Genomic DNA, 72,089 nt, shown 5'->3' on the forward strand with positions numbered 1-72,089 from the left:
TGCCCTGACTGGGAATCAAACCAGTGACACTTTAGTTCACAGGCCGGTGCTCAGTCCACTAAGCCACACCAGCCAGGGCTCATTTTTAATAGTTTTAACGTTTATTCTTTTCTACAGTTTTTGTTCCTTTACTTTAAAAATAGATTTGCAATCTCCATGCACAAACTAAGTTCCAGAATCAAATACAATGATTCCCCTTTCTCTTCACTTTCCAGCAGCACGTGACCATGCCCCTCTGGCAGAGCCTTTTCACACCCTACTGGAGAGAGGCCCAAGGACGTGTAGCACCTAGGCTTCCAGTACAGAAATAGTATGGAAAGATGGGAATGGGTTTGAGTATCAACGGATAATATCTGGCACAATCCTCGTTTTGTAGGTGAGGAAATAGAACACGGAGTTTGAATAACCTCTGTACAGTCATACAATTAGTAAGTGGCAGACCTGGGATTCTAACCCTGGCCTTCTACTTACCTTTCATTACTCCTTAGTGTGTCCCATTTACTCCAACCGAACTACTTTACTGTGTCATTCACTCATGTTGGTCTCACTTCCACCCTAACGTGTGCTCATGTTTTCCCCTTGCTTGAAATGCCGTTTCAGCTTCTCTCCCCCTGATCAAATGGGAGAATTATAGACTGAAAAAGAAACCTTAAAGTAGTTACTCCCAGGCAATAGAATTGAAAATAAAATCTCTCATGCTTTTACCTTTTATATTTCTGTATTATTTAAATGAATTCATCTTTTTTATAAATATGTGTTACTCTGACAATTAAATAACAATGAAATAAATAAATAAATTACACAATAAAAATCAACTCTTGGCATTTTTCTTGGGTCTTTTCCTCAAAAAATTATTTTAGTGATTTGACTGCAAACAAACGGAAGAAGAGGTAGTATTGTCTGGAGGATAAGTTGACCAATATGGATTGAAGCCCTTACCACAGGCAAGAGTGTTCACAAACTTTGACCCAAATAAACTTTAGTTCCTATGCATATGTGTAAAAGAATAATGTGGGCGAGAAATCTTTATGATATATAGTTTAAGCAGGAATCATTACTCAATGTCCCACTTCAATCTTATGCACTCTTTCATTATGAAACACATTCTAATTCTCCAGACTCCTGCTCTTACCCCAACGCCTAAATTACTCTCCCACCCACCTGCCTCTGGCTATGCTTCACTTAAACACGCTAAACAGCTTATCTCTTTCTGCTTATGGAATTCCTGTAGCTCTTTGAGGGCCTGCCCAGATCTTATTTCTACCGTAAGATGGCCCCAGGCAAAATACATCTAGATCTGTTGTAACAGTGGAAAATTGTAAGGATGGGAAATTGTAACCCACCCCACCATTATTTTGACATTGTTTCTGTAAGTGATGACTCTGACTAATATGTAGCGTGTAGATGAGGAGCATGGTTGTATAAGAACCCTAGGAACTAATTTCAAAAGAGACCCACTCCGACCTTCAGGAATCCCTGCTCTGGGATCTTCATCTTTGGAGTCAGGATGGTATAAAGTCAAGATGACGTGAATCCAGGATGACTAAACCAGGATGATACGTATTGGACCATTACTTACCTTATCGGAATGGGCTGTGCTCATCTGCACATAGAGAATTTTTCAATGCCCTCCCTTGATCTCTTTATTTTGTTTCCCTCTCCCTCCTATAAAAAACCTCTGCCTCCACTCAGATGGGAAGATGGGCTTTGAGACATGAGTCCCTCGTCTTCCCAGGAGATGGGCATTAAGACATGAGTTCCCCCATCTCCAGGTAGTTGGCACCTGAAAGTAAACCACTTCCCTTTACGTCAGTACCTGCCTCTCAAGTATTTGCTTTCGTAGCAGCAGGCAGCCAGACCTGCGTTTTGGTTACACTGTTATATTCTACCGTTTTACTTCTATTGTTATTTACATCATTATAGCCTGGGCTGTATACATTTTGTGTATGTGTGCATATTTCTACTAGATTGTGAGTCTCAAGAGATAAGAACATAGTTTTATTTCTCTGATTTTGGCATGGCACATTCCTTTACACATACTAAGCATTTAAGAGATGTTATTTGAGATTAATCACATGGGGCTGTGCAGGTCATTGCTCCCAACTATTCCTGACCTTCACCCTCAAGTACCATTTCTAAAAAAAAAGCAGGAACAAGAGCAAAAAACTTCTGAGAATTACGCCTGCCCACTTCTGTTTTTTACTTTATCTGATGCATTTAGAAATGACTCACTTTGAAACTCTTCCTGTGATGTCAAAGAGCAGACCAAAAACTGTGGTGTTTAATTCATCAACACAAATGAAGAGAGAGGAAAAACAAAGATCTCAGCAAATTTCCTAAATATACTTCATGAGTTGATTGTCATTAAGTGTGAGGACAGAACAGATTTCTGGAAGCCCCTAGATCGGTGCTAAAGTCTTCAGCTACTATCTCAAGTTTCTGGTAAGAAATCCTAGATTCTCCTGATGACATGCAGGTAGCTTGTTTTGCTTGTTATACATGATGGTTGCAGGATTATCATCTTCTATTTCCACTTATTCCTTCTCAACTTACATATTTTTTGTTTATTCCCCATGCGCACCTTTTTTCTTCTAAGTATTCCACATTCTATTTATCTTTATTTTTAGTATAGTCATTCTGAACTACTAGTGAGTTTTTATGTCATTTTCCCCTCTAATATTGGCTGTTTCTGACCTTCGATTCCAGTTTTCCCAATAGTTTTGTTTTTCAAATAATTGATAACTATATATATATATATATATATATATATATATATACACACACACACACAGGCATACATATATGTATTTATATTCATATCATTTTATGTATTCCTTATTGCTACTGACTCTTATCATATAATTAGAATTTGATTCTGGAATCTACTTTTCCTGTCATAGTTGAATTTTAGTTTCAAATTTTACTTACCTTTTTAGTTATTGTTAGTTAATTCAGTATTAAAAATAAAACTAAAAATTCTCTATTTTTCTTAAATGTAGAGGTATTTTTTAGTCAAAAGACTTGGAGAATAATAAAAAGTGATCTTGTTCTGAAAGACTTTAAAACTGTGATTTATGCATACTTTAATTTCAAGACAGATAATATGTGATATCTAAAGTAGTTCATACTGGATGACTCAGTTGCTTTACACTGGAATTTTGCTTTAGTCAGTCTTTAACACTTCAATTTGTGTGGTTCTCAGTACTTTCTCCTCCTTAACAAGACCAAAGGCTTTTCAGTTATATGATTCTTCATAGCAAAAATAGTATCAGCCTGACAGTTATTGGACCTAGGATCTGAGAACCCTCCTAATTGCATATGTAAAAATCAACTAATTTGCTGAGTATCAATTTCAAAAACTGCAAAATAGAAGTAGAGACAAGGAGAGATGATTGCTAAGTTAATTTCCAGTCCTAGCATTCTGTAACTCTATCCTTCTCTCAGTATTTTATGGATCTATGCATAAGTATGTGTGTTGGAGTAGCACAGGGGATCAGGATATCTGCCATGCACAAGGAAGGAAGGGACCCAGACAGCACTTGAATATTTGAGTAGGGAAGGCTACAGGAAAGGGAGTAAGTTTTTTAAAATTATTATTTTGCTGACTCCATTACTTTAACTTCTGCTAATTATTTAAGACCCTATGACAATGTTTTGTTAACTCAGCAGAACTGTTTCCTCAACACAAAAATATTTGGGGGCTTTATAGAAGGAAACATAAAATGCTGTTATAGCCACTAGGAACTGGGAACTGAAAAATAAAAAGGAAGTTAGAAGAGACAACATTCTTACTGTATTAAATGGATAATATTAGAATTTTAAACTTAGTTAAAAGAAAAGGGAAACCCTCCCCAAATAAACATCCATCCATTCAAGTAATATAATCTTTATGTCATATAAGGCATTGTGCTAAATTCTGTGGAACAAGCATTTAGGGACAAGACTCATTTTTTGCCATCACAAAATTTAAGGCCAGTATGATAAATAGAACAGTCATCATAATAATTACAAGATAAAGTGTGTCATTGCACAGAGAATAGAAAAGAGGTTCAAACAACACACTGAAAGAAATTTAAGAGACTGAAGAACTAATTTCTGATTGGGATTATTAGAGGAAGTTCTGAGGAAAATACGATATTTGAGCTGGATCTTGAAGAATAGCTAGATTTTAACAGGCAGATATTAAAAATGGAAGAAAGAGGAGGTTAAGCTGAAGGACATAATTGCAGATAGAAGTCAAGGAATAGAAAATAACATTAACTTGGAATATTGAGCTCTTCAGGAATACTATAAAGCAGGATATGTTTTTAGGAAAGTTCAGAATTAGGGGAGGGTAAGGTGACAGATGCCAAGAGAAAAGACTGTTAAGGAGTTAATGTATCAAATGATACATATTATATTCTGGAGGATGAAGACAAAGAAAAAGATGCTTGGGTGTGTTATTTAGAGGTAATTTCAGCTAAGTGATAGGAGCAGAAGGCTAATCACATGATTTGAGAAGTGAGAGATAAGAACAACAGACCCCAAAACGAGCCAGTATCTTTGAAAAAAGAGAAACCAGGCTAAATTAAGAGACTTAAAAAACATAACATCCTGATGTAAGCATGATCCTAGATTTGGATATAACTGGACAAATAAGCTATAAAAGATATTTTGGGAACATTTGGAAAAACTGAATAAGGACTGAGTATTTCTTAAGGTGTAATTGTACTATATAATGTGGAGACTGATAACTGAAAAAAAGAAAGCAGTTTATAAGACAATATGCATTTACACCCATGTTCATAGTGACATTATTCACAATAGTTAAAAGGTGGAAGCAACTCATATGTTCATTGACAGATGATGAATGCATACACAAATGTGATCTATACATACAATAGAATATTATTCAGCCTTAATAATGAAGGAAATTCTTTTTTAAATTTAATCTCTATTGTATTTTTTTCTTTTCCCATTTAGTCCACTTATACCCCCTTCCCCGCAGCAATCACCACACTATTGGAAATTCTGACACATGGTACAACAAGGATGAATCTATTTCAATTATGCTAAGTGAAATAAGCTAGTCACAAAAAAGATGAATGCTATATGATTCTGAATACTGCACAGGAACAGAAAATAGAATGGTGGTGGCCAGGGGCTGGAAGAGAGGGAAATAGAAAGTTGTCTAATAGGCATAGAGTTTCAGTTTTGCAAGGTGAAAAAATTGTGGATCTTGTGCAATAATGTGAATATCTTTAAGACTACTAAACTGTACACTTAAAAATCATTAGGATAATAAATTTTACTTACATGTATTTTACCACAATTAAAAATTTTAAGAACTAATATGCACATATAATAATGTTGTTAAATTTTGCTAAACAAAAATGTACATACATATGCACAAGTGTATTATTAATATAATATGAAAGATCCAGTGTATAAATTAAGATCCTAAAATAGTAATCACTGATTATAAAATATGATATTTTTTAAAGTTAATTTTATTGATTACACTATTACAGTTGTCCCAATATTTTTCCCCTTTGCTCCCTTCTGTCCAGTACCGCCTCTCCTGCAATCTTCCCAACCTAGTTCATGTCCACGGTTCATGCATAAAAGTTTTTTGGCTTCTACATTCACTTTACTATTCTTAATGTCCCCCTGTCTATTTTGTACCTACCAGTTATGCTTCTTGATCCCTGTACCTTTTTCCCCATTTACCTCTTCCCTCCCACCCTCTGATAATCCTCCACATAATCTCCATATCTATGGTTCTGCTCCTTTTCTAATTGTTTGCTTAATTTGTTTTTGTTTTTTAGATTCATTTGTTGTTAGTTGTGAGTTTGTTGTCATTTTACTGTTGATAGCTTTTTCTTTTTTATAATTTATTTATTTGTTTGTTTGTCCGCTTATTTTATTTGTAGAGAGGGGAAAGGAGAAAGAGAGGGAGAGAAACATCACTGTGTGGTTACCTCTCACTTGCGCCCCCGACTGGGGACCTGACCTGCAATCTAGTCATGTGCTCTGACTGGGAATTGAACCAGTGATACTTGGCTCGCAGGCCGATGCTCAATCCACTGAGCCACAGCAGCCAGGGCTTGTTCATAGCTTTGATATTCCTTTTCTTAAATGTGTTCCTTTAACATTTCATATAATAAGGGCTTGGTGATGATGAACTCCTTTAGCTTTACCTTGTCTGTGAAGCACTTTATCTGCCCTTCCATTCTAAATGATAGCTTGGATAGACAGAGCAATCTTGATTGTAGGTGTTTGCTTTTCATCACTTGGAAGATTTCTTGCCAATCCCTTCTTGCCTGCAAAGTTTCTTTTGAGAAATCAGCTGACAGTCTTATGGGAAATTCTTTGTAGGTAACTTCTTTTCTCTTGCTGTTTTAAGATCCTCTCTTTATCCTTAACCTTTAACATTTTAATGATGATGTGTCTTTGTGTGGTCCTCTTTGAGTCTAGCTTGTTTGGGACTGTCTGTGCTTCCTGGACTTGCATGTCTATTTACTTTGCCAAATCAGGGAAGTTCTCGTTCATCATTTTCTCAAATATGCTTTCAATTTCTTGCTCTTCCTCTACTCCTCTTGGTGCCCCTATGATTTAGATGTTGGTATGTTTAAAGTTGTCCCAGAGGTTCCTAAACTTCTCACTTTCTTTTTCAATTCTTTTTTCTTCATTCTTTACTGGTTGACTATTTATTTCTTCCTTATGTTCTAAATTATTGATTTGAACTCCAGCTTCCTTCCCTTCACTATTGGTTTCACATGGATTTTTCTTCACTTCACTTAGTGTAGCCCTCTCTTCTTCCCTTATGCATTTGCCATACTCAATCATTCCTCTGAACATGATTATCACCAATGTTTTGAACTCTGTGTCTGTTAGGTTGACTACCTCCTCCTTGCTTAGTTCTCCCTCTGGAACCTTGATCTGCTCCACCTTTGGGGCCATACTTCTCTGTCTTCTCAACTTGATGGCCTCCTGTGTTTCCCTCTGTAGAATATGACATTTTTATTTTCTTATTCTTACTTGTCTATATTTTCCAAAATTTTTCATGCATATTTTCTGTTTCTGTAATGATAAAGCTATTGTTCCTGTTACATTTAATACAAAATAAATAAATAAGAAAGAGATGATGGGTGGTGAGAAAATGAATGCCAAGAGTGTAAACAAACTCTTGAAATATTGGGCAGCAAAAGGAAAAGTTGAGGTTGTATCTAAAAGACATAACTGAGTTTATAACACCTTTTGCTGTGGCGATGAATGAGTCCTTGGAAAATCTGGTGCCGACAATAGATGAATATTTTGCCCTCAAGGAAATAAAAATATGTAAAGTTAAAAATTTCCATATCATTTGAGGTAGTGATGGAGTTTCTTAAAGCCCTTTCATGGATCTAAAGTTGGGGACCCCTGGTATAGAAGTTAGTGTTTGTTTGTCCATTAGACACATTTGTTTGTTTTCAAAAAAAATATTGGGTAAGGGAAAGAGCCAGTGAGGAATAAGAGATTGAAAGTGCAAGAAAAAGGAGAAATTTACATTGATATAACTTTCCAAATGAGGTTATTATTTTTATATGCATTTAAATTGGTACAGTACATTTAAATGATCTTTCAAGAGTGTTTTGTGTGATCCACTGTGAGATCAAAAAATACAAATTTAAAAAGTGTGAAGGGGCTTGTGTGGTTCTACATCATTATGTGGGAAGGTTATATATATAAGGATACTTATTTTTTAAAAAGATAATGTTACATTACACATGTTTGTTCATCTTTTTGCAGGAGTTTAGTGATGGAGTCCTTCCCTGATGAGACCAATTCAACTGACCTACACTCACAGCCCTGGAATAAACCCCCAGTAATTCTGTCCATGGTCATTCTCAGCTTCACTTTCTTATTGGGATTGCCAGGAAATGGGCTGGTGCTGTATGTGGCTGGCTTAAAGATGAAGTGGACAGTGAGCACCGTTTGGTTTCTCCATCTCACGCTGGCAGACTTTCTCTGCTGCCTCTCCTTGCCCTTCTCACTGGTTCACTTGGCTCTCCAAGGACACTGGCCTTATGGTTGGCTCCTATGCAAGCTCATTCCCTCCATCATCATCCTCAACATGTTTTCCAGTGTCTTCCTGCTGACTACCATTAGCCTGGACCGCTGTCTTTTGGTACTCAGGCCAATCTGGTGTCAGAATCACCGCAGTGTGAGGGCAGCCTTCACTATCTGTGGATGTATATGGATAGTGGCTTTTATAATGTGTATACCTGTGTTCATATACCGGGAAATGTTCACGATAGATAACCATAATATGTGTGTCTACAATTTTGATGACTATAGCTCAGATTATTTAGACTTCAACTTTGATCAACTGCAAAATTGGTCTCTTGACAACTCCATTGTTCAACTGCCTGGAGAAATGGATGAGAGGTTAGATGCTTTCTCTTTACAAACTAACGATCAACCTTGGACAGCTAATACTCACCTTCATTCTCAAACATTTCAAAGACCTCCTGGAGATTCACTCCCTGTGGATTCAGCTAGATTATCTAATCAACATCCAAATTACAAATTAATTAAACCTGATGATGAGGTCTTACATGCAATCCCCACTGGCCTTCCCACTGAAGATCACAGAATTAACCCACTGGATAACTCTGATGCTTTCCTCTCTACTGATTTAGAGCTTTTCTCTAGTGCCAATAGCAATGCCTTATACACGACTGAGCTATCACAATATTTCCAGGATGATAATGAAGACCTCTTTGCACATGGCAATCAAGTTTCAACACCTCTGGTAGTAATAACCATCAGTAGGCTAGTAATGGGTTTCCTGCTGCCCTTAATTGCCATGATTACCTGTTATAGTCTCATTATGTTCCGAATGCGACGGAGCCGCTTCACCAAGTCTCGAAGCAAAACCTTCCGAGTGTCCATGGTGGTGGTAGTTGTCTTTCTTGTCTGCTGGGCCCCATACCACATTTTTGGAGTCCTCTCATTGTTTATTGACCCAGAGACTGCCTTTGGGGAAGCTCTGCTATCCTGGGACCATGTGTCCATTGCTCTAGCATCTGCCAATAGTTGCCTGAATCCCTTCCTCTATGCCCTCATGGGAAAAGATGTTAGGAAGAGAGCAAGGCAGTCCATGCAGGGCATTCTGGAGGCAGCTTTCAGTGAGGATCACACACGTTCTACCAGCTGTACCCAAAGCAACATCTTTACAGAAAAAAACAGTAGCAGTATCGCTGTGTAAAAATATGTAGCACTTTACCCAAGCAGAGCTTCTTAGGTATTCACCATGTGTGACATGTTTCTAAAAGAACAAGAGACATTGGTGAGCAGGGATTTCAGAAAACATCAAAGACTCAATCTAGAGGTCTTTAGAGTGTGGTCCCACACTAGTTGCATCAGCATCACCTGGAAACTCTCGAGCCCCACCCCAGACTTGATAACAGGGTCTCTTGTTTCTGCTGAATGCTAAGTTTGAGAGTCAATGCAAAGCTTAGTCTACTTCTATTCCAGACTACGCCTACCGAAATAAATGAGAATCTAGTCTGTTGCAAAATGATGTTTCCATCATTAAATGTACTATTTATATATCTAAATTCCCTTCCAGATTCATTTAAAAACCAATTCTTCTAGCTTTGAGTAAAAGATGATTATTTATTCTATGGCTTTATTGTTGTGCTGCTCGTGGTGGTGGGATAGTTTTAAATAAAGAGTGCAAGAAGAAATAGTCTGTGGAAACAAGGACTTGTGAGACTGAGTCTGGAGCAGAGTGCAATGCCAGGCACTTCTTATTTGGAATACTCGTGGATATAGGACACAATTCCAAGTTTCCATTATTGCAACTAAATAGTCATCTCTTGTGTAAACACAGACAACTAAGACATCTAACAACTTACTCATGAACTGGAATGTAAGCTACCCTTTGAGGAGGTCTTCTGTCAATTTGTTTACTCTATCTGTTGATAGAACCATCTAACTTCTCATGGCCTTAAATTCATTAATTCCTTATTCCTCCTCTGCCTCTGAGTCTTCCTTTGCATTATTTTGTACCTCTCTACTAACTTCTAATTTCAAAAGTTTTATATCACTGAAAAATGACTGAGTACCCTCCAGAACACCATCAAACTTATTAAAACATGACTACAGGTGTATATCTTTCATGCTATAATTACCAGATGTATCTTTAGAGTTATAAATTAAACTTTATCAAAATAATATATAAACATAGAGATTCAAGGTTTATAATGAAATATGAGAAGTTTCCTGCCCCACTCTGCCCAACCACTCCCTCCTCCCACTCCCATTTGAGATAACCCTTGCAACGATTTTAGATGTGTCTTCTGATATTTGCCATGATATATATAAGTCATGGACTTCTGCTGATTGTTTTTGTAGACATGATAAAATGACTTCTTGTCCTGCAAGATAAAGAATTTTATCCAAGCACATTTATATTTTTTGTTTATCCAGAATCCCACTATTCATTAACCATCATACTTTAAATCGTTCATGACCACACACATTTTCTTCCACTTCCTCTATTCATTCCAACCACATATATAACTTTCCTTCTGTTCTTTCATTTTATAAAAGCTTTGGTCAATTTCCTATCACTTTTTCATTTTCTCTGTATATAAACCTATGTGTTAAACCTCTACAATTTCAGGTTTCTTTGTACTTCAACATAGCTTCATCTAAGCTCAATACAATGATTTAATCTAAAGATAGAAAATGAGAAGTTTTTGACTTGCTATGATTGATGTGAGGGTCCATACTACAAATTTGTTATAAAGTGCTACACAGGAGATTTCAAATAACTAGGAATTCTTTCACCTGTGAGGTAATGTCTGATATGATGTAATTTGCAATGCTACCTTTTATTTTAATCTACTTATATATTTGATGCAAATAAATGCTTTATTTCTTGTGGTTCCTTGCAAGGCTCAGAGCTTCATGGATCCTTTTAATTGTATGACACTCAGAATATAACATAATCTTTTGATATGCAACAAATAAATCTTATTGTGAGTAGCTACAGGCTTGCTATAATAGCAATGGGCTAGGCTTCTGGAAATTCCAACACATCTCACAAGACTGGGTATTAAGTTCCAAATTCCTGAGGTTAATATATAGTATATTAGGATGAATGAATTTGACATAGTAACAAAGATTCAATAGTTGCCATTGCTGGACTCCTTCTATAGTACCAATTACCTTGGGAATGTATTCTGAAAAATATTTCTATAATAGGAATTCTCTCATTTCTGATGAAAACTTCTGGTGAGTACCTGTAAGTACTCACAGAAAATCCCAGATGGGGATCCAACTCCTCCCAAAACTGTAGTATCTTTAATCTTTAAAATATCCAAGAATGCAAGCAAGGTGGCCTTGTCCACATACCAAGCGGCAAAGGGTGACTGACCCTTCCAACGACATTTCATTATCTTTAACAGCATTTGAAAAGGGGAATGTTAAAGGCATGCTTTACATTCTACTCTCTCATCAATCTTCCCCCAAAATAGTCAACTAATCAAACCCTATGGTGTGAGGTTGGGGAGGGGCAAAAGACCAACTGAAAACAAATGCTTCACATTTCTCTCTTCATATCTTGGCAAAAAGAAATTTGAGACCAGCACAAAGAAGATAAAACCATAAACATTCTTTTTTGTTTTTATTAAGAAAGCATGCAAAAAAACAACAATTGTGAGACCATACCCCCTTCCCAGCCTGCACCAATGCAAAGCATTATGGGTGGTAGGAAGGACTCACCAAACCAGAAACATAGGGGTTGAAGAGAGGAAGGCAGGATGGGTGGATCTATACCAAGCAATTGCTCCTCTGTCCCTCTCCTCCACTTTCTCCCTTATTTCCTCTTGCAGGCACTGAGCTCCTGCAGTTTTGCACACATCACCCAATACAATAACAATGACTATACTTCAAGCCCAGCAATGCTGAACCAACAAGAAAAAGTAGTATTCTTCCATTTCATGGAGGGGCTGGGAACTGAGCCCAAAGAGGGTCAGGTTTGTCCTGTGCCACTGAGCAAGGCTGAGTTTAGTGGAGGGGACCACAAGTCCCAGGAGGCCTCATGGCCAATGTCCAACCCTAGCCCCAAACTTCAGTTAGTCTGGCGGCCCACCAGAGTCCTTAATGAAGCTAGTTTTTTGCTTTACATTTTTTAAGACACAGATGAATTATACACAAGGGAACTCACATGTATGATTTAGTCTACCCTTGCAAACCCTGTCTGGAACTGAGTAGAAAAGGGATTTACAAAAGAGGAGTGATAATATGTAAAGAGGACACCTTTATGGAGAACAGATGCAAAGTTGTGTGCAAGAGGCACCTTGACTGGAAGGAATAAGGAAGAGATGCCCAAAATAGGAACACTGGGCAAAGGCATTGTGCCCACCTCTGAGAGAAATTCTCCTTTCCCCAATGGGAAATATTACACCACACTTCAACCCCACTAACTGCTCTCTAGCGCAATGGGGGATTCAAGCCACTCACACCCCCACCACTTACAAAGAACTTCAAAGAAATAAAGTGCTCTTCAGTCAACTGCCCTTTCTTACCTCTTTACTTCAGCCTCACCAGATTTCTTCAACAAACTCCCATATATAACCCCTTACAGAGAAAAGAAGGAGGAGTGGGGGGTGGGGGGGCAGGAGAGTGGAAAGATAAATCTCTTGGAAATTATCAGTAAATAAAAGAATATGAACAAAAAAAGCAGAAAACAAAGACAGTGGCCCTGTCCATTCCATACATTTTGTCCTGTAGCTTTCAGAAACTAAACATTCAGAGAAATAAAAACAGAAGTAAAACTGTACCTTCCCCCCATGAGTGAAATTATAATTAACATTAAATATATACTAAGTAGTTTGCAGCAATAAATCATGGCCACTCCTTGTTAAAGGAGATAAGTTATCCCTATATCTTTTGGGGGGTTTCCCTTGGCCCTCACTGAATTCTTCCCTCTAGATTATTTACTCCACACTACCAATGCCTTCACCCCTCAAAAGACTATTGCAAAAGTTTCAGCCCCAATGACCTGGATTCCAACAGAAGCATTTGCCTACATAGTAAAGTAGCTGAAATATTCCCTTCCCATGTTAATGCCAGCTGCATTTTCCTTTCCTCACCTTCCTTCCACCAATTTGGTTTGGTTCTCTGTGACAGGTGGGAAAGAGAGTCCCATCCTGTCCTAGCACATGATGACACTAAGAGTGCTAAAAAATGAGGGAAGAAAATAAGGCGAGTAGAAGAACTGAGCAAACAACCAAAGGAGGACAAAATAATATTTGCTGATTGGGAAATGAAAATGGAAGAGCAATCTGTAAATGCAGATAAGAGCCACAGTTAATTTTCAGAGAAAATTATGTTTAAAACGCCAAAATGGTTAAACTGAAAACATCTCCAAAAAGCTGAACCGATGCTGAATAGTTGTCCTCCCCTCTACCATAGCAGCAGAGTTCTGGCTCAGACCCACCTTATCTCCCAAAAAGAATGAGCCAATGGACCTTGATTTGACATAGCATTATTTACCAATTCCCAAATGTTTTCAATTCCATCACCCTGCTGCAGTATTCTACTCCACCCAGCCCAGGCCTCTTATTTCACTAGGGTTTTACTGTCACCTTCCGGCACTACTACCATCATGCCTATCCTAGATGGGAAACAAGGATCGCCAGAAGTAAAAACTGAAGAGATAAAAGGACAAGGAAGAGCTCAAAGGACAAAATTAGCACCGTTGAGTAAAACCTGCAAAGTCATGACTGCCAAGCAATATTAGAGATCTCTTCTACGTGAAAATGTGGCCTCCCCGGTCTCAGACTGAATTGACAAGAACAGAAAACAATTTAGGGCCCGAAGGTGGGATTAGCATTGCATTTCTCAGATAGAAAGGTAAATCTGAGTTTGAAACCTTCCCCTGTAAATATCGTGACCTCACCTTCCAGCCAGATGATTTTAAATTAGCAAGGGGTGCACATGGTTGATGGTATAGGGACAGGACACAGGGGACTGCGTACAATCAATAATAATAATAACATAAAAAGAACAATAATAAAAGAATTAGGAAAAAAACAACAAGAAGAAAGAGGAAGAATGAGACAGGAAAGAGGGGTTATCTTCGGCAGCATCTTGCGGTGGCTTCTCTGACAGAGAAAGAAAAAAAGAGGATATATATCTATATACAGGCAAGAGGGGAAAGGATGGGCTGGGACTGCTCTTTCCCCCCTGCCAGACTCCATCATCCAGCCCTGGGCTGAGAGTCACGCTCTGTGATGCACTAAGTGATCAAGTCCCAGTCGAAGTCATCAGGGATCTCCTCATTGGCACCAGGAGGTGGAACCGGTGGCCGAGGGACCATATGATGTGCTGTCAGGAAGAGAGAAAGAGATTAAAAGGCGAGTGGATGGGAAGCTATTTTATCTGTTAGATGGGCAGTGTTCAGCCCCCCTAAACACCATGAGGAATGTCTGGTGACACTATTGTCCTTATCAGCCCCGAGTTATTTTCGTTGATAGCTATTACTTCAGTGAGGCCCAGGAAATAACATGGAACAAAGTAGGTCCCATGCCAATATGATAGTTTACAGCCATTAACACTTATACTACGAAGATTATGTAATAATGGCAAACAACATACAGATGTACTATTTTGAAATAGCAGTACAAAAATTTGTATATGTATTACATAGATAAGGAATACACAGACAAAATTCAGATGTCACCTCCAAAACTGAAAACACTTGTGGTTCAGCAGGATATTAGTAATTTTTCTAAAATGTATTTAAAGGTGAAGGATCTGATCATTTTGTACTATTTAAGATAATTTTAGGTCTCCCCTGGTGCTACTACCATCACAGATAGTTCAATTCCAGACCCCTGATACTAGAGGTCAGGCGACAGGAAAGCAGACATGGGCACAAGGCAGGTATGTTTTATGTTTTGCATGCCATGCTCATTTTATTTGCCTGAGTGTATCTCTCACCTAGCTTCCAAAGCTAGACATAAATGGTCTAGGGATCTATCTTTTGTTTACATTCATGCTTTTACTTCCTTTCATTATTGCAGGTACCAGATAATTTTATTTATTTTATCCTTACCAGAGGACAATTTTCATTGCTTTTTAGAGAAAGCAGAAGAGAGAGAGAAAAAGATCAATGCAAGAGAGAAGCATTGATTAGTTGCCTCCCCTGATGCCCAGATGGGGGATCATATGTGCCTGGACTGGAGATCGTATGCACCCAGACCAGGAACCGAACCCACAACCCAGGTATGTGCCCTGACCGGTAATCCTGCAACCTTTTGGTTTTGTGAGGACGCTCCAACCAACTGAGCCACACCAGCCAGGGCATACCAGATAATTTTAAAGTAAACCTGTCTCATTTAGTCTCCCATGACATACACATTACTAGGAGGTGTCCCACATTCCCGCCTTTAGAACCATGAAGGCTCACCCTTGCCAGGAGGTACAGAGAATGCAGGCCAAGAGACCGAAGAAAGTGGAACAACTGGTCAGAGAAGGGACTACTTAGCTGACACTAAAACAAGCTTCCTGGCTCTTACCTGGGCGATTGTATCCTGCTGAGTCCTGGGTGGGGATTGGGTACAATGGTGAAGGGCCAGAGTAGAGGTGGGGGGCTTGTGGGTGCCCATAAGAGTTCACTGCCAAACAAAACAAGAATTACTTGAAGGGATCATTCTGCTCTGTTCTGTAGCCCCCACAGGCACGAAGGCTTTCTGCAGAAGCTATCAGTCCTCACCACTTAGGGTAAAAAGGACCTGGGACTAGAATTGTGAAAAACATAGTTATTAGATAGGCAATATAAACACAGGATCATTGAATCTTTCATGTCACTGATTTGATGATCACACAATGGTAGAGAATCAAGACTTCATCTGGTATCATTCAGATAGGATTTACTTAGACACAAATTTAGAATGGAGACTTTCTCCTCCCTTTTCTTATGTAATTCTGGTCTTCCACATCAAGGAATCATATGGTCTATTTTCTTTGGCATTCTTCAGTATACAACTTTACCAACAAATGTTCAGTCAATGTGGTGAACAAACTAGTCCTGCTGCTCAGTTTGTATCATTGCTCATTAGATGATTTTTCTCAATTCTCTCCTGCCCTTCTCCTCCCCATCCCTTTTTGTCAGTCTACACCTCCTTGGCCACTTGCTTTGTTCATACCTTGGTTCAGAGCTGGCTCCTGTTTGCCACTTGTGAGGGCACAGGAGTCAGCAATACGGGCAGGGGCCGGTGGCCGGTGGGAGCCCCCCTGGGGGGGCATGTGACCAGTCTGAGTAAGGAAGTGGTTGAGGGAGTCGCACAGATTGGCAATGTGATGCTGGTCCAGGCTCCAGTTCTTCTGCTCTGCCTGTCGCAGACTCTCCATCAGTTCTACAGAGAAGCAAGGAGCACTATCCTTACAGAGGGCCCAGAGCCCCTGTAGGATCTACTGCATCTCAGTGTTCCAACCACATCATAACTCACCACCACTGATTAAATGCTACCCATTATAACTGGTATCCATTAGAGCTCTTCATTTTCAAACTCTCATTCTATTTGTTACTAAATTTGTATCATAATTTTGATCTTATTGATGAACAAAACAAAATTTCAAAGTAGCTGAGGAAATTATCCATGGTCACATTGTCAGTAAATGGTGACAAAAATATAAAATAGTCCTGGCTGGAGTGGCTCAGTGGACTGAGTGCTGGCCTGCAAACCAAAGAGTCGCACATTCGATTCCCAGCCAGGGCACAGTCCAGGGTTGTGGGCCAGGTCCCCAGTTGGGGGCATGCAAGAGGCAACCACACATTAATGTTTCTCTCCCTCTTTCTCCCTCCCTCCCCTCTCTCTTAAAAAAAAAAAAAAAAAAAAAGGGTCCAAGGCTTCTGAATTCCTGAGGGCCTTCCCTCTCCCAGAGACAGAACTGCCTAGGATAAACTACTGTCACGTTTTGAGATGAGGCTAAATTTATGAAGCTTAATTTGCAAACCATATCAATATCATCCATCCTGTGAAACATGAAGGGAAAACAATGAAACTGTCAATTCTCAAACTTAACTTAACCATCCCTTCTGGTTCTGGTTTCTCACTAACCTGAGAATTGTGACTGCTCAATGCTGGACCAATTGAGCCGATTCACCATCTTGAAGCTTTCCTTTAAGGAATCGATATTAGAGCACCAGTCAGGAGGAAAGGCTGTAAAGGGGAGGACAAATTGGGGAATAAGAGAGAGTCCAGTATAAGAGGGCACCCAACTCACAGCAAACTGACTACATGTAGGTTCTTGCATCTACACAGGTTATCGATTGCATTACCCAGATAATTATAGATTCTCCCTCCCTGGAGATTTAGGACTAGTAAAGCTATCTATGCATTAGGTAGTGACAGCCTAGCTCATAAGCAGGAGAAAACGTAAAACAATCCCAATTTATCCACAATTTCTATAACACAAGGCTCAAAGCAGCAACTTCTATTAGCCCAGATGAGCTTCATGGAGGAGACAGATGAAAAGACTCAATATTAACTTCCTCACCAGTAGTACCTCCGTGCCTGGGCCAGAACAAGGAGGTCATTCACCTCGCTCTAGCATCTCGCTGCACCCTCCTTACTCACCAAAACCAGTACTGTTGATAGGAGCCTGGCCCTGTGCCTGTGGCTGTGGCGGCGGCGGCTGCTGGCCAGGGTGGGAGTGGGGATGGTGCTGATGCGGGTGGTAGCCTCCATGCTGCAGCGGGGGTGGGTGCATGGCCATCAGAGAGGCAGGCCCATAGCCTTCAGCCCCAGCTTGCTTCCCCCCTGGTGCAGTACACCCATCTGGGCTCGGGGTGTGCAGTGGAGGAGCACCCACTACAGTTGAAGGGCCCTGGGCTGATGCCTGCTGCTGTTGGGGCTGTGACGGTTGGGGCTGTGGCTGTGGTGACTGCTGCTGTTGTTGAGGTGGCGGCTGCTGCTGCTGGTACATGTAGTAGTTGTTAGAGGGTGGCATGTCCCCCAGGAGAGACGAAAAGCCTGCAGAGTAGGAGGAAGCAGGCAAGTCACTTGGGCAGTGCATTTTTCACTCACCAGGATTTCCACTGAGCTGTGGTGGGTAGCCTCAGACAGAAACCACAGGCTTCAAAGGGCAAGGGTGTTCTGGGACAGCAGGCATCCCATTGGTAGGTAAAACAGAGAGGGAGAGCCCTGACAGCGTGGTGACCGCTGATTTTTTAACAGAAGGTCAGCATGCACCTTTTTATGCAATTTTACAAAGATTTGGGTGTAGGCCTGTAATCACAGTATCAAAAGACTCCACACATCAGGTAAAGTTTTAAAAGTAAATCATAAAGAAAACATAGCCATTGGGCGTCCATTCTCTCCTCTCTCACCACCTTTTCTTGTATTCACTACCAACAAATGGAGCTTCAGAAAACAACTAGAGCTTGAGGCCTGGAGTTTTCAGGCACCATTAAACTTCAGTGAACACTTGGCCTTCTGCATCAATTTAACTTTTTACTTTGTTTCTGAGAGCCCCTCCATGTTCCTCTCTTCCAATCAACCAATCACCTGAGTTGGACTCCTTCCCCATGCAAATGCTACCGTCTTGGAACACAACTCTAGATATGAATCCCCTGGGTTATAAAAGAAGAAATTAATGACAATTAAAATGAATTTTCTAAAAAGTGACTCCTAATTACTTTCAATCACTCTATTCATCTCCTGCTGTCTATATGGGGCCACAATATAGAACAAGATCTGATGACTCACCTGAAGTCTTGACTTCACCCCTATCTCTAACTTCTTTAAAAATAAAACAGCCCTGGCCTGTGTGGCTCAGTTGGCTGGAGTGTCATCATGGAAACCGGAAGTTTGCAGGTTCAATTCCTGGTCAGGGCACATGCCTAGATTACCGGTTTTGTACCAGGTTTCTGGGAATTGCATCAAATTAGTCCAATTTTTTAAAAAAGGAAAAAGTTGAGCGGTAATTGAAACAAACCTAGCAGGATACTGGTAACTAAGTTGAGATATGGAAACATGAAGGTTTATAACCCTATTTTCTCTATTTTTGCATCTGTTTTCAAATTTTTCCTAGTAAAAAAGTAACATAAATATAAATAATCAAAAAATAAAATCAAATTGTTTTGAGGAAAAAAACCACAATGACTTTTTTTTTTTTTTTTTTGGACTGACTCCTAAGGAAAGAGAACTGCTGTCCCCTAGTGGTCATTGCCTAAATGACTTGCTTGCAGCAATAAAATCACTGCCTTTCCTTCTAGAAAGGGGATTCTTCCAACTCACTTTCTGAAGCTAATAACCCAGACCACCTGCTGAAATAGCTGTCCTTCAGAACTAAGCCAGAAGAGCTCGACTCCAAACAGGTTTGGTTCATGACATGCTTCCCCCGACCAGTGATCAACCTCTCCTTGTGTCAAAAATAAGAAAGGAGAAAAGAGAATGTCACCACCTGTTCAAAAACATAAAGACGACCGAGCTCCCACCCAAACCCCAGACTCACCATGCTGAGAGGAGGAGGAGGACTTCTCCAGCATGGATTTGTAGAGGTTGCGGAAGGACCAGCTCAGATCCTGAAAATTGATCTCTGAGTAGGAGAATTTGAAGTCATGGTTGGTGTTGTATAAAGGAGGGGGACCCTCAGCACTTTCTCGGCCTGGAGCCCCTGCAGCCACTGCTCCGCCATCCACAGACCCTGTGCCCTGCAGACAAAGGTAAGAAAGACTTGATCCATGTCCTACATGAGGAACCAATACTACCCTTTAATGGCCCCCATGCTCTCCTGCCTGTCTTCATCCTCTACCAACTTTTCAGTGAAAGAGCATCATTTTCTTCTTTTCATATACGTTCTTATTTTGATGTAGCCTCTTGCCCTTTCCGTATGCTACATCCATGCACTTCTCTTATAAGCTTTCTTGTCCCCCTTCTTCTTATCCTTTTTTTCTAATCTTTCTCAAATTTCTGTTCTCATTCTCTCACTCCCACCTTTCCTTCTCTCTCTCAGCTTCCCTTTTGCTTTCCCCTTCTTTGCCAATTTATCTGCCTACTGTATCACAGATACTCGATACCTAATTTTGAACCAACAGATATATGACCCTATTCAACCACCTGTCCACCATTCACCCTGCCACCAACCCACCCACCCAACCATTCATCTGCTTCTATGCCTCTTGCAACCTCTACTTCCTACCTGGCTGTAGCTGGCAATAGATGTGGGGCTCTGAAGTGTTATCTGAGGATTCCCCTCAGGAGGCAGTGAGGTTTCTCCACTCCCTGGAACACCTCCCCGGGGGCTCTTGCTTGCCTCCTGTTCTGGTGAGTCCTGGGAGAGCTGAGGGTAGTGAAAGAAGAGATATCCAAAAGCAGAAGCTAAACCTCCTCCCAAGACCCATGGTTTCACCTCTGCTGGTACTCGCCCTTTGCCCCAGATATATGAAAGGACTGAAAACACAGGAGAATGGGGAAGAAGCAGCCAGCTCAGACATAACTTACATCATCATCAGGAGGGTGTCTTCTCTTTCGGGAGATGTCAGGACAGGTGTCGATTGTCCAGTAAGAGCCCTAGAAGGAGAAGCAGCATGACAGAAAATAAAATCATTATAGCTGAAAGTTCTCACCTTTGGAAAAGTAGATATTTTAGAGGATTTTCTCATAAAATAACAGTTATATTAAGACAAATGACTAGGAAGAAAAAGAAAAAGAAAAGAAAAATGACTGGGAATTCACAGAGGCCTGAGGATACTGGCTATTTCTGAGGAGTCAATTTGTCCTACAAGTTCTCTGAGTGTATCAGACATACCCCTTGTGGTACAATCACAGACTTAAGATTTTTTCTGGAGAGGCAGGACAATGGTATCTAGTTCAAAGAGCTGACAATGCCAGACACAACCCTGCCCTTGTGCATGATCTGAGGCAACTCCCTCGGACTTTAGTGTCCACATCTGTCAGATGAAGAGAATGATTTATCCTGTCTCTCCTTTGAAGATAAAAGTCATGAGATTTGTGTATAGAAAAGTTCCCACAGAGGTTATTAAGATCACCTTTTAAATCTAGAAAGTGTGCCACACAGAAAAAAAACAGGGCAGCAAAGTCAACCTTAACACCAGTATTCCTATTTTTAAACGAAGATTTCACAATCTTCCTTAGTCACTCATTTTAGTGGGGACCCATAGCTTGATTACCACACTCTTCCATTGAGAAAAAATAAAGCTGCTTGTCTAATTAGCATAATTTCCTCTTCTGGGTAATTAAAACAACCTCAAGACTCTGGGCTGTCAACTACTTCTCTCTTCTTCCTGTTCCTCCCTTCAGCGCTTACAGAAAGCAATATCTCACCTTCCCAGGGTCATCCCGAGGTCTGGGCACCTTCCGGAAACACTTGTTGAGAGAAAGGTTGTGCCGAATTGAATTCTGGGGAAGCAAAGAAGCAAGTTAGATTTAAGCATTGTACAAAGCAGAGCCTTTTCCCATAGGACAAAGAAGGATACAAAAGGACATAGCAAAAAATTAAGGTCACGTATCAGGGTAAACTTAGCACCTCTCAACTCTACTGATGTAGGAGATTACCTATCAGACAGCAAGAGCAATGAACTAAAAAGAATGCAGAAATTGTACTGATGAGCAGTAATGACTATAAATGTGACCACCAGGTACTTCTGGAAAGCTGATTACAGTATATAGTTTTCAATCTTTCCACCCAACTGACAACAGATATATAAATGCCTCAAAATCACATCTGCCCACTTCTTATATCCTTCTGTCATAATAGCACAATATTCTAAAACTATTTATAAAAATAATAACAAATATAAATTATGAGAAAAACAAAAGCACGGTTCACCTTTGTTTTCTCAACAGCCCATAGAATGGTCACACTAGGAGAAAAGAAATATTGTCGTGTAAATTGTTGCAGGTTTTGGTAGCTAGCAGGGATGTATTCATAGAGGAAAAAACTAAATGCGGCTCAGTTGGTTGGAGCATCATACTGTACACCAAAAGTTTGCAGGTCTGATTCCCAACCAGGGCACAAACCTACGTTGTGGGTTCCATTCCCAATTTGGACAATGGATGTTTTTCTCTCTCTCTCCCTCTCTTCCTCTTTAAACATATCGTCAGGTGTAGTCTTCAGCTCATAGAGTGAGAGAACTACATTAAATCCTCATTCTACTCTGCAACTGGCAAATAAATTGCCCCTCAAAAAGACTGAGAACATCAGCGTTCCTTCTTTACTTGGAAGAGGAGTCCCTTTCTTTTTTTATCTCCAGCCAAAAGACTCATCCTCTCATTACTTGCTTGGTGGATGAGTTGTTGGTGAAGGACCTAATTATACTATTTTTTCCTAGTATACAAATTCTTAGAAGATAATAACTATGTGTGATGGAACTTTAGAAATGTGATGAAATTCCTACCAGCAGGTAGGAAGGAGTAATGCTATGCCTAGCTAGCACAGTGACTTGAACATAGTAGAGTGGCAAAAAATATTTGTAAAATGAATATATCTTCTTTTTGAGGAATCATAAGAGGGTCTATGGTGAGCACCAGCATCCTGCCATCCCCATAACTATACTAGAGGCTGGGTATCACTGGAGTTTCCCTGGTGCACCTGGGGAAAGTATATACTACATGTCTGACCCAGGTCGGAGTGAACTGGACCAGATTACACAAAGAAACAAAAGCAGAGGACAAGGTTGTCAAAGGCTGGAAATAATCCTTCATTATGGAAGCTGTCCCACCTTCCAGCCAATGCCAGCATTCTTGTAATAGGGGAAGTTATCACAGATCCAGCGGTAAATCTCACTGAGGGTCATCTTCTTGGCTGGAGAGGAATTGATGGCATAGGTGATGAGGGTGGCGTAGCTGTATCGTGGTTTGCCATCCTGGTGGACTGCTGCCTCATCTTTGCTCAGGGTGGCATTAGGATCTGTGGGCGAGCCTGGTGGACACTTGCGGCTGCCCCCTGGAGGCCCCGCCTGGGAGGCACTCCCAAGCTTCTCGATGGTAGCTCGGAGAGTCAGCTGGGGGAGCCAGTCTATCGAAGTGAGGCTACTCTCTAGGTCAGAAGCCATGGTTCTTCTTGGTTCTGCACAGAAGTGGACAAAGGGAAGAGAACAAAGGGAACAGAAAGACAAAATAGATGAGTGTTACCTCTGGTTATGACAGCAAGTAATACTTGAACCTAGTGGTTTAAGGGAGGTAGCTTTTCTTTCTTCTATAATTCCCTTAGACTTCTCTATGAGACAGTCCTCAAGCACATGGTCCTAGAACCCTCAAATGGGTCTATCACCAATTATCTACCAGATGACAGACTGGTACTTATTCTATATCTTAATGTGGGACATGACCAAGAGGTCTCTCCCTTTATGCAAGACTAAGAGAGAGATCAAACCTCCCACCCAATTGAGCTATTCCTTCTATTTTCCTTACTGAAAGTCCTACAGTGTAACATTTTAAAACTATGTACAAATAATTTTGAAAGATACACTTAAGCCCTGGCTGGTGTGGCTCAGTGGATTGAGCACTGGCCAGTGAACCAAGGGGCCACCGGTTCAATTCCCAGTCAGGGCACATGCCTGCATTGCAGGCCAGGTCCCCAGTTGGGGGGCAAGCAAGAGGCAACCACACACTAATGTTTCTTTCCGTCTCTTTATCCCTCCCATCCCCTCTCTCTAAAAATAAATAAATAAAATCTTTTTTAAAAGTAAAAGAAAAAAATTTATTTAAAAAAAAGATACGCTTAGATAGCAGGAAAAATCTGACAAATTTTATTCTTCAATTATGTGACACTTGTTATAATTTACTTACTATATCTACAGATAGCAAGCACAAGTGAACATGTAAAGTAAAACAGTCTAAACAGAAATATACACTAACGAAGCACACACCAACACTTTAAAGATGTTTTATATTAACTATATTTAAGCACGCGCCCGTTTCAATCTACATACATGTCCAAGTGAGACATAGTAGATATATACTAAGTGTAAGTTACATATGATTACCTGCAAAGAACAGTTGTAAGACAGACCTAAACAGTGGCCCACAAACAGGGGTCACCATTATCTATAGGGCAAAGGTTACCAACAGAGCACAAAGTCACACACAGAGGTAACAGATCCTGAGTACAGCTGCCCTCACACCTTGAAAGCTACCCCTTTGCAAGCTCCCGCCCACAGACACCTACGCCAGGAAGAAGTCATCAACAAGGACCTCCCACCTCTCAGCCTGCTGGGCTTCACTGGGCCAGGGAAACACCCAGCTGAGTGCGCACCGGTAACAATCAGATAGCCTGGCTAAAAATAGCCACTCTGGGGCTAAGAACTGGCTCTCCTTCTCCCGCCCCCCTCTCTCCTTCCTTTCCAGCCAGGCACGCAAGCTCGCTGCACCTCCATGCAAACTCCTGGCGCTGCCACAGCGCCCACGCCTGATGTTTGCACGCCCTGCTGCCACCCACACAGCCTGGGCGCTCTTTCTGGCAGAGAGGTGTAGCTAGAGTGACGTTTTGGTGGGGGAAGGAGAAGAACGATGGGTGACATCTGTACTGCAGGGTCTAGAAAGGCTGGCAGCAACCGCTTGGTAGCCATTTGGCACTCCCCTAGAGCTGATGCCAGCAGCCCCTGAGCACTTGCTGCCTAACAGATTTGTGCCTGCACAGCCTCCAGATTCCAACTTGTATTTCCCTCCTATCCCTGCAGACAGTCCCACCAGGGCATTTCTCTAGCGTGCCTCAGATTTCGGAATCCTGGACAGAAAAGTATTGTGTATGTAATCAAAATTTATACACAGGTACTATGCACAAGCATGTACATACAGCTACACCCAAATGCACTCGCTTCACCATTCAAAGCTCTACCCCAGCTATGGCTGCCTACCCCTCTCCTGACTCGACACATCTTTCAGGCTCAGTCACTGCTAGTCAGTGACTTCTCCCCTTCACGCTTACCTTTCTCCTAAGGATCAGCATTCATGCTCATCTCCCTTCCCCCCACCTACACAATCTTCCCACATATACACAAGTATTCTGCCCCGAGCTCCTCACCAGCAACACGCCCACCCCACAGGCTGAAGGAAACACCTTAGTGCCTCAGGGGCCTGGGGAGCCAGAGGCCTGACTGAAACCCAAGAATTGCGTGACAGGAGAAAGGCAGCGGCCAGGGGGTACGAAGAGTGTCATAGAGGGGTTTTCCTTTTATCCTTATCTCCTCCCCCACCACCCTCCTTTTCATCCTACCACCTTGGAAACTTAGAAACTAACAGGGATACTCAATCATTCCAGGAAGTCTCAGACCTCCTAGCGCCATACCAAGTCAAAACAGCACAGTTTCTGGGGTAAAGCAAGGCTCTCTGGGCAGTAACCGGGTGCCATCGCTGGGTTATCCCAGCTGGACAATAACACGACAATGAGCAGGTTCTCTATGACCAGAAGAGGAGGTCTGTAAAGAAGTTTTATCTATCTCTTGTGACCTCCTGCTAAAGATTCCTAGGAAATCTCAAGAACACAGAAGCCTCCATTGGATATTTTATCTGAAACTCACCCCTCAGTGGACAAGAGCATGAGAGTAGATTTCAAGAGGTGAGAAGGCTCACAGAACCCACTTGGCACATGCCAATCACTGTGACTTCTGGAAAGGGAAGCGCTCTCAGCCTTTTGCTAGTTCTATGCCCTTCCGTATCCTCACCCAAGCACCAGGTTAGGACACGGAGGTTAAATTTAACCTTTCTCCAGCACCCTCCCAGTCAGCCCTCCAGACACCGCCCAGCACTCAAAATATATTCCCGTCTTACCAGCTACCAGCTCACAGCAAAAGGTCCTTCTGATCTTTCAGCACCATTCTCCTTCAACCCATCCCACTTCCTCAGGCCCATCACTTCCCCATTCTTGAAGGGCAGCCCAGTGCAGAAAAGCTCAAAGACCGATGTTCCTCTGTTCCACTCCCAACCTTGACACTGACTCACTGAACGTCCCTAACCACCCCTTGCTCCCTGAAGTTTTGATGCCTCAGTTTCCCTTGTCAATAAAAGGGATGAAATCATAAACACTGCCAAAAGCTTCATCCCTGGAGGGAAGTGAATGAAGCTTAATGAGCTTGTGGCTGCCACACATTCCACGCTCCCCAAAATAATGGCATGAGGCTAATGTTCAGGGCTATTATTAGAAAGGCAAACAAGAGGTACTTCCATTTCTCAAACCAACCAACCTAGTTACCCAGACCTCTCTCTCCAGGTGGGCCTCGTGCCACTGGGCTTGGGCAGAACCTGAGTCAGGCCACATTCTTCTCTGCGAGCTGGAAGACTGAAAGGAAATACCCATAGAAACTGGGAAAGGCAGCCAAAGGGCAGGCTCCATCACATCCACAGGACGTCTAATGAAGACTACAGTACTGGGAGAAAGGCAGAGAAAAACAGAAAGACATTCTGTTGGAGTAGAAGACTGATCCCGGATGAGTCTTGTAAGATCCAAAATTATAAGCACAGTTTTCTTCCCATTTTATCTGCAAGGCCAGTAATTGTTCTCTGCATGGCGCCAAGGTCAGGTATTAAGGAGTGATAACTTCCTGCTTTGTACATAATGCCAACCCTAGCAGAGCAGTGGCTAAGTTAACCATATTACCAATTACCAGTCAGGCTGCCTTGGTTTCAGTCCTGGCTCCACTACCTACTGGCTGTGCAACCTCAGGCAAATTACTTAACCTTTGTGTGTTGTAGTTTCTTCATCTATAAACTAGAGATGATAACTGTACCTACATAGGGTTCATGTGAGAATTACCTTGAATTGATATTCTTAAGGCACTTAGTAAGTGTAACTATTAGTATTTTTGAATAGGGGAAAAGAGTATTAGATATTAAAAATTAGAAAACTGACAGATTACAGAGGTAAGACTAGAAGCAGAAAGCTTGTGATGGTTTGTACTGCAAAGCCTGCCCTGAATTTGAAATAGTTTTCAGGATGTCAGAATCTCAAGCACTTTTTTGGGGGACAGTATCACTCCAGTACTGACTAGTACCAGGACCAACTAAACTCCAAGGATGAAGAAATGAAGGAATATCATCTCTTATTTTTCAGGGGGAGACATGATCTGGAAAATAGCACTCTCGAAACCACGGTTAAGTCAGCCCCACAGCATGTGCTTCTGATACCACAGAGGCAAGGAGAATCAGAGAAACTCAGAGCAAGGAGGGCCAATGAAGCTGTGTGGTGGTAGTACACCTACAGGTGTTGTGATGCTGTTCACTCTGAGCCATCAACAAGTTGCAGTCCAGCATCTGGTAGAGTACTTTGTAGGAAACAGACTGTTGTTACGCCAAAGCTGTCTCTTTTCCAAAAGCTAAGAAGGGGTTTCTAGGGTTAAGAGCCAAAGATTCTCATGCTTTTGAGACCAGAGATACCAGAAACGAAGCTCTCTTATTAATAAGTCCTAGAAGAAACAGTTTCAGCCTGAGGCTGGGATGTCCTGCTCCTTGGGGTGACTTTCAGGCAGCCATTCATAATGGCTCCCACTGGCCAGGGGAGGACAAGCCTTTCTTCCGGCCTGGACATCTTTACCAGGACCCTCCCCAGGTCCTTGAAAAGGGGAACCTACTTTTAGAGGCCTACCAGAAACATACAATTCTAGGTAATTGATTGAAGGCTTGGTCTGAAAAGCACACATGCACATGTACCTGTCTCCAAAAACACACCCACTCAGAACACAGAGCCACACTCACCTGAATTAAGAAACATATGCACATCATTCTAAAGCTCGGCCATACAAACCTGGATTACAGCCGTCTCCCATACTCCTACACCTCTAACAGACAGTTTCCAGGACCAAGTGGTTGTACTTAGGGGCACAGGCAGCCCATCAATGGACCAGACAAAGAAGGAAGAAACATAAAAACCCAAAGAGATAAAGCCTCCCACTTGGCCTTGCTGTGGGGTATAATACCCCTTACAGAAGATAATTTCCTAATAGCAAGGCAGGAAGGCAGGCACCCAGTTAGTGATCCCAGGTTGAAAGGCAGAGCTCCTACTAAACACCAGCCTGGGCTCAGCAAGGATTTCCCAGCATCAGCATCTTTTTCCTGAATTTTCTAAAGATTCTGGACTTTGATGATTCTTACTCCTATCTTACAAAGGAAAACTTAAATGCAAGGCTCCAGAGACCCAGAACTGAACAAGAAACAGGAAGGGAGATGCGATGACTGGGTGCTTTTAGGAAAGGGAAATCCTCAAAGGTCACATCTCCCTGGCCAACTTATTCAAAAGAAGGACTGGAAAGGGGCTGAGCAGGACACTCCTCTCTTCCTACGCAGGATCTGGTTTTTCAGCAAAGAACAAGAGTTGGACAGGGGCCTGGGACAGTGGTACAGGGTCAGCTTTAGTGAACAACTTCAACCCAGGAGTTTTCCCTACGCCCTTTCTTCTTGTCTCAGGACATGTGAAGTTCCCATGTTCCCTTTGGATTTTTTTTGGTAGAGGCATGCTTCCAGCCAGGCATGAGAATATCCCTACAGGAGACCTCTTGATGTCTGAGCTACAACGCATGGGGAGAGGCTGCTTTTCTTTCAAGGGAGCAATAATCACAGCGGTGGGAGAGAGCAGTTCTGGTGGACATAAAGCTGACTTAGGGTTACAGATAAGAAAATGGAATATCAATGAAAGCCATAAACAAGGCCAGGCCATGAAAAGCCACCACGACTTCAATGAGGGCCCACTCTCCAGGTGAGAAGGCCCACTGTCCAGGTGACACAGCCCCAGGCGGAGGGTGGTGTGGGAGTCCGGTTGGGATGTGTTGATGGTTGTTACACAGTATGGATGGATTCCGAAAAATGCGGGCGTTCTCTGATAGCCCTTTGCTGTCGGGATGAAAGCATACACTTCCCTAGGGACTTCAGATGAATCCCATCCTTTAGACCCCAAACACTAAGAAGCCCACTTCTCAAGAGTCTCTGCAACAAGATGCGGGTTTGAATGCATGAGCTCCTTCAGAACACACTTCTCTGAGGACTCTCTTGAGTTACCACTCTACCTTCCCCAGGAATGAAACCCAAGAGAGCCCCCGTCTCAGACCGCTACAGCCACTAGGGCCTCAGGCTGATGAAAAGTGAAAGAATGCACTTACCTGTCTCCAAGGTTCCCCCAGCAAAGGGAGGGAACCACCTGGTACTGGAGTTTGGGGTTGGAGGGATTCCCCTCTTCAAAGGCAGATGAAGGGTCTCATCCTCAGTGGCTCTTCCTGTATTTGGCTGAGCCTTCCAGGCTGGGGAGGGGATCTGGGTCCCCCGAGGCCCCCGAGGATGAGGAGAGGATGGAGGCCGAGGAGGGGGAGGAGGAGAAGGAGGTCCTACCTGGGGAAGGTGGCACACGCCCCACACCCTGCGGGTTACACAGGGGAGGAGGGGAGGAGCCTCTCCCGACCAGGAGTTGTCTCCTCCCCCTTGGGGGAGTCCCCCTCCCCCCCAAACTGGATCTCTCGGGAGTGGAGGGCTCCTTCGGTCCGCTGGAGATCGGAGCGGAGGGGCTCTGCCCTGTTCCACTGTCTAGGTACAAGGAAGTTGAGGGGGAGGTCCTCTCCTCTCCCGAGAGGCTGAACGCCGGCTCCTCTTCTTGCCCCGGAGTGTCCCCTGCTTCTGTGAGTACTGGAGAGGATGGGGGGCGCCCAGTCCTCAGGCTTACCCCCTTTTCCTTTGCCTCAAGAGTCCCGAAGTGCTGAGAGTGTGTTTGGAGGGGTGGAGGCACGCGGGGCGGGCTCACTCTGCTCCCTTAGAAAGGACCGTCCCCTTGTACTTCTGGAGGTCTGTTCCCGGGCCAGTGCAGGGATTTCCCTCCCCTCCAGGAAGGAGGCACTCGTCCCCTCTAGAGGTGTCTTCTTTCCCTCTCCCGGATGGTAAGGGTCTTCTCTTCCACGGGGAGAGGGGTGGCTCCTGTCCCCGCTCCCGCCTCCGCTTCTGGGGTGCCCGAGAGGGTGGGGTTTTCGGACTCCCAGCTCTCCCCGGCCGGCCTGGGCAGCACGGTCCGCGAGGCCGCGGCTCCGCAGCCCCGTCACTGGCTACTGTGGCGGCAGCACCTCCTCTAGCCCCGTCCCGTCCGGCCCGGCCCGCTCACTTCGCGCGTGGAGCTCCCCGCGCTGCCACCTCTCGGGCTCCGGCCAGTCCGGGCTCCCAGGGAGCCAGAAGGCGGACGGACAGTGTCAGGGCTCGGCTCGGGCTCGGCTGGGCTCCGCTGCAGGCCCCGGCTCCTCCCCGGCCTCCGCGCAGCACTCCGAGCCCCTCCCCCTCCCCCCGCCCGCCGGGCCGCCGCCTCCCGCGTGGGTTAAGGAGGAGCGGGTGGCGCCCAGCTGCGGGCCGCGCCGCTGGGGGACGCTGCGCCTGGGTAGCGGCGCCGCTGCACAGTCGCTCCTGGGAGACGCTGCCACTACCTATAGTCCCCGCGACTAGCGCCTCCCCTCGCTCCCTTCCAGCCGCCACCTGGACATCTCTCTCTGAGCAGCTCGCCATCCATCCACGGTGAGGACTGTTATGTATCCGGAGTTTCCCTCGTTCGCACCATACACGAACTGTCAGTTCCAATTTGACATTCATTCTAGTACGCTGACCTTTTTTCATTCTGTTGATTATGCAGAACATCTTCATTTTTATTTTCCGGGAATGTCTTTGATGGGCTTCTCTTTCCCCTGATATAGTTTATAAAGGGCTATGGGGATTAGGGTGAAATTAATACGTTACCATGATATCATCCTAGAGTTCAGTAAATGCTTGTTGAATAGAGTGTATAAAGGGAGAAATGAGCATGCAACTGAGAAAACTCTGAACTAAGCAACAGAAAGTCTAGCTTTCTAAGCTTGTGCAAGGCCCTTGTTCTGTGGAATCTCGGTCACCAAAGAGAGGACCTTGCCTACCCAATAGGGTATTTTAAAGATCCAATGAGATAATATATGTGGAAATGCTTTTTAAATTGTACAGTGTACAAAATATCACTGTTGTTTGGTTCCCTTGAAAATCTGATAATGTATCTTACAGGTCACAGAATGTAGAATCTTCTCATTCTCTGCCACGTTCAGAACCCGCCCAAAGATAGAAAATGCCACCAGGGAATCCACTTCACTTTTCCTCCTAGAGTCATATTGTTTCTCTGTAGATTCTTAGATGTTTCATCTCTGTCTCATTAAGCTTTTCAAAATATACTCTACTTTGTATCACATAAAATAATATGAAAGCAAAAATATCCATGAAATATTTGAATTGCTCAAAAAAAAAGGCTACGTATTCAAGATTACAGCTTGATGACTACATTTCATGGTTAGATATTAGTCTTTTGTCCTCTCACTAAATACATGACACTGTATATTATATAAATCATACATATATAAAATAACATTATATTTACAATGGTCCAGGCATTGAGCTTAGCACTCTGCATGTATTATTGCATTTAATTCTTCTAGAAGTCCCACAAGGCACTGCTATTATACCTATTTTGCAGATGAGAAAACTATGACTAAGAAATACTGACTGTGTCTAAGTTTACATAATTAGTAAGTAGCAAAGTCAGGACTTAAATATACAAATCCAAATAACTCTAAAGACCTGGCTCATACTTTATTCCATTGTTCAAAGCTGTCAGAATTAAAAGTCATCCTTAAACTTAAAGGAAGTGAGGGCTTATGGAGGCTTTTCTTTCTTCCACCCTTCCAATATCCAAGTATCCCTCCACCCCTTTGAAACATTAACAAATTTCCCACAGGCAAATAATTTGGCATCAAGTGTTTCTTGATACATGTTAGATATTTTATTATGCTTCTTTTTCAACCCTTTTTGACATTTTCTATGTATGTATATGAAATTTGGGGGGCAGGGGTAAAGGGGTAAAAGTACTAAAAATGGAAACACTAGGGAAAGATTAGACTTTCTGGAAATATAGAAAAATTGAAAGTTCAAGAAATTATTTGATATATAAGATATTTGCTGCAGCATTATTTGTAACTAAAACATTATAAATAACATCCATAATAGTGTAACTTAAACTATGGTACATCTACATAATAGAATACTACTTAGCTTTTAAAAGAGTAGTCATTGTATTTAACTCTGGAAGGTAGAATTAGTAAAGAACTGTTTGTCTTTTTATAGCTTTACCATTTAGATATTTTGCAATAGGCATATATTATTTTAAAGAACATGTATCGTCGGCAGCCGTCCGTCTCGAGAGACGATGGTGTAGCTTCTTAAGTGTCTATCTGCACCGCCGAGAATGGCTGTGCAGTCCGACTCGGGAGTGACACGGTATCTGTCTCCTCCCGTGTTGAATCGACATCTTGCGATGACGCTGGAGTGTCCTCTCCAGTGAAGCTGAAGCTACAGAGCCTGGGCAGGGTGATATGGAGGGTCTGCTGTTGCCCATGCAGCAGACCCCCCCTCTCTTCGCAGCTGAAGAATCCAAGGGAAAGACGGAGTCAATACAGCTTGGCTTCAGGTGCGCCGCAGGAGTTGCCGGTGTTGACTACAACGTCAAACCGCCTTAGGGACTCCGGCTCCGGATTTTCTGTCGGGGTTTACTCCCTTAGCCTTTCCCCTGAAGAGGTATGCCGCAAGGCAGCGGAGGTTTTTTGGAGTCAGAGTTTTCCTTCTCTGATGTGCCCTGACTGGAAGATCGAACCAGCGACACTTAGCTCGCAGGCCGACGCTCAATCCACTGAGCCAAACCAGCCAGGGCTTGTGTATATATATATATATATATATATATATATATATATGCAAACATTCCAATGAGAAAATCACTTTTAGAAGTCTATATAATATGATCATAGTTGCTTCTTAAAATATGTACGTGTATGTATATATATATGTTTATGTATATACATACACACAGATATACACCAAAGATGTGAGCTTAAAGATTACTTTAATTTACCTCATTTCTACTATATTTATAATTAACATTTGTATGCTTTATGTTATATAACTTTTAAATTAAAAAAACTGATAAACCTGGTTGGTTTTGTTTTTGTCCTAAGACAAGAGAAGCACTTGCATTCATTTTTTTCTTTACTTTCTATTGGGGGGGGGGCAATTTGAAACAAATAAAAATATAGGAATCAAAAGGGAAAGATGTACCCTTCTGTATAATAGAAAGCGTTATATAATTATTCATGAGTGTTAGTTGACCTTTAGCAAAGTGCTTCTTCATAATATTGGTAAGTAATACGGCACAATACACATTTTGGAAGCATTAAAGACCTGTGTATTATATGAAACCTAGTATAGTGGATAAGATTCATGTGTTCAAATCCCAGCTTTAAGACTTAATAACTGAGAACTTAAGTTATTAAACTGCTCTGTTACTTAGTATCTCATCAGTAAAATGGGGATAATAATAGTTCCTACTTCATAGTATTGTGGAGGGACTATGTGACTTCATGCATGTAATGCATTTAGGTAAGTGCATGAAGAAAGGGAAACCTAGAGATTGAAAGAGGCTTAAAACATATATCAACCAAATGCAATATATGTGGATCAAGAGACATATTTGTCAAATACAATGTGAACATTTGGGGGAAATCCTGATTTGAACAAATCAACTGGAACAAATATTATGAAGCAGTTTGTAAAATTTCAGTCCTGACTGTGGTGATATCAAGGAATTATTGTTATATTATACATGTGCTAATGAAATTGTGTTATTATTTAAGAATATCTTTTAAAGATGTATATGGAAGTATTTAATCATGAAATGCCTGAAATTTGCTTCAAAATAATCGAGTGATGGGGGAGAGAGGCATAGATGATAAAAGATTGGCCTATTGTTGCTTATTACAATGTGGGCTTCTTTTCTAAATACTATTCTATTTGTATATGAAGTGTTACAAAATAATTTGTTTTTAAAAGTGCTGGAACATAGTAAGGACAGTATAGTTAAGTGTTTACTATTATTATATACTTTGTACAATATTTATAATATACCTAATGTTTACATCTTTCAGATTACAACTGTTTTCATTTACACTGATATCTGGTACTCATACTAAACCCAGGAGGTAGGTATTGTGCCCATTTTACAAAAGAGAAGACTGAACCAGAGACAAGACTTCAAGGCCAGGAAATATACTCTTCACTCTGCCAGCTACAGGGGACCCATGGTAAAAGGATAGGAGGTACCCTCAGCCACCGACACAAAGTCCTTGGCTCACTGTGCATGGAAAGGTCGCAGGTTCAGTTCCTTGTGAGTGCCCATATCTAGATTGCATGGTTCCGTCCTGCAGTTGGGGCACTTGCAGGAGATATCCAATCAATGTTTTGAAGTTCTCTCTCTCTCTCTCTCTCTCTCTCTCTCTCTCTCTCTCTCTCTCTCTCTCTTCATTCCTCTCTTTCTCTGGAATCAATTTAAAAAAATTTTTTTCAGTATTTTAAAATGGCTCTAGTTAGACCTAATAGGGAGAGAATAAACAGAACATACAAAATGATTCACTTTAGTTATCAGACAAAATTTGACCTCATATTTACACATCAGAAAAATCCTAGCTGCTACTTTAAAAGGCAATCTCAGAAGAATATAACACAGCAGAAGGGTTTAAATCATAAGGGAAGTTATATCCACGGTTTGTATTTCCTGTACATAACTGTGTATTATTTTAAGTTTTATTAATTTAACTTTATATCCTCTACCTAACTTGTTTATTCTTGCTAAAAATAAGACTAAAACTAAGGCTAGGGGACAGAGATGAGAAACTATGTGGGGAGAGAGGTTGAGAAGTTGGATGTCACACGGCAGTTGTTTTGAGGCCCAGCCGCCCTACACTTCTGTTCCACCTTAAGAAGCTTTAGCCGCTCCCGTAGCTGAGCAGGCACTCAGCTCCTCCCACTCCCGTGTCAGCTCCGACCTGGGAACGTGGGGAAGAGGGGAGACGCACTGAATGGAAAGATTGGCGCTAGGGACTGTAGGGTCTCTCCTTCCCCCGACTCTACCCGCACCGGGAGGAACGGAACGTGTAAAGCACCGGGCATTGGGGTTTGGGTCTTTCCGGGAGGATTCAGGGTGGGAATGTGCTACAGAACTAGGGAGAAGGCGGGATGTGAGGGGTGGGGCTCACCTTGAGGTGAGGCAGAAACGGGACAGAACTGGGGCGTTTGACATAGGCAGCATGCACTGATCGCTGGTTAAAAAAAAAAAAAAAAGTAAGTTCACGAAGTCCGGACGCAGTTCTTCAAACCACGTCCAAAAGAGGGCCAAATTTTCATTCCCCGCCCCAATTCCCCTTCTTCGTTTTAATTGATTGGGTTTAAAGTAGGCTGGGTCCAAAGTTGCTTGTTGATTGGCTGCATAAGTAATCTATCAGGATGACGCAACTATTTGGGGAGGAAGTGAAGATTATTTTGGTACCTCCTACCCCAACTACTGATTGCTTGAGATTTGCAGTGATGTGAAACGAGGCATGGAAATGTCCACCAAAGAGAAGGGCCTATTGGCCATCCTCGCAGGGACGTTGTCTGGGGTGGGACTGGGAACAGGCAGCCGGACTCTCTTATTGTAGTGAAGGACCAAATTGATTGAAACCCGGAAATGAGTTTCGAAGGGTACTGCAGGAAAAAAAGGAAAATCCGAGACACCTTCCTTGCCCTCAAACAAGGTCATTTCCTGCATGGGATCGATAGTTTCCTGTTTACTCAATTAAGTCTGCGTGTATCCTGGCTTTCTGGAATATACGTGAAAATAAAATTCTTATGAACCTTTGGTTCCAGACTTCTCATTTACTAATGTCACTTAAAAGAACGAATGACAGCCCTGGCTTGTGTGGCTCAGTGGATTGAGTGCAGTCTGTGGATGGAAAGGGTGATGGTTCAGTTCCCGTCACGACATATACCTGGGTTGCAGAACGAGTTCGGCTGGGAGCCTGCGAGAGACAGTTGATGGATGTTTTTCTCACATCGATGTGTTTCTCCGTCTCCTTCCTCCTTTCCCCTCTCTCTAAAAATAAATAAATAATGAGAGAATGACAGGGAATGACACTGGGATGGCACTGGATCAGTGTTCAAGCATGTGGGCTCCTAAAGAAACCATTCATAAAATAATTGGGGAGGGTGGGTGGAAGTGAAGAGAACTGTAAACATGTGTCTGAAGGAAACGCATTAATCACATACAAAAACCTTGAGTGTATTTTACTCATCATTTTCTTTCTGGTGCCTGGCCGTGTCTGATACATAGTAGGTGATCTGAACCAAAGCAGAATGAGTACACTTATAAAGTATACTGGGCGAATACTAAACATGTCAGACCATTCATATGCCAATTTTATGATCCTGAAAAAATGTTCCACACTTAACCACCTGAGTTAATCCAGCTGTAAACTGAGATGTAGATATGCTTCCTACCTGCTAAAATGCTACCATTTTCTCCTTAACACCCCAAGGACTTTAAAATTGAAGGCACATTTCCTGTCAATCTGCCTTTCTGGAAAAATTGAAAACATAGATGGGTTAGATGAAAAGATCTTCTCTTCTACAAGCAGTGAATGAAAGTCTTTAATCTACAATCTGAGATTCAAAAACAGGAAGGACTTAAATAATTAAATATTGAGAGATACCATCTGTACTATAAATTATGGAATCACTTGCTTCCCAGCAGAAATGTACATGTTTTTCCAAGTCCAGATTTTTTCTTATAGCTAGATTTAAGTAATGCTTAAATATGGTATAAAAACTGCTCTGAAACTGAGCGAGCAGTGCAAGAACTTCCCATTAGCATGTGGACAAAAAGGGGGCCACGTACTAAACCCGACAAGCTCAGAGGTGTCTAAATGGTGACTTTACAAACTCAGATCAAAAGTAACCACTTAGGATGGTCTGAAATGAAAACTAAACTAAAAGTGAGTCATGGTGAGTAGTCACGTCCTAGGCCCGTATCTTCCTTGACAAAGGTCAGTCTTTACCTTAACTGAGCCTGTCTATTGTCTTTTTGCATCTAAAATAGCATACTTTTGGAATGTCAGAGTAATTCCTTTTGCCAGACTCGCTCAGGGCACAATCCCGCAAACCCCTTATTGTTCTTATTACCATGTTAGTTGTTAACCATCCTATACCCAGTTATATAAAAGAAGTATGTGTCTATTCCTTTTACTTTTTATCCAGTCCCAGAGATTTCCCTGTTTTATTTTCTGCTGCCTCCCTAAACTATCACCAGCGGATTTCATGTAACCCTCTTACATCTTCCCCTTTAATGCTAATGTATAAAATAAGTGGTGAAACTGCCATTCTCTAGAGCATTTTCTCAGTCCATTGAAATTTTGCTTCCCGGCAATTGTTGTCAGTTTGGTTCAAATAAACTCATAAAATTTTTTTTACAGGTTTGGACATTTGTTATGTTGACAAGTATTATTATAACTATCCCAGCTGCAGGACAGCAACACATATCTTCTGCTTATCAGAAGCAATTCCTTCCTTTTATGATTTTTCTAGGATCTTCTAGGCCAGATAATTTACAAGACAGTGTATCATACTGGGTCTTCAGTATCATTATGGCAATAGTTTAGAAATGAGAGGAGGAACAGGAGGCAGCTATATTTGCAATAATGAAAGTACCATAAGAAAATTATTACTAGGTTATAAGTCGTCGTCGGCAGCCATCTGTCTCGAGAGACGATGGTGTAGCTTCTCAAGAGTCCATCTGCACCGCCGAGAATGGCTGTGCAGTCCGACTCGGGAGTGACACGGTATCTGTCTCCTCCCGTGTCGAATCGACATCTTGCGATGACGCTGGAGCGTCCTCTCCAGTGAAGCCGAAGCGACAGAGCCTGGGCAGGGTGATATGGAGGGTCTGCTGTTGCCCATGCAGCAGACGCCCCCTCTCTTCGCAGCTGAAGGGTCCAAGGGAAAGACGGAGTCAATACAGCTTGGTTTCAGGTGCGCCGCAGGAGTTGCCGGTGTTGACTACAACATCAAACCGCCTTAGGGACTCCGGCTCCGGATTTTCTGTTGGGGTTTACTCCCTTAGCCTTTCCCCTGAAGAGGTATGCCACAAGGCAGCGGAGGTTTTTTGGAGTCAGAGTTTTCCTTCTCTGATGTGCCCTGACTGGAAGATCGAACCAGCGACACTTAGCTCGCAGGCCGACGCTCAATCCACTGAGCCAAACCAGCCAGGGTTAGGTAATTCTATCATAATAAGGTATATGTTGCTTATGTCAAAGGGTGGGGGAAGATGTTAAGAAAAATTTCGAGAATTGTGTTCACAAAAGTTCCTGTCCACATAAGAAACATCCGAACCTGTAGAGAATTTTTACAAGAGTTTATTTGAGCCAAACTGACAACATATACTGCGCAGCAAGATCTTAAAAGCTCTGGAGAACAAGTTTCTCTTATGCATTTGAAATTAAGGAAGGAGCTGTAAGGAAGATTACATGAAGGTGAGAGAAACAAGATGGGGATCGGATAACAGGTTAAGATTTTGTGCTCTCTTGTCTTGAGGGTGCCCATGCTTTAGGAGGAAGGAGATGAAAAAAGGCATTTCAAAGGTTTGTTATAGTCCAGATGCACAGAAACAATGGACAGGGCTTGCTTACGACAAAGATAAGCCTTTTACTAAAGAAGTTATTTGCCTGGATGTGACTATCCCTCATGACCTGTCCAGTTAGGAATTTTGTGATCAGATTACTCTATGAGGTTACTTTCTATAGAACCCCATGTTTCATCAGCATTCCTAAAGTTGTATGACTTATATGGAAACATACAAAATTATTTTTAGGTTAATAGTTCATAAACTGATAGCATCGTCACTTTCCCTTTGATGATGTTCCGTAAACCAAAGCAGAAATTGTCCCTGAAGGAACCTAGAGCCCAGCACCAAGTCAAAGGAAGGGGGGATGGATAGGAGAAAAAAACTGTCATTGTTCCTAATCAGAGATCTAAACCCTCCAACATGTAGACTGATCATAAATTCCTAACTGGGCAGGTCATTGTAGATAGTCATGCCCCAGGCATATGACTTTTTAGTAAAGGTTTATCTTTGCCTTCAGCAAGCCCTGCTCATTGTTTCCATGAATCTAGGTTAACACACCTTTGAAATAAGCCATAACCTTCCTCAAGAGAGTACACAATCTTAACTTCCTATGATCCAATCCCGGCCTTGCTTTTTCCCCACCTCCATGTAATGTTCCTTACAGTTCATGCCTTAATTTCAAATGCATAAAATAAGTTGCAAAAGTGTCATTTTTCTAATCTTGCTTCTCAGTGTATGCTGTTAGGTTGGCTCAAATAAACTCTTCTAAAAATTCCCTAAAGGTTTGGACCTTTCTTCCATGACAAAATAAACCAGTGGCATCTTGACTGTTGAGAACATGAGACAGTAGATAGAATCTTGGACCTTAGAAAAATCATCACTAGAGCCTAGCTTCTCCTTGCTCTCCCTACCCGCCCCCTGCCCACCTGGTGAAACAGTAATCAAAAGTTTCTAGCTCTGGCAGGGCAGTCAGTTTGTTACAGTGTCATCCTGATAGCCAAGGTAGCTGGTGCAGTCCCCCATCAGGGCACGTACAAGAATCAATCAATGAATGCATAAATAAGTGGAACAACAACCTCTCTCTCTCTCTCCCCCCCTTTCTCAAATCAATAAATTTAAAAATAAATAAATAAATAATTCTTTCCTCTCTGGAGGCTCAAAGAACAGCTAAAGGGCCTCAAAAGACCGAGGATGAAGGCACCAGGTTTTACTGCATTTGGCATTTAAGGAAAGAAGAGGCAAAGGGAAGGCAGAGGTAGAGGTATAGGAGGGGCTGGTAAAGGCATAGAAAGGACAATATACTTAATACTGCCTGGTCAGGTATTCTACCTGTCAGCGTTGTTTGAAGAACAGTAACCACTTTATTTTAAGTAGAAAATGCCTTAATACAGAGATATGAATCCTTAAAAAATTGTTTGAAGGACTGGAGCAGAGTCTCTGCTATATCCCAGAAATGGCTCCAAGGATGAGACTACTAAACCCTCCCACCAGGGAAGCTTCAGAAAGGGGAGGAATGAAGACCTAATTGCTGAAACTGTTGAGTTTAAAATCACAGTGCCCTGGCCCTGGCCCTTGCCAGGTGGCTTAATTGGTTAGAACATTTTCCCAATATGCCAAGGTTACAGTTTGATCCCCTGTCATAGCACATACAAGAATCAACCAGTGAATGCATAAATAAGTGGAACAACAAATCAATGTTTCTCCCTCTCATCCTCTTCTTTCTCAATCAATACATACATTTTTAAAAAGATTTTATATATTTATTTATAGAGAGAGGGGAAGGAAGGGAGAAAGAGAGGGAGAGAAACATTGATGTGTGATTGGTTGCCTCTCATATGCCCCCTATTGGGGACCTGGCCTACAACCCAGGCATGTGCCCTGACTGGAAATAGAACTGGCAATCTTTTGGTTTGTGGCTGGTGCTCAGTCCACTAAGTCACATCAGCCATGGGAAAATTATTTTATTTTATTTTTTACAATTTTATTTCCTTTTAGAGATAGCAGAAGGAGGGAGACAGAGAGGGAGAGAAACATTGATGTGAGAGAAACATTGGTTGGTTGCCTCTTGCATGCCCCTAACAAGGAACATGGTCTACAACCCAGGCATGTGCCCTGACTGGGAATAGAACTGAGGACATTTTGGTTTGCAGGCTGGTGCTCAATTGTGGGGGACAGACAGGCATGGGGAGATGTGGGAAGCAGACAGGCTTGGTTTAAAAGACTCTGACCGCTGTGCAGAGCCACCCCCGCTGGGCCCGTAGCTAGCAGGTTGTCTTCCAGGCCTGCTCTGAATCCCACCCTCCAGGGGATTTTAAAGATAGAATAGAAATACAAAGTGGCTTTTAAGGAAAAGGGAATCTGCTCTGTTTTTCTCTGTATAGCCTCAAATCCTTATCAGTAAAATGTGAAGAACACAATAATTAAGTAAGAGGAAATGTTTTTGACCTTGTGTAAAACACCTGGATGTTTCAATCCTGTATTGATCTACATTTCCCTTTCAATCCCTGCCATTTCAGGAAGGGCTGCATATTTTCCTCACGTATTTTTGCATGTGGAAAGTGGATAAAAACCCTGGCTAGTAAAGAAACGAGGTCAATTTTCCACTAGGGAAAACCCCCTCCCTCCCTTCCTCAGATGGAGAGTGTCTGAGTAGTTTTTTCATCCACTCCGAGGGACCCAGAGTCTCTCTCACTCAGTCCACCAAGCCACGCAAGCCAGGGCTGCAAAATTTTTTAAAAATAAAAACACAGTACCCTAGCTGTGACCCAAGAATCAGAAAGCTACTGTTGGTAATGCTGCCTCAACTGCCTTCAGTGACCATGTGAAGGGATGCTGAAACACTGTTGCAGAAAAACACAACATCTCATGACTATGCTGGCCAGCAACAGCTAAAGCAGCCAGGATATGGCCCCTGCCTCACTTCTACCTCTCAATTCTCTTGGGTGTGCAAATTATTGATAATCAAAATTTACAATTAAAATCCTATGTGCAAGAAAATCTGGGAAATTGCCCTGGCCAGGTGGCTCAGTTGGTTGGAAAATCATCCTGTACACTAAAAGGTTTCAGGTTTGATTCCACATCAGGGTATACACCAAGGTTATAGGTTCAATCCCCAGTCTGGACAACTATGGGAGGCAACTGATTGATGTCTCTCACATTGATGTTTCTCTTTCTCCCTTCCTCTCTCTCTAAAGTCAATGAAAGTGTATCCTCAGAGAGATTTAAACAAAAAATCTGGGAACTATAGTTTTTGGGTTTCTAGCCTTTGCAGTATAGGAAGGTATATAAAAAGGAAATAGAATGTGGGTCAACTGTATCCATCACAAGTGTATATGTACCTGCATTATTTATTTTTTTATTTTTCTGTATCTACATTTTAAAAATGTTCTTGGTAATAAGTAGAAAGAAAGGATTCTGAGCCAGAAGCAGCACAAGAATGAAGCAAAAGTCTATTTCAGACTTTTGCATTTTATAAACCAACAGGGACAAAACAGGGAGCAGAGGACTTTTTATATTGTCACATAAAGACATTACCAACTACTGTCTACCATAACCATCATTTTTCATAAAAGAATTAACATTTGTAACACCAAGAAGGTGGGAAGGTTATACTCTCAGAATTTAAAAAGTAGATAAATTTAACTTCAAGAAAAATACTCCTTGTCCTTTCCTTTCTCAGTCAACACTTTGTTCCAGTGTGACAGGGCTAGGAAACCACAAAAGAAGTGCAAGATCACTGCCATTGCAAGGAAGAAACTTAGCTCTTTGCCCAGCCCTGCTTAGGACTTGCTGAATAACCTTGAACAAGTTATGTTACCACTGGGCCATCCTTTACTGCTAACTATAGTTTGTTATGAATAAATATTAACATTTAAGAAAGGATAAGAAAACTGGAAGATACAATTTCTAAAAGGAGCATTTAGTAAGAAAAAAATTGTTAATTAAAAATAATAAAGTCAGGTGCTGGCCAGTTAGCTCAGTTGGTTAGAGCATCATCCTGATACAACAAAGATGTGGGTTTTATCCCCAGTCAGGGGACTTGCAAGAATTGACCAATGTATAAATAAGTAGAACAACAAGTCTCTCTGTCTGTCTCTAAAATCAATAAACTAAAATAAATAAGAGGACTTCTGGCCAAGATGAAGGCATAGGTAGACATGCTTCACCTTCCACAACCATAAGAAGGATTACATCTACCTCAAAACTAAAAACGACCACAAGTACCAGAAATGTAAACTGCATGGAAGTCCAAATAACAAAGATATAAAGAAGTAATGCTCATCCAGATAGGTAGAAGGGGTGGAGAGGATGTGGTGTGGTGGCAGTGGCAGCAGCAAGGCAGTGGCTGTGGCTGGCCAACAGCAAGTGCAGTCACACATTATAAAAGTTTGGAGGGACACCTAGGGAGTGGTCCCAGCCCCAGATCAGACCAGGCCACGCAGCCCTCAGTTCCAGTGCAGGGGAAAATAAAGCCTTATTTCTTCTGACTGTGAAAATCAGCAGGGGCTGGGGTGAAAGAAGAAACTGCCTGTCTCTTGTGAGTCTGTTTAGAGGTCCCCATGGTTCTAGATTGTCTGCAAACACACCCATTCTGGGAACCACAACTAGGGCATCAGTTAGAGGGGTACCAGTCCTAAACAGGAAGCTAGTGAAGTGCCTGGAAAAGGGACGGGTGCTGAGCAAGTGGCATTGTTCCCTCTCAGTACCCTCCCCCACATACAGCATCACAATGTGATGAAATCAGTCACCCTGCACTGACAAATACCCTTACAACATAACATGTGCGACAACTCTACCTAAGACACAGAGGCAAACACAAGAGTTTGTCAAGTTGAGCAGACAGAGAAGTATGGCCCAAAAGAGGGAAGAGATCAAGGAGAACTAAGTGATGAGGAGATAGCCAACCTAACAGACACAGAGTTCAAAACACTGGTGATAACCATGCTCACAGACTTGACAGACATGATTGAGTATGGCAAATGCATAAAGGAAGAAGTGAAGGCTATACTAAGTAAAATGAAGAAAACTCCACACGAAACCAATAGTGAAGGGAAGGAAACCAGGGTTAAAATAAACAATTTGGAACATAAGGAAGAAATAAACAGTCAACCAATACAGAATGAGGAAACAAGAATTGAAAAAAAAAATGAGGAGAGGCTTAGGAACCTCTGGGACAACTTTAAAAGTACCAATATCTGAATCATAGGGATGTCAGAAGTACAAAAGGAAGAGCAAGAAATTGAAAGCTTTAGTGAAAAAATAATGAAGGAAGACTTCCCAAATTTGGTGAAGGAAATAGACATACAAGCCCAAGAAGGACAGAGATTTCCAAACAAGCTAGACCCAAAGAAGACCACACCAAAACACATTATCATTAAAATGCCAAAGGTTAAAGACAAAGAAAAAATCTTAAAAGCAGCAAGAGAAGAGAGTTACCTACAAAGGAGATCCTATAAGACTATCAGCTGATTTCTCAAAAGAAACTTTGCAGTCAAGAAGTGACTGACAAGAAGTACTCAATGTGATGAAAAGCAAGGACCTACAACCAAGATTACTCTATCCAGCAAAGCTATCATTTAGACTGGAAGGGCAGATAAAGTGCTTCCCAGACAAGGGAAAGCTAAAGGAGTTCATCATCACCAAGACATCATATAAAATTATTTATTTAAGTAAAAGAAGGCTTATTTAAGTAAAAGAAGATCAAAACTATGAACATTATTTAAGCAAAAGAAGATCAATTTTCTTAAAGGGACTTATTTAAGTAAAAGATGAAGATCAATACTATGAACATTAAAATGACAACAAACTTACAGCTATCAACAACAAAATCTAAAAAGTAAAAACAATAACAAACTAAGCAAACAACCAGAATAGGAACAGAATCACAGCTATGGGGATTAAGAAGCATAATTGGTAGGTACAAAATATACAGGAGGATGTTAAGAATAGTATAGGAAAGGGTGAAGCCAAAGAACTTACATGCATGACCCATGGACATGAACTAAGGGGAGCGAGATTGCTAGAGGGAAGTGGGTACTGGGTAAAAGGGAGCAAAGGGGAAAAATTGAGACAACTGTAACAACATAATCAATATAATATACTTAAGTGTATATATCAATATAATAATTATTATGTAATTTATAAGATTTTTAAATTACAGCTCTACTTAAGACACAGAGGCAAACGCACACAGGAGACTTTCGGCCAAAATGGAGGCCTAGACTGACATGCCCAATCTCCCTCCACAACTAAGAAGGAATACAACTACCGCAAAACCAGAAATAACCAGAAGTTGCAGAAAATAAATGGAAGTCCAGTGCATGAAGTTATAAAGAAGTGGTGCTCATCTGGACAGGTAGTAGGGGCGAAGCCAGGGTGGAGAGGTCAAGCTGTGCTGGCAGTGGCAGCAGCAGTGATTGCGGTGGGATGATGGTAAGCACAGGCACCTGTACTTAAGGGGAGGCGAGAAGCACCTGGGGAGCACCCCTGGCTGCAGACCGGACCCGTCAGCTTGCGACTCCAATGCTGGAGAATACAGACCACCATCGCCTTGGACTGTGACACCCGGAGGGAGTGGGGATGGAGGAGGAGGCTCCCAGTCTCTCAGCGGAAAGTGAACGGCAGGACTCCATCTTGGACCCCCACACCCACAGAAAATGCCACAGCATGGTGAGAAGGTTCGCTGAGTTGTGATGAGTGCACGGGGTTCCGCCCCCTATATTATAGGAGGTGTGACAGCCCCGCTCAAGAAGCAAAGGTAAACACAAAACTGTCAGGATGGCACAGATCATGATAGAGATCCTGGTGACACAGCTGACCAGACAGAAAATATCTAATCTAACGAAGCAGCAGATAGAAAATCTTTCTGAGGCAGAGTTCAGAGCTTTGCTTATAAAAATGCTTACAGACCTAACAGCAGATCTTAAACAAGACAGGGAAGGAATAAAGGCTAGTCCTGCTAAAATGAACAAAAACACATATGAAACTAGTGGTGAGGGAAAGAAAACCAGGGATCAAATCAAAATATCAGAACACAGGGAAGGAACAAAGAGTCAACCAGTGCAGAAAGATGAAACAAAAAGTTAGGAAAATGAGGAGAGGCTCAGAAACCTATGGAACAGCTATAAGCGGGCCAACATCCGAATCATAGGGTTGTCAGAAGGTGAAAAAGAAGAACTAGAAATTGAAAAATTGTGTGAAAAAATAATGAAGCAGAACTTCCCAAACTTGGGGAAGGAAATAGACTTACAGGTCCAGGAAGCACAGAGAGTTCAAAATAAACTGGACCCAGGGAGAACCACACCAAGACTCATTATAATCAAAATGTCAAAAATTAAGGATAAAGACAGAATCTTAAAAGCCACAAGAGAGAAGAAGAGAATTACGTACAAAAGGTTCCAGATAAGACTATCAGATGATTTCTCAAAAGAAACGCTGCAAGAAGGGAATGGCAAGAAATATTCAAAGTAATGAAAATCAAAAATGTACAGCCATGATTACTCCATCCAGCAAAGCTGTCATTCAGAATAGAAGGGCAGAGAAAGTGGTTCCAGGACAAAGTAAAACTGAAGGAGTTCCTCAGATCCAAACCACTGTTATATGAAATGTTAAAGGGACTTGTTTAGGAGAAAGAGGATCAAAACTATGAACATTAAAATAAAAACTGTATCACAACAACCAACAACAGAAGCTAGGGAATCGAAACAAAGGCAAACTAAGTAGGCAACGAGAGTGGGAAAAGAATTATAGGTATGGGGAACATTATGGGGGGAGGTCATCAGGGTGGGGGAAGGGAGGAAAGGGAGGGAGATGGTACAGGAATTAAGAAGCATAGTAGGAGGGAGTGGAGTAGACAGGAAGATGTTGAGAAGAACTATATGCACAACCAATGGGCATGGTCTAAGGGTGGGGAACAACTGGAGTGAGGAGGTCACTGGGTAGAGGAGAACAAAGGGAAAAGAAATAGGGGCAATTGTAACAGCATAATCAATAAAGCATATTAAAAAAAACAAAAAGATTTTTAAATTACATTTAAATTTAACATTATTTCATAACTTAAATATAAAATTGGATATTTATTTTATAAAATTTGTGTTTTGCATTTAATTTTTAATATTTTAGAAAATATAAGCTTTCAAAAATAAAAAATAAAAAATAAATAAGAAAGGGATAAGATTAATGGACCTCTTAGTTCTCTTGAAAGTTTATTATTTAACTTTTTTCCTGGACTCATAATAAGTTTTTAACTGGACTTCAGCTTGTATACTCTACTTATACCAACATGTTCCAAGATTTAATAAAGAAAAGCACATTTTTATACAATATTTTAAAAATTGATTTTAGAGAAAGAGAAGAAAGGAGAGAGAGAATGAGAAACATCGATTTGTTTGTTTACTTATTTGTACATTCATTGGTTGAATCTTGTATGTGCCCTGACTGGGGATTGAACCCACAACCTTGGTATATCAGGACAATGATGCTCTCACCAACTGAGCTGCTAGGGCAGCACTTTTTTTATTTTTTTTTTACAAATGTTACATCTTTTATTTAAAAGCATTCCATGGCTCCCGAACTGCTCAGTCTGACATTCAGTCCTCTTCAATTGGATCCTAACCCATAGTTCTCACAATTCTCTGCCCAGCCCTAAAATGACTGGCATCATTTGAATAGGTGCCCTTATTTCTGTTATTATTTCCTCTGTTTATGCCAACAAATATTCATTAAGCTTATTGAGCATCTTCTATGTGTAAGACTTTATGTTAGATTCTTGTACAAGTTCAAAGATATATCAGGATCAGCCCCTGCTAGAGTGACCACCCATCCTAGGATTTCCAGTATTATCTTAGATTTAGCACTGAAAGTCAACTGTCCCGGGAAACACATCAGTCCTAGGGAACTGAAACAGTTGATCACCATAGCCCCCGACCATAACTAATTATAAGGATCTTAAGACCCCTTCTGAAAAATAAATAAAGATCCCTTCTAACTCAGAAACTCTACCTAGGTGCATATTCTTTTCCCTACCTTTATTCCAAAGTAATTATTTTGGACTTCCCTAAAAATTGGCATGGTATCAAAGACTATTCCCAAGCAATAGCTTTTATGTTTGTGCCACCTACTCAATTATGAACTCCTGGAAGCAGAAGCATCTTTCCAGGGCTCCATAGTGCCTACTAGTGCATTTCAAGCTTTTTTTTTTTTTTAATGATAAGGTTTTTGTGGCGTTTTTTTTTTTTAAGGATTTTGTTTATTTATTTTTAGAGTGAGGGGAAGAAAGGGGGAAAGAAAGGGAGAAAAACATCAATGTGTGGTTGCCTCTTGCACCCCCCCAGCCAGGGACCTGGCCTGCAACCCAGGCGTGTGCCCTGGCTGGGAACCGAACCAGTGACCCTTTGGTTCGCAGGCCAGTGCCCAATCCACTGAGCCACACCAACCAGGGCCAGGCTTTTTTTTTTTTTTTTCTTAAAAACTTCTTAAAGTAAAAGTTATATAGAAAATGTTCAGTAGGATGATTGTTTTTAAAAAGCTAACAGCACCCAGACCAACTCACAGAACATACCTTAGAAGCCCTGATATCCCTTCCCAGTCACAATACCCCAAAGACACACCCATAGGTTCATGACACCATAAATTAGTTTTGCCTGTTTTTGACTCTTATAGAAGTGAAATCATTCAATATGTTCTCTTTTGCACCTAGTTTCTTTCATTCAGTTTTGTGAAATTTATCCATTTAGTTGCATGTCAGTGTACAACATTCACTCTCTTTGTATTATATTCCATTGTGTGAATATACCACAATATATGTATCCATCTTTCTCTTAATAAACATTTGAATTGTTTCCAGTTTGGAGCTTTATGAAAACTGTAGAGATGAACATTCTAGTACCCCCCCTTTTTTTAGGTATATGTACATGCATTTCTGTTGTGTATGAAGAAGAATTGTTGGGTCATTGGGTAGGCATAGGTTCTCTTTTTATAAGCACTGTTAAGTAGTTTTCCAACATGATTGAACCAATTTATCAGTTTATACTCCCATTAACAGTATATGAGCCCTGGCCGGGTACCTCAGTTGGTGTCTGGATAAGCCAAGGTTGCAGGTTCCATCCCTTGTCACAGCACGTAACAAGAATCAACTAATGAATGCATAAATAAATGGAACAAAGCCATGTGTTTTTATTTTCCCTCTCTCTCTAAAAATCAATTTAAAAAACAAAACAAAAACAGTGTATGTGAGTTTGGGCAGCTCCACATCTCCCCCGCTCCACCCCCCCACCCCGAGTTTGGCATTTCTCTTTTTCCTCCTCCTTCACTTCATACCCTCTGGTAGGTGTGCAATGAAATCTCATATGGCTTTAATTTGGAGTTCCCTGATTACCAATTCAATTGCACGCCTTTCATGTGTGAATTGTTCACTGGGATATTCTTTTGAGAGGTACAGTGTAGACTTTCTAAAAGTCCGTTGTCACTATTGACTCAGCTCTTTACAAAAAAGGCCAGGCTCTCATGGTGAGGCTCCAAATATTTAGGTTCTAAGAAGAACAATCTTTTCCAAACATCTTTGTGTTCTGTCTTCCGGGGCCCTGCCCTCCCCTCCCCTGAACAGCACCAACGAGGCAGCGGAGGACGACCTTGATTACTCCTAACCCACAAACTCGAGAGTCCTTTCCAGTTAGGGGAGGAAAAGGCTGAAGGTTTTCATCACAAGAGCTACTGGATCCAAAGGACTACCAGAAACTGCCCTTGGCCTTCTCAGCCCCGACTCTGGGCCACCCCGCACCGGTAACTGGGAGCACCAATTCGGGGGAGGCGGTGAGGGAGACGGGTATCTCTTAAAGCAGAAATGCCAACGCTCTCCTAACAGCGCCGTTAAGAATGGTGGGGCCCCGGGCTGCTTCCCTATAGAGGGTTGCCCACTGTTTCCGCCCGAAGACACCACTGGGGGCGCCGGATAGGATGCCAGTAGGCACCCTGCTGGTCAGTTGGGTGTGAAGGTGAGAAATCCAGGGGGGCTGCGGGGGCGTGACCCCGCGAGCTGCACGCTCGCTCAGACCCCCGGAGCTCCTGCGTCTTGCTGGCGGAGGGAGCCCGATAAACCCAGTCCCGTTTTTCTACCGGGTCAACGGATCATTCCAAACAGAATCCTTGGCATTTCGGGGCAGCGCGGCGCCTAACGGCCACTCAGCGGGCCGGCTGAAGCGCAGCGGCGCCGTCACTGTCACTCCCGGGCGCGGCGGCGGGGAAGCGGAGGAGAGGGGTGGGTGGCCCCGGAGATGGGCGGTTGAGTGGAGTCGCAGGGCCCAACTGCAGTTGCCCGGTGCGGGTTGTGGGTGCTCAGCGCTCTCCCTGTGGCCGGCAGGTGGGCGCAGGTAGAGGTGGGTGGTGACTGAGTGTTGGGCTGCGCTAAGGCAGAGGGGGTCCTGCGGCCCCAGGGTATTACAGAGAATATTTATTACCTGAGCACCTACTGTGTCCCAGGCCCTGTTCGAGGACCTAAGGATCCCATCGTGAACGAGGTGGATGGTGGCCCTGCCATCCCGGAGCTTACTAGGGAAGGGACAGACCAGAAAATGCATAGATATATAATAAAATGCCAGACAGTGATAAATCTTACGAAGGAAATATATTGTAGGGAATAGAGAGGGAACTGGTATATTAAATTGGGGGATAAGTCTAAGAAGTCCTTTCTGAGGAGGTGCCTTTTGACCAGACACAGGAAGGAAGTGAGGAAGCCATAGAATGATCCAAGCTCAGGGAATGGGACTGAGGAAGAGGGAACTGTGTTGGCCTTGAAAGATGTCTACCAGAAGTTTAAGTGCTATGCAGATGAGATTAGTTTTGTAGGTTTTTGCAAGATGAAACTTAGCTCTTTTCCCCTCTTCCTCCCCTCCCCCCAACCTTTGCACTGGCTACTGAACAAGTAGAAAGAGCTTTGTTGAGGACTCCAGAATTGAGTTAATCTAAGACGACATTACTGTTATATGAGGTTTTACTTTCTTCCACAAGTATTTATTGGTGTGCCCATTGGTTAGGGAGCTAAGTCACAGCCTCTTAAGGAGTTTAAGTAGAGCAAATAAATAACTAGCCAATTACAATTTACAGGAAGCAGTACTTGGAAGAGGAATTGGAAAGAGAGTCCATTCTTAGTATAGCAGAGAGATGGAAAGCAACGGACAGGATGTGAGTATTGTGTGGTTATGTCAATAATTATAATACCTATCATCTTCTAAACTTTTCTTGTCCTGATAATGAGTGAAATAATACATAAATGATGGTGGGAGGGACTATTGCCTCCAATAGCCTATGTACAATCCCACACTTCTGTTCACATTTAATTAGTGTTTGCCATATGTGTTGTTTTGTGCTTAAATATTATCAAGAATAATAAGAATGACAGAATACCCATGTTCAGCCTTGTAACTGCAAACAGGCCTTAGTTAAAATATACAGAAGTGGTCTTGAGGAAGCTCCTTGAAAATAACCATGACATATAAATGTGAAGAGTAATGTCAAGTAATACATGAGTGAGCACAATGATAGAAACTATTCTTATAGAGCAGAGTCTAGAGTGTGAGTCATATAACTTGCAAAACATTGTGATGAAGATTCACAGAAAGGTATTTTTCAGTAATAGATGAGTTTTTGGAATGCGATAGGGGTAGGGTAGGCATCATCTGGTAGCTAAATCACATATTGCCTGAAGTCAAGGACTTACCAACATGATCACATTGAGAAATATTTTAAATAAGCTTGTTATTTGAGAATTCACGGCTATCTTGAATTCACTGCTATCTTGTATGGATTGTTAGAAATTTTTTCCTGAACTTTTTAACAGTCCATACTAAAGTAAGCTGATCTGTAGGAAAAGTAGGGGGTACAATTGCTTTTCCTTAGCATATTTTTCAAAATGCCAAAGATACATCTTTTGGAAAATATAAAAAGTCAACACATTTTAAAGATGATACTTTTACATGACAATTGTTAAGACTATTTTAGAAAGACAGTTAGAGGAAGCACTGAAAGAGCAAGATAGGAAACAGAAATTAGTCAGAGTGATCCTTTTTAAAATGCGTTCACCCTTCTACCAATCAAGGGCAAAGCATCTGTGCCTGCCTACCTACCCCAGCTTCCCAGCAAGTTCCCCCTCCTACATATTAATTTAATAATTCGATCTACCTCTGTTATTTATGGGCTTCCTAATTATGCCAACCTTATCATTATTAAGATATCATATATCATTGTCTTTTTATTTTAAAAGCCTATAAAACATCCTAAGAATATGGAAATGAAAGGACAGAGTCCCTTGACTTTTGGTGGGTATTAAAGATAAGTAAAGGTTAAGTTGGTTGCTGATGGTGTTGTTACTGGCATTAAAAAACAGTGAATTTATTTAAAAAATACATTTTATTTATTTTTTAGAGAGAGAGGAAGGGAGGGAGAAACAGAAGGAGAGAAACATTGATGTGTGAGAGAAACATCAGTCAGATGACCTGGAACTGAACTGAAGAGCTTTCAGTTGACAGGTTGGCGCTCAACCCACTGAGCCACACTAGCCAGGGCAACAGTGAATTTATTTTTGATGAGGCCATTTTTGCACAGCCAGATGCAACTGGCTGTGGAAATTTGTCTTATTCCATACCTATTAACCAGATACTATGATTGGTTTTTTGGATGTCATCTGTCTTTACCGATTATTGTAACAATTAATTTAGATAATATACAAGGTGGCAAAAATAGGTACACAGATGTGAATATGAGAAAGAGTTTATTCTTGTATTATTATTTATTAATTATTGTATTATTTTCCATACAAACAACTGTAAACCTACTTTTGCCCTTCTCTGTATTCTAAGCACTTGGCAACGTGTTTGGTGTAAAGGAAAAAACTCCGTTTTTTTCTTTCCTATGGAGGGGAAAACCCAGTGCTTCCCTACGGTTATACTCTCTTGTGAGTCCCCTTTACTAACACAAAACACTTTACTTGTCGTCACCAAAAGTGTGGAGGTTTTTCCCCACACCAAGCAATTCTCTGTGACACCAGTGGGGTGTCCTACAATGTAATTCAATTTGGACACTATTCACCCAGAGATAGTGTCAGATCTCATAGATTAAGGGTTCAGTCCCACAAGAGTTCCTGCCCTCCACCCTCTAATCCCCTACACCATGTGTGTTTGCCTCAGATGCCAGTCACAAATCCATGTTAGCACTTGTGCTTCTTTCTGACCAGCTAGCTAAAAATGGGCAGTTCCAATGATCCTTCCTTTGGGTTCACTTAATTTGCTAGGGAGGTTCACAGAACTCAGGGAAACACTTATGTTTACCAGTTTATTAAATGATATGATAAATGATACAGATGAACAGCCAGATCAAGAGGTACATAGGTCGAAGTCTGGAAGGAACTTCTGTCCCCATGGAGATGAGATACATTACCCTCCCAGTGTGGATCTGTTCACCTGACTGGAAGCTCTCTCAACCCCATACTATTATGATGCTTCTTAATGTAGGCACGATCAACTAACTTCATATCCAGCCCCTCTTTTTTCCTCTGGAGGATGGGTGGCAAGGCTAAAAATTCCAAGCTTGGTCTTTTTGGTGACCGGCCCCAATCTAGGAGCAGTCCAGGAGCCCACCCAGAGTCACCTCATTATAACAAAAGATGGCCCTAGTCCTCTCATCACTTAGGAATTTACAAAGGTTTTAGGAGCTCTGATTCAGGGATGGGGTCAAAGACAAATACAAGAACAACAGATGCTCCCAGTGTTCTTATCACTTAGGAAATTATAAGGCTTTTAGCTCTGAGCCAGGATGTTGGTGCAGAGACCAATATATCTATTTTTCTATTATCTCATATTAGCATACAAAAGATGTTAAATAATTGGGAATTTATTATTATTTACATACATTGGTTTGTGAGGCAGATATCTGAAATCAAAGGTTAAGATCTTGAAATAAGTTATTAAGGTCACACAACTAGTGAGTGCTAGAGCTAACGTATGGCCAATGTTTTTATACCAAAGCTCTCTTTCCTTTCCTCTGTTCTACATTGTTCCCCTAGTAAACAGATTTCAAGGGATCAGGAAAAGCCCACTATGTAAAGATAATTTGTATTATTATCTACCCATCGGATTTCAGTTCAGGTTCAAGAGGAGATTAGGAAGGAGTGCATAGTTAGAAAACAAATCTAAATACTTTCAGTCTTTCTTGCTCTTTAGCCCTATGTAACTCCTCAGTTTGATATGCTAGAGAATACTGTGGAGGCACATAAATATCACTTTTACAAATTACGATGTGAGACATGGTTGTTGTGGTTCAGTGGATTGAGTGCTGGCCATGGACCAAAAGGTTGCTGGTTCCATTCCCGATCAGGGCACATGCTTAGGTTGCAGGCTGGTCCCCAGTTGAAGACCTGCAAGAGACAACCAATCGATGTTTCTCTCCCTTTTTTTCTCCCTCCTTTCCGCTCTCTCTAAAATTAAATAAATAAAATCTTAAAAAAAAAAAACCAAATCATGATGAAAATCAGACATGTTCTTTTACTCAAGGATAGTTTTTCTAATAAAATAACTTATGGGGTAATAAATAGGATTGTTTTATCTGGAAAGATGTGGTAGTTCTCTGTGACACATTTACTCATTCAATAGTTCTTGAGTGCTGTTATAAGACAGGTTCTGTTGGTACCAGGGAGTACCCTCATGGAGCTTATCATCTAGTGAAAGAAGTAATAAATTCTTTGAAGAAAAATAAACCAAGGTAAGCACATAAATGGTAGAATTTGGCAAAGGGTTCACAATTCTAAATAATGTGGTCAAGGAAGGCTTTTCTAAGGTGAGTGTGAGCAGAAACCAGAATAATAATAAGAACCCAGTAATAAGAAGATCTGAGGAAAGAGTGTTTCAGACAGAGGAAACAGCATATGTAAATGCTTATCATATTAGAGCAAGTGGTCAACAAACTGTTATGTTAAGATCCAGATAGTAAATATTTTAAGATTCGTGGGCCATATGTTACAATTATTCAACTCCCCTGTTGTATGTTAAAGTGGCCACAGACATTATATACCCAAATGGGCAAGTTTGTGTTACAGCGAAACTTGGTTTGCAAAAACAGACAGAGACTTGATATCAAAAGCAGATTCATGAAAAGAAAAGCAGATAAATTGAGCCTCACCAAAATTAAAAGCTTTTACTCAGCAAAAGACCTGGTGCAGATGGTGAAAAGACAGGCTACAAAGGAAATATATACAAATCACATTGACAACATTAGACATGAATCAACAGAATATAACTGTGAGTCCTGAAATAAACCCCATGTGTCTATGTTCAACTGATTTGCAACAAGAATACCAAGAAAGTTCAAAAGAATAGTCTTTTTAATGGTGCAGAGTAGCCATATATAAAAGAGTGAAGTTTGATCTTTACCTCATGTCATATGCAAAAATTAACTTGAAATGGATCAAAGACATACATGTAAGAGCTAAAACCATAAAATTCTTAGAAAAAAACAGAGATGTAAACCTTTGTAATCTTGGATTAAGCAGTGGATATGACACTAAAAACATGAGCAACAAATGAAAAATAGATATATTCAATTTAAGATAAAAAACTTGTGTTTCCAGCCCTGGCCAGTGAGGCTCAGTTGGTTGGAGCATCATCTTGTAACCAAAGAGTTGTGGGTTCAATTCCTGGTCAGGGCACACACCTAGGTTCCAAGTTCAAGCCCCGGTATCGTCGGCAGCCGTCCGTCTCGAGAGACGATGGTGTAGCTTCTTAAGAGTCTATCTGCACCGCCGAGAATGGCTGTGCAGTCCGACTCGGGAGTGACACGGTATCTGTCTCCTCCAGTGTTGAATCGACATCTTGCGATGACGCTGGAGTGTCCTCTCCAGTGAAGCTGAAGCTACAGAGCCTGGGCAGGGTGATATGGAGGGTCTGCTGTTGCTAATGCCCGTCCGTCTCGAGAGATGATGGTGTAGCTTCTTAAGAGTCTATCTGCACAGCCGAGAATGGCTGTGCAGTCCGACTCGGGAGTGACACGGTATCTGTCTCCTCCCGTGTTGAATCGACATCTTGCGATGACGCTGGAGTGTCCTCTCCAGTGAAACTGAAGCTACAGAGCCTGGGCAGGGTGATATGGAGGGTCTGCTGTTGCCCATGCAGCAGACCCCCCCTCTCTTCGCAGCTGAAGGGTCCAAGGGAAAGACGGAGTCAATACAGCTTGGTTTCAGGTGCGCCGCAGGAGTTGCCGGTGTTGACTACAACGTCAAACCGCCTTAGGGACTCCGGCTCCGGATTTTCTGTCGGGGTTTACTCCCTTAGCCTTTCCCCTGAAGAGGTATGCCGCAAGGCAGCGGAGGTTTTTTGGAGTCAGAGTTTTCCTTCTCTGATGTGCCCTGACTGGAAGATCGAACCAGGGACACTTAGCTCGCAGGCCGACGCTCAATCCACTGAGCCAAACCAGCCAGGGTATAGGCACTTAGGATCCCCGGTTTGTGTATATATGGGAGGCAACCAATGGATGCTTCTCTCTTGTATCATGTTTCGCTCTCTCCGTTCCTCTCTCCCTTCCTTTTCTCCCTAAAAGCAATTAAAAAAAAATCCTTGGTTGAGAGTGGAAAAAATAAACAAAAACCCACCACAGAGGCCCTGGGCTGTCTATGTGTAGAATTTCCCATCCAGAAGTCAAACATGGTCCCTGGCAATATTTTTTTAATACAGGTTGGGTCCAAATTAGAATGATGTTTTTTTTTTACATTACAGAGCTTAGTAACATGCAAAATGATAATTTATGTTAACATGGGAGACTGTTGTCAAGAGTACAGAGTTCAATGCTTTCCAGTGTTTCAGACCTTCTCCTGGAGACCTTAAAAATGAATTAGGTAATATAATCCCCTTTTTAACCAGTCTTAAATCATTGCCGAGTCCTGCTAAGTTAACTGTTGTGTTAATCTGCGTTATTTTTGCAATATATGTAAATGATGATAAAAACAAAACAACAACCCCCCTCCCCAAGAAAAACAACTTGTATTTCAAAGGACACTGTCAAGAAAGTGAAAAGACAACTCACAAAATGGCAGATAATTTTGGTAAGTAATTATATAGGGGACATATCTAGAATAAATAAAGACTATTACAATTCAATATTAAAAAGACAAATAAACCAATTAAAAAATGGGCAAAGGATCTCTGTAGATGCTTCCCAGGAAATGTACAAATAACCAATAAGCACATGAAAAGGTACTCAATATCACTAGCTCTTAGGGGAATGCAAACCACAACCACAGTGAGACATTACTTTATACTCACTAAGTGGTCTGTAATTGAAAATACAGACATTGAAAAGTGTTGGCAAGGTGCCCTGGCCAGGTAGCTCAATTGGTCAGAGAGTCATCCCAATACACCAAGGCTGCAGCTTTGATCCCCAGTAAAGGTATATATTACAAGAAACAAACAATGATTGAATAAATGAGTGGAACAACAAATTGACATTTCTCCCTTTCTCTCTCTAACATCAATAAATTTTTAAAAATTTTAATAAAGTTTTGGCAATTATTTGGAGAAATTGAAACCCTATCCACTGCTAGTAAAAATGTAAACCAGTACTGCCACTTTGGAAATTAGTCTGGCAATACCTTAAAAGGTTAAATAGAATTACCATATGACCCAGCAATTCCAATACTATGTGTATACCCAAGAGAAATGAAAACATATCTCCACACAAAAGCTTGTACTTTAAATGCTCATAACAGTATTATTCATAAGTGAAAACAACCCAAATGTCAATCATCTGATGATTGCATACAATGGAATATTATTTAACAATAAAAAGAAGTAAGAATACTGATACATGCTATAACATAGATGAACCTCGAAAACATACTGAGTAAAAGAAGCTGGTTGCAAAAGACCACCTATTATATGATTGCATTTACGTGAAATGTCTAGAATAGGCAAATCCATAAAGATAAAAGCAGTTAGTGGTTCCTAGGGCTGGCAGTTTAGGGGATATTGGAGAGTGACTACTAATGGGCATGGTATGAAAGTGTTCCAAAATTGATTGTTGTGGTGATTGCATAACTGTGAATATACTAAAAAATATCTACTGAATTATACACTTTAAATGGTGATTGTGTACTATGTGAGTTATATCTCAATGAAACTATTATGTAAAAGCCTCAATAGTTTTTTTAAAAATGGGCAAAAGGCATAAACAGACATTTCACTGAAGAAGATATACAGATGACAAAAAAGCACATGAAAAGATGTTCAGTATCATCAACTACCAGGGAAATGCAAAAGGATATATAGTAGAACCTCAGTTCTCAAACTTAATTTGTTCTGGAAGGCTGTTCCAGAAGTGATTTGTTCAGAAACCAAATCATAACTCATGCATTCTCTCCTTTGTCGCCTGAGAGATGTGTGACTGATCATACAGCTATCAGCATGAAAGTGTTGTCAGGTCAAGAACCGAAGTTTTATTCAACAACCAAGACATAATTTCTGTGAAAACTTGGTCAAGAACCGAATTGTCTGAGATGGGAGACGTTTGAGAACGGAGGTTTGACTGTAACTACATATCTATCAGAATTCCTAAAATGAAAAATAATGATAACACCATTTGCTGGCAAGGATGCAGAGAAACTGAGTTATTCATACATTAATGATGAAATGTAAAATACTATAGTTACTCTGGTAAAAAGTATGACAGTTTCTTATAAAAGATGCATTTACCATATGACTCAGCAATTGCACTCCCAGAGATATAAAAACATAGCCATACAAAAACCACTACTTGAGAGTTCACAGCAGCTTTATTTGTCATAGCAAAGAACTAACTGGACACAATCCAATTGTCCTTTACCAGATGAATGGTAAAACAAACTATAGTACATTCGTACCATAGAAGACTACTCAGCAATAAAATGGAACAAACTATTGATACATAAAACAACTTGGATAGATCTCAAGGGAATTAAGCTGAGTGAAAAACAAAAAAGAATATTATATGATATTGTTATGGACTGAATGTTTGTGTTCCCCCAAATTTATATATTTAAATCTAATCCCCAACATTATAGCATTTAGAGGCTGGGCCTTTGGGAGATAATTAGGTCATGAAGGTGGAGCCCTCGTGAATGAGATTACAGTATTCCCTCACTTATCACGGGTATTACGTTCTAGACCCCCCTGTGATAGGTGAAAATCCGTGAAGTAGGAACCTTACATTTATTTTAGTATTTATATATATTTTAAGGCTTTATAAACCCTTCCCACACACTTATAAATCATTCCCAGTCCTTTATTAACCTTTCCCACTCCCTTGTTAACATTTTCCACACTTTTATAAACACTACTTATATTCTTAAACATATTCTACACTCTTAAACCTATGTAACTTTAACAACATATGTATACAGTACCACAAAATCCCACGATATAGCAAAAAATTCGTGATAAATAATTAAATTTAATATTTTAAAAAATCCCGCGATACAGTGAGGCCGCGATAAGTGAGCCGCGATATAGAGGGGGACTACTGTAGTGCCTTTATAAGAAGAGGCCAGAGAGCTAATTTGCTGTCTTCACCTTGTGAAGTTACAATAATATGACTGCCTGTAAACCAGGAAGAGCACCTTCACCAAACTCAACCATGCTGGCACCCTGATCTCGGACTTTCAGTCTTCAGAACCATGAGAACTGATTGTTAAGTCATGCAGTCTATGGTAGTTTGTCGCAGCAGTCCAAACTAAGATAGGTACCATTTATGTAACATTTTCTTTTATGACAAAATTATAGAGATAGAGAAAAGTTTAATGGTTGCCACTGGCTGTGAATGCCGGAAGATGACTGGCTATAAAAAGGAAGCTTGATGCCCTAACTGGTGTGGCTCAGCGAGTTGAGACCAGCCTGCGAACTGGTCAGAGTACATGCCAGGGTTGCGGGTCAGGTCCCCAGTCAGGGGCATGGGAGAGGCAACTGAGCATCGGTGTTTCACACATGGATGTTTCTCTCCCTCTCTCTTTACTCCCTCCCTTCTCTCCCTGAAAATAAAAATAAATAAAATATCTTAAAATCATTTAAAATATTATAAATAAAAGGGAAACTTGAGGGACCCTCTTTTTTGGGGGGGTGGAGGATCCTTCTGATAGAAGTTTTGTATCTTGACTTTAATGGTGGTCATATGAGTAAATCTACACACGTGATAAAATTGCATACAACTGAACAAATGAGTGCATATAAAATTGGGAACATATTGCCATTGGAAAACTAGGTGAAGAGTATATGGGATCTGTGTATATATAATATTTCCAAATTATTTCTTATAACCACATGTGAATCTAATTACCTCAAAATACAAAGTTAAAACAACAAACAACAACATAAAACAAATGGTAGGCTGCATTTGGCTGATGGACCACTCAGACAACAGCAAGGAAGGAGTGGTAGGAAATGAGGTTGGGGGAACAGCTCAGAGTCAGGTCATGTAAGGCCTAGGAGTCCATGATGAGATGTTTATATTGTTTTCTAAATATGATGGGAGGCCGCTAGAAAGGCTTTGACCAGGGAAGAAATAAGAGCAGGTTTATATTTTTAGGAGATCCCTGTTCCTATTGGTTGAAGAAACACTCTATAGGGATAAATGTAGAAGCAGAGAGATTAGCTACTAGCTATTGTATTGTCAGAGATAACAAAGATGGTAGTAACGGGGATAGGAGAAGTGGTCAAATTCAGCAGACAGGACTTGCTAATGAATTGCTCATGGAGCTTGCAGGTGATATAGAAATTGATATTCTCTGTTTTTGGCTTATGCAGGTGAGGAGGAAGAACAAGTTAGTGGAGAAATAGACCAAAAGCCTAGAGTGTTCCTGGGTTTGAGATTCCCATTTATCTCCATGTGGAGACATCCAAGTTGGCAGCTTAGAGAGCAGGTCCAAAATGATATTTGAGGTGATATTTAAAGCCAGGGCCCTGGAGAAGAGCCCAGGGAGTAAGTATATATAGAAGAGTCTTAAAGATTGATCCTTGGGCACACTCAGCAGTTAGACATGCTGAGAAAATACAGTGAGATAAACAGATTGGTATATCAAAAGCAAGGAAAGAAATTTATTTGTACAAGGAGGGAGTGATCCATTTTACCATATGTTTTTGACTGATTGAATAAAAAAGTAATAGTGAATTAATCATTGGATTTGGAAAGATGAAGTTTCTTGACAGGAGTAGTTTGGACAGACAAGGTGGTACGAAAGCTTAACTGGAGAAAGTTTAATAGAGAATGGGTTAAGGAATTGGAAGATATTGACTTTTTCTTTTCAAATTATAAGAGAAAGTTTACTTAGAAAGTTACAGAGGTAGTAAAAGTGAGCTGTAGAAGAAACGGGCTAAGGAAACAAGTTACAGAGGCAAAAGAAGGGCCTTTGACATTTAAGATAAAAAAAAGGAAAGGTGAAGCACACCTGGTGGGGGCGGAGGAGGGAGGGAGGGAAAGGCACAGGTGTAGTTCTGAGAGGGAGAGCACACTGAGGAACATTACTTTAATTGGAGCACAGATATGGGGTGCTTATCTTTAGAGGGAATTAAGATCAAGAGAACAAGTATTTCTTTCATTTTTAAAGGAAGATTTTATTTATTTTTACAGAGAGAGGAAGGGAGGGAAACAGAGAGGGAGAGAAACATTGTTATGTGAGAGATTGGTTGCCTCTCATATGCCTCCAACTGGAGAACTGGCCTGCAACCCAGGCATGTGCCCTGACTGGGAGTCGAACCAGCAACCCTTCAGTTCACAGGCTGGTGCTCAGTCCACTGAGCCACACCAGCCAGGGCTCCTTCACTTTTATGAAGGAATATATATGTATTATAAGAATTATTTTATGGAGAAAACTCACAGTTAGCATTATTCAGCTGGACTCACTTTAGATGATCCTAATTTTGTTGGCAACATCCAAAGCATCACAGTCGGGAGCCAGTAGACATATGCCTTCTTCTCTCCCTCAGGCCTGATCAGGGTGTTGACATTGGCCATGTAATGTCATAGAGCTTCTTCAGAGCCTGTTTGATGTGGTGCTTGTTGGTCTAGATATCTGCAATGAACACATGTGTGTTGTTATCTCTCTTCTTCATGGCTGACTCTGTTGGTAGTCAGGTCGAATTTGATGATAGCATAGTGGTCAAACTTGTTTCTCCTGGGGCGCTCTCCTGAGGATCTTCAGATTGCCTTCGGAGCTGCAGTGTGTGGACACCTTTCAGTACTGCTTTCTGGACTTTCAACCTTTGCTTTGGCTTCAACTTTGGGAAAGGCAAAGGCCTTCCTTCTTTGTTTTCAGCACCATTTTTGTGAAAAAGACAAGAAATTTTAAAATGAACTCCTGATACCTACCATTCTGCTTCAAAAAAATAGAATCTTTTAGGTGTTGCAAGATTCTCCTTTAGAATCTTACCTTGCCTGAACTATCAGTTTTTCTGCATTTTATTGTTATCTAAGGGAAGGTCTTGTTAAGACATATTATGGTACGGACCTGGCAGAAAGGGAAACTTTAATGCTATGAGGAAGAAACTTTTAGGACAAAATTTTTTTTCTATCTTTTTTTTTTTGTATTTTAAATATATAGTAAGAACAATTATTTTAACACTTCTAAAAGATATTTCTCCATGCCTGATGATTTGATATAAAAATCCAACCCGTCATACTTTACCCATCAACCTGTACATCAAGAGCAATCAGAAAGTTATAAAAAATAAATATTTGCTCCTCAAACAAAATTTACAAATTAAGTGATAACAAAAATACACAAACCAACTGGACCCAACCAAATTTCTAATGACTTTTTCCCCTACATCCCAGTAACCAAGAACATCTTTCTTCAACCTCATTCTGCTCCTTTTCCTTTCTTTGCTTGGCCATGAACTTCTCTGTATTTTGCTTATGATGTGTACTCTTTCAGTGATTTGTAGGACAAAATTCTTAAGAAAGGTGAGAGAAAGGGATTCACCTCTCTAGTGGGTTGGCTGTCAGTGAGTTGAGTGTAGGAGGCAAGTTATGCATTTCAACAGGAGGGAACCTGAATGTGTGGATACTGATAGTCAAATTAGAAGTAGGAAGATGAGAAATTTCTCTCTAGGTTTTCAATGAAATAAATGAGATTTTTATCTAAAAGTGAAAAAGGAAGAGATCTTAGAAATTTGAGGAGAGGAAAAGGTATGAAATTGTTTTCTTGGAGAATAAGGAATGAGTTGATTTGGCAAAACAGAACTTTGCAGTGCTCAGAGACCACTTGAGATTATCATCTAAATTTAATGAGACCATTTAGCACATTTGTGGACTTTTTTCCAGCTCTGTTTATTTAGTTATATAGTTAGTGAGTATAAGCCAAGTTAGTAGAGTTGGATCTAACCAAGGGTTGGGTTTTACCAAGGAATACAAGAGGGAAAGAAGTGCCATGGAGTTGCAAGTTTATGCAAATAAGTGTTTAGACTGATGAATCAAAGAATTTCATTTAAGCTGGGTGATGTGGAAAGTCAAAACTGAAGAAAGGTGATGGACAGTGAAAAACTTATAGGGTTAATAGGCTGGAGACTCTACTTCTATCACATTTTGGAGAGGAGGTGATTGATGATCAGTATGAGATGCAAGAAATAGAGCTTTTGGAAGGAGAACATTTATTATTAATGACCAGGGTGAGCATGTCACCATGGGAATAAGTTACTGAAGTTAACCAAAAAACAAGATGGTTTGAAATGAGTGGACAGGAAACTGAGAGGCCAGCGTATGGGACAAATTATTTCCATGGATGACAAAGTCACAAAGAATGATTACAGTAAAGATGGTATGGCTAAGAGAATGAATCAGGTTTTAAAATTTCCAGGGAATGAGAGGAGTGACCCAGGAGATAAGAGGTGCAAATGAAATGCTGAACCCACACTGCAGTACTTTTAAAGAAGTGAGATACCCTAACGCGGAAGATCAGAAGGGGATTGTGGAAAGTGTCATTTACTCTGGAGTCCGAAAAATGAAAACATTTTTGAGAGAAATAGATTTGGAAGATATTTTCAGCCAGAGAAAATGCTATTTCCAAGGAAAAGGAGGCTAACACTGTGGATTCTGCTCGAAGCTAACACTGTGGATTCTGCTCACATCTAGTGCTTGTGTGAATCCACGTACAGGCCAGTTGCTGGAGCTCATAACATCGTGGTGTAGCCAGATCGCTTTAGCAGTTGGCCACCAGGTGGCAGTGCATATCTCTGAGGCAGTGGCTCTCAACCTGTGGGTTGCGACCCCTTTGGGGGTGGAACGACCCTTTCACAGGAGTCGCCCTAAGACCATCAGAAAACACATATATAATTACATATTGTTTTTGTGATTAATCACTATGCTTTAATTATGTTCAATTTGTAACAATGAAAATACATCCTGCATATCAGATATTTACATTACGATTCATAACTAGCAAAATTACAGTTATGAAGTAGCAACAAAAGTAATTTTATGGTTGGGGGTCACCACAACATGAGGAACTGTATTAAAGGGTCGCAGCATTAGGAAGGTTGAGAACCACTGCAGTCTGAGGCATCCTTCCTGGTACTATGGGTTTGTTGCTGTTGAAAATGAGACTGCCCTAGCTCTCACTGAGGCTAGTCAAGTGAGGTGTGGATTGATGTGTTTAGTTAGGCCTAGAAGTGTTGTCATGGTCCCAGCAATGAAGTGGCAAAATCATCAAGAGAAGAGAATAAGCTTGAGAACATTTAGGCAAAAGATGAAGAAAGATGATGAAGAAGGTAAAAGGAAAGCTGTTGCAGGATAGAGGTATGACAGGGTATAAGTAAAGGCAGAAAGAAAGAACCACAGAGAAAGGAAGGGACTGTCTAAATTCTTTTAGGCAGTTAAGTGGAGACGGTCAAAGGTTTTATTCTGAATCTTTTGTTTCCTAAAAATAACCAGCCTGAGTCCTTTTCTCCATCAGGAAGGATGTGGGTGTTGAGGAGTGTCACAACCATAGTTTCCAGTGCTTTGACGAAAGCTCAGATGCCTGGCCTTCTGGCCAAGCATCTGCAGTTTCTTCTGTGGGAGCCATCATTGTATCCCTGGGGGTTGCAGCTTTCTGTAAGTTTGCTGTGGCTGAACCAAGAAAGAAGGCATATGCAGATTCCTACAGAAATTATGATTCCATGAAAGAGTCTGAGGAGATGAGGAAGGCTGGTATCTTTCAGAGGGCAAAGTGGTCTTGGAATGTAAACGATTTCTTTGGGTTGAATTACATGGAAGTTTGTCACTGACCTGTGTTCCTGAACTATGAAATGTGAGTATTTGAGCTAAGAAGTAGTTTCTCTTGATAAACAGTTAAGAAATTAAAAAAAAAAAAAAAGAAAGAAACAAAAAAACAACTTAAAATAACCAAAAAGGCATATTTTAGGGCAGCAAACCTCTTTCCCCTTAGTACCCAGTGCAAAGAAAAAGGGTCCCCTCCTGACTGAGGAGCAGGCCTGACGGACGAGGGGACTACGTGCGGGCTGTACTTCAGCCTCCACTTACCCTAAGAAACTGCACAACTAGATTGTAGCCTCCATTTGGTCTGTAAACTGCACAACCACACACAAAACTTTTGTAGACTTTTATGTGTTTGTGTAAAAATTTTTGAATACAACTATAGCTCGTTCAATTTGCAGAAATATAAACGAAAGGACAAAGCCATTGTTTGTGCACAAATCATTAAGCTTGAATGAGACTTCCCTTCTATCAGAAAAAGTCTAGCTTTCTTTTTTATTTCAAATGAAAATGTTATTGTAAGTCCCTGTGCCAACCATCCTACTTCTTAATTCTAAGATCTACAGATGCTGTGGACCTTTGCCTAGGCTTCCTTGACCAGTTCATGCTTTTAAAACTGTAAGAGTTTAGAACAATAAAATGTCACCTGGAAGCTTGGTCCCACCCTGCAGAGATTCTGACTCAGCAGATATGGGGTGGAGCTGAAAATCTGCCTGTCTAACACGCTCCCAAGAGATGCTGATGTTGCCCATCCATGGATGATCACTCTATGAGTAGCAGTGGTTAAAATATGGTGCTGCCCCTTTAATATTGCCCATCAGTGCTGTATTGACTGTCACAGCACTCTCAAATTGTGCCTATTGCACCATAGTAAGAATTTAAGATGGGTTAGAAATCAGCTTTTTTTTTTTTTTGAAGTAAGAGAATGTAGTAAAAAGAAAACGGTGAAAACCAGTCATATTCATTAGAAAAAACAATCTTAGGGGGAAAAAACACATGAAAGTTTTTATTTTATTTTACTTTATTTTTTAAAGAGAGGGAAAGGGAGGGAAAAAGAGAGGGAGAGAAACATTGATGTGTGAGAGATACATCTATTGGTTGCCTCTAGCCCACCCCCAACTGGGGACCCAGCCCACAACCCAGGCTTGCGTCCTGACTGGGAATTGAACCAGCAACCTTTTGGCTTGCAAACCAGCACTTGGTCCACTGAGTCACACCAGCAAGGGCACCACATGAAAGTTTAAGATCTGAAAAATTACTTCATTAAAAATGGGTGAGAGGAACAGCGGGGTTGACTAGGTAGAACATAAAAAAAATTTTAGGGTAGTGAAGCTTCCCTGTATGATACTATAATGGTAGATGTAAGTCATTATACTTTTGTCCAAACACATGGAATGTACAACACCAGAAGTAAACCCTAGTGTAAAAAATGAACTTTGGCTAGTAATGATAATGATGTGCCAAAGTAGATTCATCAACTAATAACTGTACCACTCTGGTGGGGGATGTTGATAGTGGATCTTAAACAAACAAGCAAATAAACAAACAAACAAAAACAGTTTGGCCCTGGCTGGTGTGGCTCAGTGGATTAAGCACCAGCCTGCGAACGGGAAGGTCACAGGTTTGATTCCCAGTCAGGGCACATACCTGGGTTGTGAACCAGGTCCCCAGTTGCGGGCGAGTGAAAGGCAACCAGTCGGTGTTTCTCTTGCACATATTTTTCTCCCTCTCTTTCTCCCTCCCTTCCTTTCTCTCTAAAAATAAATAAATAAAATCTTTAAAAAAAAAAAAAAGGAACAGTTTGAATGCTACTGGATTTAAATACGTGTGTCCAAACTAATCAAATTTTACATGCTAAATTTTACACTAAAAATGTAAAATTGTGTGCAAAGTGATATGGCTAATACATATTTTAATTCTATTTCATGTTATTAATCTGGTGCTTAAGGAAAAGCATTGTGAATTGGAGGGGACAGTGGTGAAAGTTTAGGGTAAGCAAGGCATCACAGCCTGGTGAAAGAGAATATGAAGCTATCGGTGTATTACATGACTTATTTAGATTTCTTCTTATGGTCCCAACATTGCTAATATAGCCATTTGGGGAGCAAAGGGAGCCAGTCTTCAGAAAACAAATAGGAACTGAAATTGACCTAACTGTCATAAGAGGATGTAAAGATAGGTTGCCTCATGTCCAGATTGGGGGTTAAGAGGTTACCCTTAAGTCATTTTTCTGGGCAAATGACAGTCATTGATTTCCCAAGCTACACATAAAGTGAAATGCCTTTTAGGAAAGTTTGCTCACAGGATGAGCCACTGCATGACCTCTGGTTCAAGAATCCTCACTTGTGAATAGATATGTTCTTGAAATCTTAAGAGAATTACAAAATTTTAAAACCTGAAGGGACTTTAGAGATTATATAATTCTTAGTTTCCAGACTCTAACTCTGAATATTAACCAAGAACAGAGGTCTCCAGGCAATGAGAAGACTTGGTAGATGGGGATTCCTGTACCTACTGCAGCAGGGGGTGGGATGAACCTTCCTCGCCTTTCCCCTTTTCTCGCCTATGTGCCCTCCCAGACAGCTCTCCTTTCTGACTAACCATTCCAAATATGTCTTGTTCTTAGGTTATAAAGTGTTACACCAATGGCTCCCGATTGGTGGTAATAAGTTTAGCATGAGAGAGAAAGTGACATGGAAAAAAATTAGACAGGGAAATGCACAAACCCTAAACATGAGGAGAGCCCCTTAGAGAAAATTGTGCTGGGTCTGAGGGAGAATGGTTCATTCCAACATGGCAGAAAGAGAAGGAAAGGTCAACCACACAGGTTTCTTACAGTGGATAAACATAAACATATTCTTCTAAAACCAATAGAACCCAAGGTCAAGAATGCCAAGTTAGTCACTACCTGATCTTCTCATGAATATGTAACCTTGCTTTTGTTCTGGAGAAACAAACTGAGATTAGCTGGAATATTTTCTAAATGACTCTCCTACTAGAAGGGCCACCAGCCTACAGAAAGGCACTTATCTGTGGTCAAATAGCTCATATCTAGGAGCTTAGCAATGGCTTTAAGCCATAACAATATGATATCTTTCTGTGAGTATACAAAGAATTGTGCCAAGAGGGCCCAATATAGAGTCCCTGACCAATAAATGTTTACTGAATGAATACCCCAAGGTTAGGTTGTATTTATTTATTTATTTTCCTGCTTTGTCACCATTTCTGTGTCTCATTTTTTTCACATCTTTAGTTTAGAAAAAACAAAATAAGAAATCATAACATCTACCTCTCAAGGAAATTTATTTGAAAGCATAGGTGTACATTAGATGTACTTGTTAAGTCCTTTTGATATTCTGAGCTCACCTGCCAGTACAATTCAAGTCATTGTCACCTGTTAGTAAAAAAACCTCTAACTAGTTTTAGTACAGTCAGTAATCTTTTGAAAATTCCAATCTGTTTATGTTTAATAACGTTCTAGTTCTCTACTGTACTCAGAATAAAGTCTAAACTTCTTAACCTGGCATATTAGGCCATTTGTGATATGATCCCTGCTTAGTTCCTGGCCTCTTCTCACCTCTATACTTTAATTATGCTGAAACTTTTACGGGAGCAAACCCTTTCTTACACAACCTAGAAGAGTGTTTTCTCCTATCACCCTACTTCCTCCTTTGTCAGGGCAAATACTACTAAGTGTTCAGGTCTTTCTCAATTTACCTTCTCAAAGAGCAAACCCTTTTGGACAGTACCACACCCCTTCCTCCAGCCTGAATTTCGTTTCTCCCCCAAGTCCCCACCCCCACTTTGTGCAAGACAGGAGATTGTGTGCCACTAAGTTACCAGGGAGCACCATTCACATAAACTCCGATGTGAATGTTAACCTGGAGTATGCAGACGCTCTCTGCACAATCTTATTTGGTGTCCCCACTGGACTTTATCATCATTCTCTCCCATATAACTGCAACCTTTATAATTTTAAGCCCTCTACTGAGTACTGGAAGAAAAGAAAGGAAAACTAAAGGAATTAATGTTTGTACTCAACTATAATACATAACAAAATTATGGTTAGTCTTATAATAAAATTGTAAAACAAATGTTACTGTGTAAGCATTCAGGGGAACATACTTAATTGTTTCTAAGGACTGGAAAGACCACAAATGGAAGGACATTTGAGCTGGGCCTTGAAGGTATGGCAATAGGCAGAAAAAGGTAAATAACCATAATTCAAGTAGAAGAAGTCATAATAAAATGATTCTAGAGGTAATCTGTGTGAGCAGATTAGGTGGGAGTGAAGGAGGAGGATGGAAATTAAGGTAGTGTAATGCCTTGAGTGCTTTATTAATCAATATGAATTTTACTCTGGAGGCAGCAAATTATTGAAGAGTTTGAGCATAACAGTGATATTATCAGATCTGTGTTTTAAAATACTTTAACTTATTTTTTACTATAAAACAAAGCATGCTAATATTCTTTTTTTTTAATTATTCCAGAAAAATACATGTCACATAAAGTGAAAGGTCTCTATAACCCTATTTATTAGAGTTAACCATTTGCTATAATGCTCCATATTTTTCCCTATGTACATGTGTATGTGTTTATATATAAATCACTTATTTATAAGAATGAGGTCATTCTAACCATTCATTTGGTCACTGCCTTTTCTAAAGTAATAGTATCTTCCATGAGGAGACAGATCACACAAATATCACAACAAAAACATGAGCATATGTAAATATACTCTACTTCACTAATAATCAACATAGAAATAATATCCTATTTTACTTATGTTTGGACAAATTAAAAAGAATGATCAAGATTCAAGTTTGTTGAGGATATAACAAAAATAACACTCTTGGTAGGATAAAACTTAGTACATTAAGAAAGCAAAATCTGCAATATTTTTCAAAATTTAAAGTACATGTACCTTTGAACTAGCATCTATATCTACAAATTTTTCCCATAAAATGCTCTCAGATGTTCACAAGGATAAACGCAAAACAACGTATATTGCAGCATTATTTGTGATAGCAAAGCAACTCTAAACGGACAATAAGTATGGCGCCCCTATCATACTGGGGACCACTGTGTAGCATATCTGAAAGCACTGATATAAAACAATGTCCATGATTTATTGTTGAGTGAAAAAATATCACGATGCTGAAATGATATATGTATTTATAAGATGCCGTTTACAAAATTATACAGGTATACAAGCAGAGTGCGGGTGTATGTATTTATCTAAATGTGTGTGCCTATGTAAAAGGTGTGTTCATATACGTGTATCACCCTCAAAGGTTTTAACCATGGTTTATCTTGAAATTAAAGAGCAATAATTATCTTTAACATTTTACATTTGTGTATTTTTACATTCTTTACAATGAACATTTATCATTTCTTGAATATACAGTAAAGAAATATATACCTAGATATGTTTTCAAGTCAATACATAGTTATATTTCAGACTCATAGATGGAGAGCAGGATGACAGCTGCGGGGGGTGGAGAGGTTAGGAGGTGGAGGGACTGAGCGAAAAGGACAAAGGACTCATGGACATGGACAACTGTGAAGTGATTGCTGGGGAAAGGGGGTAGAAGGGGACTAAATGGTAATGGAAAAATACAATAAAGATTAGATTTTAAAAATACATAGATATATTTCATTCTTTTAATAACTACATAATATTTCATTGTATGGATACACCATTTATTTATACTGCATTATTGCAAGCCCACTCACTTTACAGCTGGTATCAGGCTAGGTACAGGAAGAAAGGACAAGCACTTAAAATAGAAATTAGCCCTGGTTGGCGTGGCTCAGTGGATTGAGCGCCAGCCCATGAACCAAAGGGTTGCTGGTTTGATTCCCAGTCAGGGCACATGCCTGGGTTGTGGACCAGGTCCCAGTTGGGGACTCATGAGAGGGAACCACACATTGATGTTTCTCTCCCTCTCCCTCTCTCCCTTCCCCTCTCTAAAAATAAATAAAATATTAAAAATAAATAAATAAATAAAATAAAATAGAAATTAACAGAGAAGGGCTTTCTTTAGGAAGGGTGGTTAGGGAAGGTTTTTCTCAGGAGTGGCATTGACGCTAGGACAAAGCTAGAGTCCTACAGTACAAAGAGCTTGGTGTTTTTTGAGGAATCAAAAGAAAATATGAATGTGGTTGCACCTGGTAAATAAGGGGCAGTAATCGTGGAAGGTGAGATTGTAGATAACATATTAAAAAGCAAATTCCCTTAGACATTTATGTTGTTTCCAAATTTTTCCTGTAGGATCCATGTGCAGTAGAAATTATGTGTCAAAAAGTATGAATATTTAAATTGTAATAAATATTGTCAAACTGCCTTCAAAAAGGTCTACAATTTTACATTCATTCTAAGTATCTGTTTTCTAAAACTTTAACGAATCTTGAGTATTGTCAGTCTTCATAACTTTTACCACTCTCTGTAGAAAGGGAAAAAAACTTTTTAGTTTTATTTCTTTTATTGTTAGTAAGTTAGGATGCCTTCATTTGGACCATTACTGATTTTTCCCTTTATGAATGCTTCTTTCTGTGCTTGGTCTATTTTTGTCTTTTATTGTTCACTCTTCTTATCACTCTAAAAGAGCTTTCGTATATTATGAAAATTAAGCTTTTATCATTGCACACATTTTGCCAGTTCTTTAAAAAATTTTGATGATGTTTTATCACAATAAAGAGTTTTATCTTTATGTGGTCTTATTTGTGAATTTTATCCTTTATAATTCACATTACATGTTTTGCTTAGAACAAATCTGTATTAAAAGGCAACTATAGTGATGCAGAGGTATATCATAGGGGAAGTGGGGCTGAGGAAATTAAAGAAAATGAAACCAATTAGTCACTATAAATTGAGGCAGTGGTTATGAGCATAAGGAATAGAAGACACATTTGAGAAACTTTTAAAAAATGTAACAGCTTTATTAAAATATAGTTTACATACTATACAATTCACTTAAAGGGTTACAATTCAAAGGTTTTTAGTATATCCATAAAGAGGTGCAAGCATTAATTAGTTTTAGAATATTTTATCACCCCCAAAAGATGCCCCATAACCATTTGCAGTCATTCTGCTTTCCTCCTTAACTGCCTCCCAGCCCTTGGCAAATACTAAACTACTTTCTTTCTCAATAGATATGCCTGTTCTGGACATTTCATGAATGGGATTCTAAAATATGTGACCTTTTATGACTGGCCTCTTTCACTTGATGTCTCATGACTTACCCATGTTGTTGCATATATTGGTACTGCATGGTTTTCTGTGGACAAATATTTCATTGTATGACGATTATACTGCATGTGTTTATCCTCTGATCAGTTGATGGACATTTGGGTTTTTTCAGTTTTGGGCTACTGCG

At 40.8% G+C, this 72,089-nt stretch overlaps 2 protein-coding genes and 1 pseudogene across 4 annotated transcripts; 2 read left to right on the forward strand and 1 right to left on the reverse strand.

Annotated features, from left to right (window-relative positions):
- The first annotated feature begins 2,257 nt into the window (after window positions 1–2,257).
- On the forward strand, window positions 2,258–10,211 carry C3AR1 (complement C3a receptor 1). Its single transcript, XM_090275392.1, has 2 exons — window positions 2,258–2,476; window positions 7,771–10,211. Exons 1-2 carry the CDS (start codon window positions 2,466–2,468, stop codon window positions 9,230–9,232), a joined length of 1,473 nt encoding a protein of 490 aa, XP_090131518.1. The 5' UTR covers window positions 2,258–2,465; the 3' UTR covers window positions 9,233–10,211.
- A 1,421-nt stretch (window positions 10,212–11,632) lies between these two features.
- On the reverse strand, window positions 11,633–29,258 carry FOXJ2 (forkhead box J2). Of its 3 annotated transcripts, XM_090272818.1 has the most exons (11): window positions 29,099–29,258; window positions 22,733–23,079; window positions 21,336–21,410; window positions 20,493–20,561; window positions 20,191–20,331; window positions 19,504–19,702; window positions 17,625–18,020; window positions 17,106–17,207; window positions 16,191–16,400; window positions 15,561–15,659; window positions 11,633–14,367 (listed from the first exon to the last, which is right to left on the reverse strand). In XM_090272818.1, the coding sequence occupies exons 2-11, from the start codon at window positions 23,063–23,065 to the stop codon at window positions 14,279–14,281; spliced, it is 1,713 nt and encodes a 570-aa protein (XP_090128944.1). In that variant the 5' UTR covers window positions 23,066–23,079; window positions 29,099–29,258; the 3' UTR covers window positions 11,633–14,278. The 3 variants fall into 3 exon arrangements, with proteins under 3 accessions (XP_090128944.1, XP_090128945.1, XP_090128946.1); XM_090272819.1 differs by lacking the exon at window positions 16,191–16,400; XM_090272820.1 differs by lacking the exons at window positions 15,561–15,659; window positions 16,191–16,400.
- A 35,155-nt stretch (window positions 29,259–64,413) lies between these two features.
- LOC150011320 (cytochrome c oxidase subunit 6C pseudogene) lies at window positions 64,414–64,721 on the forward strand (annotated as a pseudogene).
- The last annotated feature ends 7,368 nt before the right edge of the window (window positions 64,722–72,089 follow it).

The sequence above is a fragment of the Furipterus horrens genome, unplaced genomic scaffold (genome assembly GCF_987537825.1).
Source record: "Furipterus horrens unplaced genomic scaffold, mFurHor1.1.pri manual_scaffold_4, whole genome shotgun sequence".
Lineage (NCBI taxonomy): Eukaryota > Metazoa > Chordata > Mammalia > Chiroptera > Furipteridae > Furipterus > Furipterus horrens.

What these genes read in the sequence shown, in the direction of transcription:
- FOXJ2 (XM_090272818.1), bottom strand. Translation starts at nt 23,065, where the DNA reads ATGGCTTCTGACCTAGAGAGTAGCCTCACTTCGATAGACTGGCTCCCC. An exon ending in TGAGCAGTCACAATTCTCAG is followed by an intron (nt 16,401 to 17,105) that starts GTTAGTGAGAAA and finishes GCTTCTCTGTAG; the next exon opens with AACTGATGGAGAGTCTGCGA. An exon ending in AGCAGGATACAATCGCCCAG is followed by an intron (nt 14,368 to 15,560) that starts GTAAGAGCCAGG and finishes TCTTCCTGACAG; the next exon opens with CACATCATATGGTCCCTCGG.